This window comes from Ovis canadensis, chromosome X (genome assembly GCF_042477335.2).
Source record: "Ovis canadensis isolate MfBH-ARS-UI-01 breed Bighorn chromosome X, ARS-UI_OviCan_v2, whole genome shotgun sequence".
Lineage (NCBI taxonomy): Eukaryota > Metazoa > Chordata > Mammalia > Artiodactyla > Bovidae > Ovis > Ovis canadensis.
In genome coordinates this window covers 65,752,454-65,824,542 of record NC_091727.1, presented here as the reverse complement: position 1 = coordinate 65,824,542, position 72,089 = coordinate 65,752,454, and the positions used below count along the sequence as shown (strand labels likewise).

The window sequence follows — 72,089 nt, the reverse complement described above, 5'->3', positions numbered from 1 at the left end:
AAGTAACCAAAAGAGAGTGAAAGGACAACTCACAGAATGAAGGAAATATCTGCAACTTATATATCTGATTAGGGTCTAGTATCCAGAATATACAAAGAACAATTACAACTCAGCAATAAAAAGACAAGTCACCCAATTTTAAACGGGCAAATGATTTGAATACATAGTTCTCCAAATATATATATATATATATATATATATATATATATATATAAATGGCCAACAAACACATGAAAGATGCTTAACATCATAACTCATTGCTGCTAAGTCACTTCAGTCATGTCTGACTCTGTGCGACCCAACAGATAGCAGCCCACCGCCCCTGGGATTCTCCAGCCAAGAACACTGGAGTGGGTTGCCATTTCCTTCTCCAATGCATGAAAGCGAAAAGTGAAAGTGAAGTCGCTCAGTCGTGTCTGACTCTTTGCGACACCATGGACTGCAGCCTACCAGGCTCCTCCACCCATGGGATTTTCCAGGCAAGAATACTGGAGTGGGTTGCCATTGCCTTCTCCACATAACTCATTAGGGATATGCAAATCAAAAGTACAATGCCCACAGTTCAGTTCAATTCAGTCACTCAGTCGTGTCCAACTCTTTTCGACCCCATGGACTGCAGCATGCTAGGCTTCCCTGTCCATCACCAACTCCCAGAGTTTACTCAAACTCATGTCCCTTGAGTCAGTGATACCATCCAGCCATCTCATCCTCTGTCATCCCCTTCTCCTCCTGCCCCCAATCCCTCCCAGCATCAGGGTCTTTTCCAATGAGTCAGTTCTTCACATCACGTGGCCAAAAGTATTGAAGTTTCAGCTTCAATATCAGTCCTTCCAATGAACATTCAGGACTGATCTCCTTTAGAATGGACTGGTTGGATCTCCTTGCAGTCCAAGGGACTGTCAAGAGTCTTCTCCAACACCACAGTTCAAAAGCATCAATTCTTTGGACCTCAGCTTTCTTTATACTCCAACTCTCACGTGCATACATGACTACTGGAAAAACCATAACCTTGCCTGGAGGGACCTTTGTTGGCAAAGTAATGTCTCTGCCTTTTAATATTCTGTCTAGGTTGGTCATAGTTTTTCTTCCAAGGAGTAAGCATCTTTTAATTTCATGGCTGCAGTCACCATCTGCAGTGATTTAGGAGCCCAAGAAAATAGTCTGCCACTGTTTCCACTGTTTCCCCATCTATTCACCATGAAGCGATGGGACCAGATGCCATGATCTTAGTTTTCTGAATGTTGAACTTGAAGCCAACTTTTTCACTCTCCCCTTTCACTTTCATCAAGAGGCTCTTTAGTTCTTCGCTTTCTGCAATAAGGGTGGTGTCATCTGCATATCTGAGGTTATTGATATTTCTCTCGGAAATCTTGATTCCAGCCTGTGCTTCATCCAGTCCAGCGTTTCTCATGATGTATTCTGCATATAAGTTAAATAAGCAGAGAGACAATATACACCCTTGAAATACTCCTTTTCCTATTTGGAACCAGTCTGTTGTTCCATGTCCACTTCTAACTGTTGCTTCCTGACCTGCATAAAGATTTCTCAAGAGGCAGGTCAGGTGGTCTGGTATTCCCATCTTTTTCAGAATGTTCTACAGTTTGTGGTGATCCACACGTAGTCAATAAAGCAGACACAGATGTTTTTCTGGAACTTTCTTGCTTTTTTGATGATCCAGCAGATGTTGGTAATTTGATCTCTGGTTCCTCTGCTTTTACTAAAACCAGCTTGAACATCTGGAAGTTCACGGTTCACGTACTGTTGAAGCCCTGCTTGGAGAATTTTGAGCATTACTTTACTAGCGTGTGAGATGAGTGCAACTGTGTGGTAGTTTGAGCATTCTTTGGCATTGCCTTTCTTTGGGATTGGAATGAAAACTGACCTTTTCCAGTCCTGTGGCCACTGCTGAGTATTCCAAATTTGCTGGCATATTGAGTGCAGCATTTTCATAGCATCATCTTTTAGGATTTGAAATAGCTCAACTGGAATTCCATTACCTCCACTAGCTTTGTTCATAGTGATGGTTCCTAAGGCCCACTTGACTTCACATTGCAGGATGTCTGGCTCTAGGTGAGTGATCACACCATCGTGATTATCTGGATCATTAAGATCTTTTTTGTATGGTTCTTCTGTGTATTCTTGCCACCTCTTCTTAATATCTTCTGCTTCTGTTAGGTCCATAGCATTTCTGACCTTTATTGAGCTCATGTTTGCATGAAATGTTCCCTTAGTATCTCTAATTTTCTTGAAGAGATCTCTAGTCTTTCCCATTCTATTTTTTCCTCTATTTCTTTGCATTGATCACTGAGGAAGGCTTTCTTATCTTTCCTTGCTATTCTTTGGAACTCTGCATTTAAATGAGTATATCTTTCCTTTTCTCCTTTGCTTTTCGCTTCTCTTCTTTTCACAGCTATTTGTAAGGCCTCCTCAGACAGACATTTTGCTTTTTTGCATTTCTTTTTCTTGGGGATGGTCTTGATCCCTGTCTCCTGTACAATGTCACAAACCTCTGTCCATAGTTCATCAGGCACTCTCTCTATCAGATCTAGTCCCTTAAATCTATTTTTATTTTTCACTTCCACTGTAACAATGCCCACAGGGATGGTTATAATTAAAACAAAACTCAGTAGCATGTATTGAAAAGGAGACAGAGAAATGGCACAGCCACTTTGGAAAACAGTTTGGCAGTTCCCTGAAAGAGTTACCACATAACCCAGAAATTCCACTCCTAGGTTCAAAGAGAATTGACAACATATATCCATACAAAAACTTGCCAATTCAAAGGTCTTCAAATTATGGAGACAATTCAAAGGTCTTCAAATTATGAAGACCTTTGAATATATATCCATATAATTGAATATCTTTCAGCAAAAATAAAGGAATGAAATACTAATACATCCAACATCATGGATGAATCTCAAAAACCTTATGCTAAGTGAAAGAAGCCATTTACAAAAGAAGACATATTATATAATATTATTTATTTGAAATACCCTGAACGGGCAAATCCAGAGAGGTAGGAAGCAGAGTAAATCATTGCCTGGTACTGGCGAGGGGAGGGGTAGGGGAGGGTGAGGGGTTGGGAGTGATGGCTAAAGGGTACAGTATTTATTTTAAGGGTAATGAAAGTATTTTAAAAATGCCTGTGGTGATGGTTACACAACTCTTTAAATATAGTAAGAACCTTTGAACTGTACACTTTAAGTAGGAGAATTTTATGGTATATAAATTACACCTCAATAAAACTGCTAAAAATAATTAAGAGCAGGCTACATGTTTGGTATAAATATATTCCACAAATATACTAGCCCTGACTCTTGTACAGGCAATACATATTTGTGGATTAAAATTGCTTAGGGTAAATGGCTCCTCTCTGGGGGCTACCCTTGGCCAACTTCCCAGTCTTGAGGAGATGAACAGAGCTGTGGCTGTATAGCTGTAGAACTGTGGGCAGGTGAAAACCCAGAGGCTCCATTTCCACCTTCTTCGTTATCCTTTGGCACCTTCTAGACCTCTCCATTCTGGAATTGAAGCCTTCAGTTTTCTATTCCATCATTGATCAATTTATTCTCCATGGAGGCACACTGTGGCCTGGTACTTGCCTAACTCTTGCATTTACCCTTTTTTTCCCTTTGTACAGTCCCTGGATTTTTATATTTGTAATTAGTTTGATGACTCTTAGCCTTTAGCCTCTGCAGCTGAGAGAAGTTAGGAGACCTGAGCTCAAAGTTCACTTTCCTAGCTGTGTGCCCTTGGCAGGTCACTTAAACTCAGCTTCTGCAAAGTGAAAACAACTCCTACTTTATAAAGTTGTTTTGAAGACTCAATGAGATATTATATTCGAAAGCGTCTGCTGAATTGAATCCAACATCCTGTCCCATGTCAAGTGAAACTATTCAGTTTACCACTTAATAGCAGCTAACTTCCTTTAGACACAAATTAGGAAACAGGGGAAAAGGCAGGGAGCAGAGAAAGGGCTGGATTATCTTTCCAGGCACATGCCTATGGATAACACAACCAGGAATGTTGCTATCTAACTCCTCACTCTGTAGTTTGGAGACAGCCCAGTGAGCAACCTCATAAAACATGATGGTCTCTTCCCCTGTCCCCAGTCGGCCCCACTGCTGCCCAACAATGGCCTATCTCAGACATATAAATGATGGATGAATTGAGCCAGCAACTGTTATTCCCTGTGTGGCTTTCTCCCAACCCAGGACCTTTATTGTTTCTAGCAATGTGATGAGCTGGGAAGGAAAACTTTTATGAGAAAACTATTACCAGACCATCAGGATTGGCCACTACTTCCGGCTTGGGCTAGCCAAGGGTCCAGCTAAATCCATTTGGCTACTTGGGGGCTCAGATGAAGGTGTGATGGGAAAGGGGTGTTCAACTCCTCAGCTCTACTGAGACTCTGGGATTAGCAGTGATTTGCAGTTCTCTGAGCTCTCTGAGGATATCCTCAGGGAGCTTTCTGGCCCTAAGCCTGCTGCTGGGGCCTGGAATGCAGCTTACCCTGGCTCCCCACCCCCAGCACATAAACATTCATGATCCACTATAGAAATCCTAGTGCCTATTCAAGATCAGCTTGAATGTCACCTCAAGCAGGAAGTTTTCTCTGGAGCCCCTTCCCCCACCACTGCCAGATGTGAGCCTCTCTCTTCTCCATCTCTTCATTGTTCCTCTCCTAAGGCATTTATCACATTCTGTCATGTGTAATGGTTATTTATGTGTTTGTCTTATTCCTCCTTCTTTATTATAGTCAGGGATAGGGGCCAGTTCACCTCTGTACCCCTCACAGTGCCTGCCATGGAGTAAGAGTTCATTCATTTAGTCAACAAATATTTACCTACCACCAATTTTAGGTACTTGCTGAATACTCAGGAATTAGACACCCTGGGCCTGTTGGGACACTACTACCACTTCATGTTCGCCTTAGCTGAGAAGTGTCCCCAAGGTACTCTTTTCCCACTTAACCCTGGGTGTAGTATGCAGGGGGGTGGTCTCTAAAAGGAGGGGAAATAACTCGCCCTCCTCCCTTTTTCTAGGGAGCTATAAAAGATGCAGCTGTCAGGAGCATATGCTTGTTCCGAAGTGACTGTGCAGCTCAGCCCAGCACTACTCCACTTCAGCCCATACCAGGCCCCCTTGGAGGGTTGTACCCTTGGGGCAACAAATGAGACAGAGAGTCCCAGATAGAGCTCCTTCCTAATTCCAATATTTCCAGCCTTTCCCACCATGCACCCCTCTCCAAGGGTTACTGAACATTTGCCCCACACATGGTCGGAGGAGACTGCATACAATGAATTACATGCCCAGAGAGTTTCTGCTTTCTGGAAACCTCTAGTCTAAGAAAATATAAGTCTCCTATTCTATGGCTTGATCTGGTGATTTAGGAGGGCAGGGGAGCCCATTCTTTTGCTCCTTATCCCCACCAGAGGCCTGCAAGAGGTGAGCTATGGCCCCTCACTGAGCCAGGAGGAAAGCAGCACTATGTGCTGGGTTCAAGGACCCTAACTCGTCCAAGCAACATGGAAAGAATTAAGCATTTATTCTTGAGAATATTATCTTTGAATGGAGTATGGAGCAGTGCCCAGAGCACTGGATTAGGAGTCAGGGCTGGATTCACATCTCAGCTTAACTATTTATTAACTATGAACAGATTATCTCTCCTTTCTGAGCTTCAGTTTCCTCATCTGTAAAATAGGATTAATAACCCACTCAAAATCCTGCAGCACTCCAGTCATCAGCCAGGAACCTGCCAGAATGTAATTTAAGGCATGAGAAAACAAAGAAGAGCGATTCCACTTCTTTTATACAGTTCTTTGAAAAATTGCTATTTAGAAAAGATTGTCATAGAAATGTCCTGTAATGATAGGAACCTTAGATCTTGTCCAACCATCTCATTATAATGATAGAAAAACTGAGGCCCAGAGAGAGTAAAGCCTGCCTCAGGTCACCCAAACAAAACAGTACCTGACAAATGTCCCTCTAACAAGCACAACGAAAACTAGCTTTCGTGAAGAACCAACTTTTGAGGGGCTACTGGCCCCAGTACCCAAAAGCCAAAGCCACTGCTTCTAAGAGTTTTCTAACTTAAGAAGAGCTCATCACCGATAGACCTACGTTCTTTCCCTCAACTTAGGCTGTGAAGAAAGATTAAAGGTGACCAACAAGAAGAAATTTGGCGACAATGGAAATGTTCATTATCTTAATCATCATGATGAGTTTATGTGTGCATATATATATCAAAACTCATCAGCCTTTAAATATGTGTAATTTACTGGCAGTCAAATGTACCTCAGTAACATGAAGAACTTAGCAGGGCCTGAATAATGCTAATAAAGCTACAAAGCAGCTTTGTTGTTCATGATCAGCATTCCTTCCACTTTGTTTCATGGAGGCACCACAGGCAGCTTTCTTGGAAATTGTCGTATCTGGGCCCCCTGAAGGCCTGAGGCTCCTCTCTGCTCCTCAGTGGCTGCAGGGTATGGGGCCCACCCAGCACTGTCCTCAGGCTGTATCCTGTTCTTTGGCTCACCCCTGGGTGACATGGCAGCCAGTCAGGGATAGGCGCAGAACTAACTCTTCTGAATTCTTTCTCCCTAAAGATTCTCAGGAAACCTGTAGCTCGAATTGAATGAAAATTCAAAAAATTTAGGAGTCAGTGCATGCATACGTGCATGCACACTCAGTCATGTCTGACTCTTTGAGACCCCATGGACTGTAGAGTCCACCAGGCTCTTCTGTCTATGGGATTTTCCAGGCATGAATACTGGAACAGGTTGGCATTTTCTTCTCCAGGGGATATTCCCTATCCAGGGATCGAACCCACATCTCTTGTGTCTCCTTCACTGACAGATGAGTTCTTCACCAGATGAACGATGAAACTAGTTAAGTCATTCAAAAGAATGCTATCACCTATAGCTATCTCACTTCCACTCCATGTCATCTTCCCTCACCTCACAGCTCCCTGAGGGGACATATATGTGGTACCTAAGATTAGCTTCCAAGCTGCAGAATTGGCTTTTTCTTTCTTCTTTTCCCCAGTTCAACAAATACTTTTTGAGAATTTGCCTATGTGCAAGGTTGGGCCTTTTGGAAAATGAAGATGCTTAAGCCACTTCTCCGATCTCCACGTGCGCTCTCAGCCTGGGACACAGTGGGCAAAATGTGATGCACGCCATGAAGGCTCTAGAGCATTGCAGAAAGAGTGTGCTTGCTTTCACCCAGGGCCGCGTGGGAGCTTTCATAGGATGGTACCATAGAGCTGAGTCCTAAAAGATAAGTCATTGTCCCTTAACAACATGAAATGGCATGTGGATGGTGTTTTACAAATTCCCTGGTGGCTCAGATGGTGAAGAATCCACCTGCAATGAAGAAGACGTGGGTTCTATTCCTTCACTGTTAAACTTCTTAAGATCTCTTTTTTTCTTCACCACCTTGACCTTTTCATTTCTCAGACACTTCAATGCACTGCTGTCTGAATCCTTCCCTACACCTCCATTGAACAGTTTTCTAGAAGGGTGGCAAATAGATTTCAGCTTGTTGGCAACTCTGACTGACTGACAGTAACTGCTTGGGGTACTGTGTTGAGAAGGATTCTGAGGCTGTATCTAGGTTCAGCAGGAAAATGTGCCCAAACCAGTTTGTCATGTAATCCATGGGTAGGCAGGTGGGGGCTGGAGGGATGTAGTCATACATGTCGTATCTTTGCCAGTCCTGCCTTAGGACACTTAGGGGCTTCCCAGGGGCACTCCTGGACACTTAAGGGATTCCTAGGTGGCACTAGTGGTATAGAATCTGCCTGCCAATGGAGCGGACTGAGATGCAGGTTTGATCCCTGGGTTGGGGAGATCCCTTGGAGGAGAGCATGGGAACCCACTCTAGTATTCTTGCCTGGACAGAGGAGCCTGGTGGGTGACAGTCCATGGGGTCGCAAAGAGTTGGACATGTCTGACGGACTAACATTTTCTTTCACTTACATTTTCCAAAGAGGTTTTCATATAATTCTGTCTCATCATACAACCATTTTAAAAGGTAGGTGGTATACATGAACCCCCCTCCCTCCTGCCTCCCCGTACCATCCCTCTGGGTCATCCCAGTGCACCAGCCCCAAGCACCCAGTATCATGCATCGAACCTGGACTGGTGATTCGTTTCATATATGATATTACACGTTTCAATGCCATTCTCCCAAATCATCCCAACCTCTCCCTCTCCCACAGAGTCCAAAAGAATGAACTATACGTCTGTGTCTCTTTTGCTGTCTCGCATACAGGGTTATCGTTACCATCATTCTAAATTCCATATATATTCATGTTAATATATGGAAAAACCAATAAAATATTGTAAAGTAATTAACCTCCAATTAAAATAAATAAATTTATATTTAAAATAATAATAATAAAGTAAAATAAATAAATAAATAAAAGGTAGGTGGGCTGTAGCATAATCCTCATTTTAGAGACAAGGAACCTGAACCTCATGGGGGAATGAGCCTGGGAGGTACGACATTCAACCCAGGGCTACAGATCTAACACTTCTTACTACTCCATGAAGCTGCTTAATAGGCAGAGGCAGGAAGAGCAAAGAGGCCAGAAAGCCATGGGTCTTTGGGCCCTGATGGGTATTTTGGTCAGCAGGCAAATGAGGATTATGTAAGGAAGTAGTGGATGACAAGACTGGGAATGAAGCTTGGGACCCACTTGTTGATAGCTTTCAATGCCAGGCTAAGGGTCTATGTATTTATCACCTATGTTTTATAAGAATAATGGTAGATGTTAACTTAGCAGCAGCAGCAGCAGCAGCAGATGTTAACTAGACTTATTGTGGTGATCATTTTGCAATATATACAAATGCTGAATCATTAGGTTGTACCTCTAACACTGGTTGTACATATAACCAATACAATGTTATATGTCAATTATATCTCAATTACAAAAAGAAAAGGAAAATATAAAAACAATGTATATATAACTGAAATGGTAATCCACTCCAGTATTCTTGCTTGGAGAATCTCATGAACAGTATAAAAAGGCAAAAAGATATGACACTGGAATATGAGCCCTCCAGGTCAGAAGATGTCCAGTATGCTACTGGGGAGAGCAGAGGGGAATTACTAATAGCTCTAGAAAGAATGAAGTGGCTGGACCAAAGTTCAAACAATGCCCAGTTGTGGATGTGTCTAGTGGTGAAAGTCTGATGGTATAAAGAACAATATTGCATAGGAACATAGAATGTCAGGTTGATGAATCAAGGTAAATTGGACATGGTCAAGCAGGAGATGGCAAGAATGAACATTGACATTTTAGGAATTGGTGAACTAAAATGGATGGAAATGGGTGAATTTAATTCATGACCAGCATATAACCTGAGATATGCAGATGACGAAACTAGAGCCTCTTGATGAGGTTGAAAGAGGAGAGTGAAAAAGTTGGTTTAAAACTCAACATTCAACAAACTAAGACCATGGCATCTGGTCCCACACTTCATGGCAAATAGAAGAGGAAGAAGTGGAAGTCGTGACAGATTTTATTTTCTTGGGCTTAAAAAACACTGCAGACGGTGACTACCATGAAATTAAAGGACACTTGCTCCTTGGAAGGAAAGCTTTGACAAACCTAGACAGTGTATTAAAAAGCAGAGACATCACTTTGCCAACAAATGTCTGTATAGTCAAAGCTATGGTTTTTCCAGTAGTCATGTATGGATGTCAGAGTCGGACCATACAGAAAGCTGAGCTCCAAAGAATTGATGCTTCCAAACTGTGGTGCTGGAGAAGACTCTTGAGAGTCCTTTGGACACCAAGGAGATCAAACCAGTCAATCCTAAAGAAGATCAACTCTGAATATTCATTGGAAGGACTGATGTTGAACCTGAAGCTCCAATACTTTGGCCACATTATGCGAAGAGCCGACTCATTGGGAAAGACCCTGATATGGGGAAAGATTGAAAGTAAAAGGAGAAGGGGGCGGCAGAAGATGAGATGGTTATATAGCATCAGCAACTCAATGGACACAATTTGAACAAACTCCAGGAGATAGAAGAGGACAGACAAGTTTGGCATGCTACTGTCACGGGGTCACAAAGAGTCATACACAACTTAACACCAACAAGAATATAACTGAATTACTTTACTGTACAGTTATACTGTATAAGTTTGCTGTACAACAGTGTAAATCAACTATACTTCAATAAATAAATTTAATAAAAGAATTGGGTTAAAATTAGTTCTTGGAATGGAAGTGGGGACCAAGCCAATGATGTATGTAAGAAGCTTCCTTTGCTTTGCTTTTAGGCCCCCAACAAAATAAACAAACAACATTAGGGTGACCCCAGTCCCAGCCATGAGTAGATTTCCAGAGAAGGCACAAGGAGACGTTCATCCAGGTTAAATAACAAAAGCCATTTCCTTCGGAGTAGCTTGCTTTCCAGCTCCCATGGAGGGGGCAGTAAGGTCAGGGAGCAGAAGGCAGTGAGAGAGAGCAGGAAGATAAAGGGAGGGCCTGGAAGGGAAGACAGGCTCCAGGCTACATCCTGACAGCCTGCCGGGCCCAGCCTGTCAGGGGCTGAGCCTGAGGCTCTCCAGAGGTGCTCTTGCCAGTTTCCCACTAGAACAAATTCAACTTTAATCAACTGTTTTCCCCCTCCAGCTCATTGTTGTTGCAGGCAAAAGAGAAAGCCCTTGTGCTGAGACCTTTTGTTAGTCTTCCCAACAGCAGCGGCAGCAGCATGCATGGGGCAGAATAGGGCAGGCCCCTATGGAGGCAGTGCAAAGCTCATGTGAGTCAAGGAATCTGGGGCAAATTACTGAGCTTCTCTGAGCCTCAGTTTCCTCAAGTATCAAAGAATACTTGATGGACTGGCAGGAGAATTCAAAGAGCTCAATTAGATGGAAGCCCAGTGTGGTGCCTGGCTCCTGGGAGGGACTCAATAGATGCTAGCTTCCTCAGTTCCTTCCCCTTGTGCCTAGAATGGCTGCCAGGGGATGCCCATGACACAATGGCACAAAATGTCATCTCGTGAGCAAAAGCATCCAAGCCAAGTGTAGATTTCTTTAGGCCAAACAATGTTTAAGAATGTGTCCCATGTCATGTTTTAGGAGGATAAGCACTAGTGGGATCATGTATATTAAAAAAGGAAAAGATTAGAAAAATCTTCTTTCCGGAGAGTCTAGGCAGGGGTTGGGAGGTAAACTATTAAAAGGGAAGAGATTCAACCAAAGCAGAGTAATCTGAGTTTCAATCACCACCACTTCCTCCCTGAATTTCAGCAAGGAAAGCATTAGAGGAAGCTAATGAGAAAACAAAACATAGTCAATGGCCTAGTTATCCATGCACATTGAGGAGACTATTAGCAGATCTAATAGATGTAATTGATTAGTAAATCTGTTCTAGGTTTGCCAGTCACCGGAGATTCAGAAATGGGAAGGCTCCCAGAACCAAATGCTGGTGAATCCTGTCACACAATCCTGGCAACTGTCTGCTCATAAGGTTCTTTTTAGAAAGGCAGGTCACTCTAAGGCAGTGTGTCCCAATCTCCAGTCACCTGTGGGTTACCTTCTCAATTTTTATCGTTAGCCACATACAACCTGAACTATTATTTAACACATATTTTCCTTTAAATTTCTCACTCTTTCACTCAAAGAAATTGTGCATCAGTCATGTAAATTGGAAAGCCACTATAGAGTGTGCTAAATTAAAGGAAACCATGAAAACAAACACATTGCTATTAAAATAAAAATATTTACTCATGTCCCATCTTAAAGCATGAACTGTACTCCTACTCCCAGAGCAAGACAGGCTCACTTTGGGAAGTTAACTCTACAGAACAAGATGATTGCCTTGAGGATGAAGCCTCCTCCAAGATACTCCTGGCAGCTGAGCTTCTGCTCAAACAGAAAACCATGCTGGAGTGGGAAGGTTCTGATGAACAGCTGACTTGGAACATGGTGTCTTTGGGTCTTGCCCTGGAATCTCCTTTCAGATTATGGGAAGTTAGATGGTACCTACCCCTTGGGGATAGGCAGAGAGCTAGGCCAGAAGGCCAGCAGGTGAGGGAGCAGCTGCAGTGCCCTGGCTCTTGCTGGTTCAGATTGCATCCCTATCAGATCCAAAACCTGTACTCAGGAAACTTGTTTATTTAATAGGTTGCTAATTGTAGTTTTTGTCTTTTTATACAGTTCATAAGATTCTCACGGCAAGTATACTGGGGTGGTTTGCCATTCCCTACTCCAGTGGATCTTGTTTTGTCAGAATTCTCCACTATGATCCATCCATCATGCGTGGCCCTACACAGCATGGCTCATAGCTTCATTGAATTATGCAAGCCCTTTGCCACGACAAGGCAGTGATCCCTGAAGGGGATCACAAATGGCATCACTGATGCAATGGACATGAACTTGGGCAAACTTTGGGAGATGGTGAGGGACAGGGAAGCCTGGTGTGCTGCAGACCCTGGGGTTGCAAAGAGTTGGACACAACTGGGTGACTGAACAGCCACAACAACTGTATTTTTACAATGATTTCCTTCTTCCTCCTCTCTAATATTTTATAAATTTCCTGTTGAGAATGCCAGATGTAGGTCTGGTCCTCAGGTGGGCTAGGACCAGCTCCCCCACCCTGAGGCCACCTGGCATACTGTGAACAGCAGAGTCAGTGCCAGGATTCCAGGAGGAAGATAAAACTGAAAAAATGCATCCCTTCTCCACCTGGAAACACTCAAAAAGGGGTTTCCTTTTTGTTCTTCTGTTTTTATGAGGGTCACCAGGTCTTTACATTCATTCAGAGATCAAATAGCAAAGGAAGCTCATGGACAACATCTTTAGTGACAAATTTGGGCATTTTGATAGCTACCCTCTATAGATCTATTTTTTTTTCTATTCTTCATCTTATGCTAATAGGGATCAAGCGGGTTTCAAGAAAGGCACAGAACTACTTGATTGACAAACACAAATAGGCTTTTTGCATGGAAGGAAGAAGAGATTTGTCTACTCTTTTAACCAAATAATGTGTTCAAAGAAATCTGCCACTTCCTACCTTTTCTCTTCTTCTCCAATCCCTGAGTCTCTTCCTCTCCAGGATGGCTGGCTGGCTGTCACGGTAGGTGGGACTATATGGGCCAGAGATCATAGAAAACAGAGAATCAGAGACATCTAGAGTTGGGGAAGTCTAGGTCTACAACCATGGTCAGAGTTGAAGACTGCAGGACTCACTGGCTGCAGGCTTGCAGTCGTCAAAGTGTATGGAGAGTACAGTGGTAACTGACTGTACAACAAAGACTTCTTTAAGTCAAGGTAATTCTAACCTACAAAACAATGGGCATGTTCAACTTCCAAGTGTGCCTGAAAATCAAAGCTAAATGCACAGTCTCATAGAGAAGATACACTGGAGAAGGAAATGGCTACCCACTCCAGTATTCTTGCCTGGAGAATCCCATGAACAGAGGAGCCTGATAGGTTCCCAGTCCATGCGGTTGCAAGAGTCAGACATGACTTAGCAACTAAACCACCATAGGCAAGTCAAAAACTTACCTGTCCAACACATGAAAAGATGCTCAACATGCCTAGTCATTAGGGAAATGAAATTCCAAATCACAACGAGGTACCACTTTACACCCATTAGGGTAGCTATTTTTTTTTTTAAGGTAAAAAATGTTAAGTGTTGGTGAAGGTGTAGAGAAACTGGAACTCTTGCAGTGGATCACTGGTGGCAATGTGAAGTGATACAGCCACTGCTGAGAACTGTTTGGGGGTGGGGGGCGTCCTCAAAAATATCCCCAAAGAATTGAAAACAGGGACTCAAAAACAGATATTGGCACACCCATGTTCAAAGCAGCATTATTCACAATAGGCAAGAAGTGGAAGCAATTCAAGTACCCAGCAAAGGATAAACACAATGTGGTATACACACACTGTGGAATATTATTCAGTCTTTAAAAGGAAGGAAATTCTGACACATGCTACAATAATGCTATTATGGTGGTACAAAAGGAATCATGGTTTTGCATTGTTGAACTTTGCTGTTTGATACTGGAATATATTCTTCATAAATGTGGTTATGTTAGACATCATTTTAACGCACATTCTCACATTATGTTTTTTCACTAATGACATATTACTTGCTGTTTATATCTATCTAAGACTAGGGAAATGATGTTAGACAAAAAGCAAATTCAAGCAATTTTCTTTTTGAATTTATTTATTTGTAATTGGAGGATAACTGCTTTACAATATTGTGTTGGTTTCTGCCATACACCAACATGAATCAGCCATAGGTGTACATATGTCCCCTCCCTCTTGAACCTCCCTCCCACCTCCCACCACATTCCACTAGGTTGTCACAGAGCACTGGTTTGAGCTCCCTGAGCCATACAGCAAATTCCCACTGGCTATCCATTTTACATATGGTAGCGTACATGTTTCCACGCTACTCCCTCCATTTGTCCCACTCTCTCCTTCCTCCTCTGTGTCCATAAGTCTGTTTTCTGTGTCTGCATCTCCATTGCTGCCCTCCAAATAGCTTCATCAGTACTATCTTTCTAGATTCCACATATATGTGTTAATATACGATATTTGTTTTTCTCTCTCTGACTTACTTCACTCTGTATCATTAGATACACTCTGTATCATTATCCACCTCATTAGAACTGACCCAAATGCATTCCTTTTATGGTTGAGTAATATTCCATTGTATATACATACCACAGCTTCTTAACCCATTCGTCTCTGAATGGACCTCTAGGTTGCTTCCATGTTCCAGCTATTGTAAATAGTGCTGCAATGAACACTGGGGTACATGTCGTTTTCAGTTATGATTTTCTCAGGGAATATGCCCAGTAGTTGGGATTGTGGGGTCATATGGTAGCTTTATTCCTAGTTTTTTAAGGAATCTTCATACTGTCCTCCATAGTGGCTATGTCAATCTACTCGAGTGATTTTCTTATTGGAGTAACATGGAAACTTACATTACCATATGTAAAGTAGATAGCTAACAGGAATTTGCTGTATGGCTCAGGAAGCTCAAACAGGCACTCTGTATCAACCTAGAGGGGTGGGATGCGGAGGGAAATGGGAGGGAGGTTCAAAAGGGAGGGGATAAGTGTATATCTATGACTGACCTGTCCATCCTAAAGGAGATCAGTCCTGGATGTTCATTGGAAGGACTGATGTTGAAGCTGAAACTCCAATACTTTGGCCACCTGATGCGAAGAGCTGATTCATTGGAAAATACCCTGATGCTGGGAAGGATTGAGGGCAGGAGGAGAAGGGGACGACAGAGATGGTTGGATGGCATCACCAACTCGATGGACATGGGTTTGGGTGGACTCCAGGAGTTGGTGATGGACAGGGAGGCCTGGCGTGCTGCAGTTCATGGGGTCGCAAAAGAGTCGGACATGACTGAGCGACTGAACTGAAATGATGGCTGATTCATGTTGAGGTTTGACAGAAAACAACAAAATTCTGTAAAACAATTATCCTTCAATTAAAAAAGAAATAAATAAAGTTAAACAGGAAAATAAATGTCAGACACGAAAGGACATGTGTTGTATGGTTCCACTTATATGAGGTATATAGAAGAGCTAAATTCATCGAGTCAGAAAGTACAATAGTGGTTTATAAGAGGTTGAGGGGAGGAGGAAATGGAGTGTTACTGTTTAGTGGGTAGAGTTTCAGTTTTGGAAGATAAAATTTTTCTGGAAACAGATACACAAACACTGAATGTATTCAATGCCACTGAACTGCACACTTAAAAGCACTTAAAATGGTACATTTTATGTTATGTATGTTTTATCACACACACAAAAAGAATGTGCCTGCCTAGTAATAAAGACAGATGAAGAGAAGGGACATGGAATAATCCAGCCCCTTAAGGCTCTTTTTCTTATAGCAGAGCTTTGTGTCAGCTTTACATCTAAAATCTGAGCAAATTGGTTTACACAGGCTGTCAGTGCAAGAAAGACTTGGACATGTGACCACAAAAGACTGATTAGTATACCAAATATTGATCATCCAAATATATTTAGACCCATAGAGTTGGAAATTAGCAATTAGCAAATAGAATTTCACACCACATTGGTGTCTGTGAGATGTCAAACACACAAATACAACTGAAAACATTGTAAAGGATGAATTGTTGAAGTCTTTGAATACCAAGCTCAGGACTCTGGACTCAACTTGAATGCTACCATCAAAATGAGCATTAACCCCTCTCCCGACCATGCAACAGGCTGCTGCCCAATGACCGGATATGCCAGAAATCAAGAGGATGTGAAAGGCCAAATGGCTTAGTGCGGGAATGACAGAGCTATGCAAGTCAGGTCACATGGATGGGGAGAGCTTATAAGCCACAAGAAGGACCCCACCATGTTGCAGGTAGGAGCAGAACTGTGGCACACATGCTCACCCAGGCCCTTAGGAAGCTGTAAAGCACGTGCCACTGCTGGGCACTTAGAGTGGCAGGAATCCCTGGGGGCAGAAGGACACAAAGATGTCTCCCTGTAGCAGCCACCTAGTTTCTAATGCAAACTCCAGCTGGAACTGGAGCAAAAAGTCCAGTTCTCCTCCACTTTTTAAACCCCTCCCCCAATTCTCTACCCTCAGGGCTCACTAACTGCTCTGCTCTGTTTCCAGTCCCACTGCACCATCAGGCAAAATACCATGGCAACCTGCCCTGAATGGGGAGCTGGGAATGCTGTCTGCTGCTGGTCTGGCTGGGCATTGGGACTGGCCGCTGCTGCTGCAGCCCTTTAGCCTCTCCTCCTTGCCTGCCTCTTCCTCTGGAAGCTAGCCTTTGCCTCTTGCCTGAGCCAGCTGGGCAGACAGCAGGCATCTGGCATACATCCCTGGCTGGACAAACTAGTGGCTACACCTACTGGCCAAAGGATTCCAGGTGGAAAAAAATACTCTGATGGATGGAGGAGAGGTCTGCAGAAATTCAAGAAATGAATAATCCAGATCCACCACTTGGAATGCCAAAGCGCATGCTCAGGTGGGCATGCTGTCTGTTCTCTGCCCCTGTGGATGGCCTGATCCTCCTGGCCACCTGAGGCCTCCTGCTGCTGGACGGTAGGCAAGTGGTGTGGTCTGGAGAGGCCACAGGTCACACAGCAGGACATGGGGAAGTGTGCTGACCCCTCCCCAATCCCCAGGTCTGCAATGTGGCATCCTGGAAAAAAAGAAATAAACAGCCCCCCATCCCTGGTCTCTGCTCCCTGTGTGTGGCTTGGTGTATGGAAGTGGAGGAGGGATTTTGATTCTCCAATGAGCGTGTGCACTCAAGCTGTGGGATCTTGGCCTTCTTGCTTGCAGGCAGGGCTAAATGACTCTTGTTTTTCCCAAGTAGCAGTGAGGGTGGAGAGTACACCAAGTTTGAAGGCAAGTTGGAGATCTGATGCAAGTGTGGCAGTGATTATCCGAGTAAACCACAAGGAGCAGTCACCTTTGGGCTGGGGTGAGAAAACTCGTTATTGCCTGGTGCAGTGACCTGGAGTTTTATATCCCTAAATGTGAGCCAAGCAAGTCTGGGACAAAGCAACTCATTCTTCCATCCTAGTACCTCCCGCCAGGGAAGTTCAGAAGTGTTAAGCTACTGGGTGGTACCCAGACTGTGCAGGTTCCCATAGCCTTTTGGGTTCATCCTGGCCCAATCCCTGGTTTATAACTTTCTCTCCTTTCGTCACCTAACATACTCTGCTAAATCTTCTCAGATCTCCTCTACTCCCGGAAACCTATCCCAAAGCCTTTCTCAGCTAAGCCCAGCCAAGGGTCCTCTCTCTCAGCACCCTGAATGATCTCTGTCACAGGGGCTCTGACAGAGCAGTGCTAACATTTTATTTGAACAAGTGAAGGCATTTTTTAAACTTCTATTTAATATAATCAAGATTTCATACGGGACTTCCCTGGAGATTTAGTGGTTAAGACTTCGCCTTACGATGCAGGGGGTGTGGGTTCAATCCCTGGTCAGGGACCTGAGATCCCACAGGCCTTAGGGCCAAAAAAACAAGACATAAAACAACAGCAATATTGAAACAAACTCAATAGGCTTTAAAAATGGTCCACATCAACAAATCTTCAAAAAGAAATTTCATAAACAAGAGGATGTTTTAACATAAAAATGTTGGAATGACAATTTTGGAATTTAAAAAACTGAATGCATTTGACTTTATGAAAAATTACATCATCATTTTTCTCATTTTTGGCCCAGAAGAGTGAAAATTTTATGAAAGATGAGCACCAAGTTGCATTTGGGAACTGAACTACAGGCCTAGACACCAAGTAAATAAAAGCTTGTCTTGGAAGACAGGTGAACACTTCCCCCACATTTGGATGGCACTCTGAAGGTGGCGCTAGCGGTAAAGAATCCATCTACCAATGCAGGAGACATAAAGGACGTGAGTTCAATCCCTGGGCCAGGAAGATTCACTGGAGCAGGGCTTGGCAGCCCACTCTAATATTCTTGCCTGGAGAATCCCATGGATAGAGGAGCCTGGCAGGCTAAAGTCCATAGAGGTCTCAAAGAGTTGGACATCTCAAAGAGTTCATCTCAAGGTTGAAGCAACTTAGCACAGTATACAAGGCACACACTGAAGTTTGCAGAGCTACCTATACATTCTCACTATCCCCTGCCTTGGAGGTCTCATTATTCCCACTTTATCCAAGAGGAAACTGAGGCTCAGAAAAATGAAATCACTTACCCAAAGCCTCACAAGTAGGTAAAATCCTAAATCCATGATCTCCTAGGCCTCAACACAGTGCAACTTAACAAGCATTTATTGAGGACAGACTTCTACTGAGGACAATATTGTTCTGTCAGATGCAAAAATGAAGACAGCACGTCCCACATCCTCACAGAGCTCACGGGGAAGCAAGGAAACTACAGATAACTGGGATTACATCACCATCTCTCAAGGTTGTTGTGACAAGGAATGACGCAACTTATGAAGGCTCTTAGCATGAGGCCAGGAATCTAGTAGGCATTCAATAAATATTAGTTTCCTCAGTTCCTTTTCATCTTCAAAGCATCAAGGATGTGGAAAACAGCCCCACTGCCAACAAGCAAGCGCCCATGCCTCCCAGCCCCACTGCAGTCTTCTTCAGAGCACAAGAAAAGTGCTCGGGAATTGTGTCCCTTAACATTTAGTACAGTTCATCCCTGTCCTTTTGGCCTGTTTCTGAGAGCAAAGGATAAGTGTATCTGGAGGACGAGGTTAGGAAGGGAGGCTCACGGCCAAAGAAAGCTTCTTGGAGGACCAAGAGTCAAGGGCCAGCTTGAGTGAGAAGAGGAAGAGATCTGGTGAGTGGCAAGGGACAGGAATCCTTCACTCCTGGTATGTGAGAAGGCTGAGCAATGGGACAAAAGAGAGCAGATAAAGGGGCCATCATTTAATTTTGTCAGAATGAAAGGAAAGGAGGAGTTGGAGCAGAAAACAAGGGGAGTGAGGGAAGTTAGGTGCCTAGGCGAAGGGTCTGAAGCTGAGGATGGAGGTTTGCCAAGTCCTCAAGTCTCTAGTCAGAGAAGGCAATGGCACCGCCACTCCAGTACTCTTGCCTGGAAAATCCCATGGACAGAGGAGCCTGGTAGGCTGCAGTCCATGGGGTCACTAAGAGTCGGACACGACTGAGCGACTTCACTTTCACTTTTCACTTTCGTGCACTGGAGAAGGAAATGGCAACCCACTCTAGTGTTCTTGCCTGGAGAATCCCAGGGATGGGGGAGCCTGGTGGGCTGCCATCTATGGGGTCGCACAGAGTCGGACACGACTGAAGCAACTTAGCAGCAGCAGCACCATCAAGTCTCTAGTAAGTTTTCCTGTTGAGACCAGCTACCATATGGGAAAATTCTTGGCAACCTTTCCACTGACAATGCACATAGAAAAGAAAGGCCCTGTTCTGGATGCCTGATCACATGTGTAGTTTCCATGGAGTCTCACAACTCTGGAGCAAGAGGGGTAGTACTAGCCCCATTTTACCTATGAAGAAACTGAAGCTCAGAGAGATCAGAAATCTTGCTCAATTCACAGAGCTAGCAAGTGACAGAATGGGAGTGAATGCTTTAAAACCCACACTCTTCTACAAAATTCACACCCTGCTCCAATCAAATTATTTTACTTACCCCATTATCCAGTTAGCAGAAAAGCTATGAGACATTTGAGTAAGACTTGAGAAATGAAAATAATGGTGTGAAGATTATTTGAACAGCCCAGATGTGAAACAATATGGGCTCCAACCAAGGTGGCAGTAGTAGAGCTGGAAAAGATAAGACAGATGTGAATGTGAAACCAGATGACGACTCTGTTTCAGTCTCTTTTGTGAGCTCATCATTTTCTACCCAAATCTCGCCATTCACCAAGGCTTGGTCCTAGGCTTCACACTGTACTGCATCCCTCTATGATCCTTTCACAATCACAGCTGGGCATCTCTATATGTGGACTTCAACCACTGGTGTTCTGCTAAACTAGTTGGGACAGGGATAGGGGAGGGGATACTAATATGTAGCATTTGCCAACTTCCTTCCTTGCTATAAACACTTTCATTATAACCAATCTGAAGTAACCAATGGTTTGATAACCAGCATGCAAAATTGCTCAGTATTTAAACAACCGGCTTGCAAGAGCTAATGAGAGCCAGCTCCAGAGCACCTCTGAATCCACTCAGCCCTCTCCTCTAAACTCAAAGTCCACATAGCTGAATAGCCTGCTGCTTACTTGCTCCCTACTCTTGGATGGTTCAATGGCAACTCAAAACTAACATGCCCCAAACTGAAGGCATGATCATTCTTCATAAAACCCCATTTTCTGGGTTCTCCAGAATATAACCCTCTATCTACATGGATGTGCAAGACAGATCACTGGGAGCCTTTCTGGACGTCTCCTTCTCTATCTCTTTAATCCTCACACTCATTCTGTCACCAGATTCTATTGATTTTTCTTCCTCAGTAGCTCTTGAATCATTCTGTGGCCCCTAAGTTATTACCTAAGTCTAAACCACCGCTCTAGATCTCTCCACTGGACTGTGGCAATTACCCCTGGACTGGTCTCCTCCTAAGCAATCACAACACTGAAGCTACAGTGATCAGAGGGATCAGTTCATAATGTGAACATGTCATCCCCTGCTTGGAAACATTCAAAGGCAAGACTAAAAGAGGCCTGCAGGCCTCGCCTGTGTGAGGGCTTCAGGGCTCCCTCGCATGTGTGCCTCTCATTCCTCCAGCCACCTGAATACACTGTGTTCCCTTCCACCACAGAGTCATGCATACGCTCTTTCTTCTGTCTGTTCCTTCCCTTATTTGCCTAATTAACTCCTATTCATCCTTCATATTTCATCTCATCTCCCTCAGAGAAGCCTTCTCTGACTTCCCTGTCAAATCCCCTATTATATAGGCCCCCCTAGCATGTCTACATTTGTCTGTAATTATTTGGCTATTATCTGCCTCCTCCATGGGACTATGAGCTCCCTGAGGAGAGACTGGGTCTGGTTTCTAGCACATATTATACCCTCAATAATTCCTGAGGAAAATACCGAATGTGTGAACAAATAAATGAATGAATGACTCCACAGAAGAGGCAGCAGAGAACCCCAGAGTGAAGCTACTTGAGTTTGAATCCCAGCTCTGCCACTAACCTAAAGCTGTATGACCTTGGTCCAGTTACCTGTCTCTCTGTGCCCCAGTTTCCATATCTGGAAAACTGAGACAATAAAAAAACAGTTGTTATGAGAGTTATGCAGTCCATGGGGTCGCAAAGAGTCAAACACGACTTAGTGACTAAAACAACAACAACAATGAGAACTAAATAAGCAAATATTTCTAAAGCACTCAAGCAGTGCTGGGCAAATAAGGTATATAAGTATATAAAGTAAAGTAAAGTGAAGTCGCTCAGTCATGTCCAACTCTTTGCGACCCCATGGACTGTAGCCTACCAGGCTCTGAGGAGCCTCTCAGTCCATGGAATTTTCCAGGCAAGAGTACTGGAGTGGGTTGCCATTTCCTTCTCCAGGGGATTTTCCCAACTCAGGGATCGAACCCAGGTCTCCTGCACTGCAGGCAGGTGCTTTACCGTCTGAGCCACCACTTATAAGTATATAAGGTGTTCACACAAGAACACATTTGTTTCCCAGAGAGTTCCAAGATGCCAGACCTCCAGTTTGGCTGTAGGAAGCAGTCAACTTCAGCCTCTTTGGGGAGAGAAGAAAAGCTGAGGTCTGTGGAGCCTAACTGACCTGACTTGACGCCTCCCTCCTTCTCTCCTCCTACTTCAAACCCACCAGGAAGTGCTATCAGCTCTACCTGAGATATAAGCCCCAAATCTGTCTTCCTTGGTTCTCCCACCCCAAGCTAAGTCACCATTGTGATATGCCCACTTCTACTCTTGATCCCTTATAAACCATTCTCCACACCAGCGACCAGACTGAGCCAAAGGGAATGCCAATCAGATCTCATTACTGTCCAGCATAAAGCCCTCTGCAGACTCCTCATCACTCCTAGAGTGAAATCCAAACTCCTCTCCGTGGCTCCCGGGGCACTCTACCACATCGTCCCTGCCTAGCTCCTGGGTCTCATCTCTCAGCCTGCTCCAGCCATACTCAACCACGCTCAATGGCTTCTCAAAGCACTGCGTTCTCTCTTGATCAGGCCCTTTTCAAAACTATGCTTTCTATTGGATCACTTTTTTCCTACCATGGCTTTCACTAGGCTGACTCCTGCTCCTCCTCCAGATCCAGCGCAGTCATTACCTCCTCTGGAAAGCCTTTGTTGCCTCCCCACCTCCTGCCCATGGCTGTGAGGGGTGCCCCTCCTCTGTGCTCCCATAGCATCCATTTCTTCTCCATCACAGCATGTGCCACCCTGTTCTATCCCTGCCTGCATACTTGTCTGTAACACATACTCCCATGGCTGCTGAAGCTGCTGAAGGCAGTGACCTGCTCTTGTTCACAGCTGCATGTCTAGCATACAGCACAGGGATTGTCAGAAAATCCTGACTTCACCATTCCCTAGGTAAGTGACCTTGGGTAGGTTCTCTCTGAGCCTGTTTCCTCAGCTGTAAAATGGGAGGGTAATATTTTGCCAAGCTGTCATGAGGATTAAATGAGATAACATACATACAGCACACAACACAGAGCAAGCACTCAATAAATGGCAGCTATTATTGGATTACTGGTCAGAAGAAGAGAGAAAAACAAGTCTCTCCTCCCTGCTAGCCCATATCCACACCCATCCTGCTTCCCCCGCCTGTCTTCAGTCTCTTGAATAAAGCTGGAAAACCTGACCCAGCAAAAATAATCCCCTTCAGTAAACTCTTGGGAGAGAACTATCTTCTGTATCAACAACACACCCTTGGCTCAGCCTCCAGTGGACCAGCCCCAGGTTGGAGGTCTGGCTTTGCTTTTCACCCCATCCAGATATTTATAGTGTAAACTTTGGCTGATGGGGAGGGGCACACAGCCTGTGCCAAGAAACCTCACGAAGGAACTCACACTGGGTCCCCACACAGTAATGCACACACTTCTGGAATGGGAATGAGACGTGAAAATGCTTTGTCAGCTGTGAGATAAAAGAAAGGGATCTTCTCTGCAGTGAGGTGGATATGCAGAGGCTGTGGAGGACTCTCCCAACTCAGAGTGTAGTCTGCTCTGTCTAGCAGAGAAAAGTCTAGTTCAAGCTCCATCTCAAGCTTTCTGTCTTTATGGTGAAAGAAGGGAATAGTTTCAGATGCCCCATCTCCCACTTCTAAACTCCAGCTGAACTGGAACTTCCAATTGGCTCCCAACTGCCTCAGTGTTGACATTCAATAAATATGCCCAATGCCTCTTTGACTCAAAATCGGAAAGTTGTCCTCTGATACATGTCACATGTGCATTTTGTCCAATAAATAGGTACCTACTATTTTGCTTTCTGACTTAGAATTATTCTGTACAAATATTTTCTCATAACAGCAGAGTTCAGAAGTTGTCAGATTTCATGACCATATCATAGCCGAACGTACTAAAATAAAAAAAAAACTCACAGTCTGCTTAGCCAAATCTCTATAATTGGCTATTTGGGTCATTTCTATTTGTTGCTATAATAAATAGCAAGTAATTAATAGTGCTTTGTATAACTTACTTTGGGAAATTTCTTCTTCTGGATATTTTTTCTGTGGAGGTGAATTCAATTTCAAAACTACTTCAGAAAACATATAAGAAAATCAAAGATCCAAAGGCAGGAATGATTTCCGCCATGGAGAAACAGGCCTACCATTCACTGCCACCTCAAGCCTTGAAGTAGAGCCACAGGGAGAAACTACTTGCATGGCAATAACAGAATGAAACCTTACCACACTCCACCAGAGCCTTCCTTTACGCTGAGAAAAAGCCAAACTGAGAGGGCCCACATAATCCATCTGACCTTTCAAATGAGAGATGAGGACCCTTAGGTGCAATTGTGTGGGCACTGAGAAAATGGCTCTTTCTGGAAATCTCTTGGTCTCAGGTCTTCCACATCAAAATTGGAGCAGGCTACTTGTTTCTCTAAACTAGCATTTGTTGAGTTTATTGGTAGATACTGACAGTTGCCTAACAGCCACTCCCCTCTCCTTTGTACTTGCTAACAGAACATCAGTTTGTTCAGGTAGCTGGTAAAGATCCAGATATGAAAGGATCTTTGCCAGTTCCAGCCCCAGGTTTGAATTATACGTGGTCTAAACCAATTATCAGTCTAAGAGTGAGCACATGACACAGTTCTGGCTAATGGGATGTACTAGTATCCTGGGAAAGTCTCCTCATCCTGAATAACAGGACAAAATCAGCCAGGGAGGAGAGCTTTGCCCCTTCCTCCTTCTTCCTGCTAGAATGCAAATGTGATAGCCAGAGATGCAGCAGGCAATTTGTGACCATGAGGCAACAAGGGTGAAAGCCAATTCACTATGGATTGTGGAGCAGGCAAACACTTGCCTCTAAATTTTTTATTATGTGAAAAAAAATGAACTTCTATTTGTTTAGGCCACTCCAGGTTGGGTTTTCTGTTACCTGCATCCCAAAGCATATCCAACTGTACCTACCACGCACCCAGCACTTTTTGAAGCACCAGTGAGGTTACCAAAGAAATGGAGAACACGCTCCTTTACCTCAGAAAGCTGAGTCTACTTAGGGAGACATACACACACACACACACACACACACACACACACACACACACACACCTCACAAATAGCACCATGTGAAATATAAGTAAGTGACCAGATATAAAGGACTCAGGAAACTAGTTTAGTCAAGGTATATAGGAAAGGGCCGGAACTAGAAATAAGCACAGCATATCTGAAGAACAGCAAAGACCTGCGTGGATCCTAGAAAGGAAATGGGAGATCTGAGCGGATCTTAAGCTGAGGCTATATTCCGAGGACTGAGAACTGTTCATTTATGAGTCTGGCCATGTTCTAATACTCACTGCAGAACCAATCTGGCTGAAATTCACGGCAAAAGTTATGCTGGAAGAAGATAGATTGGATGGTGTGGTGTAGACTGAGGCTGGTACACTCAAATGGTTGGTAACATTTGAAAGGGACCCAGTGCATAAATAGGACTCGGTCAGTAATTGAACCTGTAAAAGGAAGAGAGTGGAGTCAGATATCTCCATCCACTATCCAGAGAGAGAGAGAGCAAACACAAGAACTCTCAACAGAGACCTGGAAGTTCAGGAAAGGAGATGAAATTTTACTTTGATCTGTTGAGATGATGGTTGATTAGGCAGATTAATATGTCTATTAGACAATTCCCAAGGCAGAAGCCCCAAATTGGGGTGCAGGGGCAGAAGAGGCAGCATAAAAAGCAACATGATTTGGTCAAGACCACTGTTCCCCAATCTTCAGTCTTCTATATACTACTTTCATGACTTCTGCCACAGGCTTAACACCTATACTACTGCCTTAATATTTTTCTTTAAATAAACTTCCTTTTTTTAAAACATCAGCATGGTTCTAAGCAATAATATGCTTGAAAGCACCAATTTTTATGTGCTAATTATATTTTTCTAAAACACCTTAAAAGAAATCCATGGCTATTGAAGTTATATACCACCTGAAAGTATACTATGTACCACCAGTGGCCTGCCCACCATCCTTGGGAAAACACTAGCTCAGACACAAGTCATCAGGGACCTGTTTCAGGAGGGTGGGGGCATTTCTAAGAGCCTAATCTCTGTGCAATGGGCCTCTTGAATCCATCCCTTTCTCTCACATCGGCAATTTGCATTCTTTTCTCGGAAAAAAATCTCTAGCCATCTGGGTCAAGCTGTAGGGGAGAGAGAGATGGAGAAGCAAGGTCCTGACTGTCAGGATGCCTGGGGAGGCTGCTTACTCAGCAGGCATCTCCGGCCACACAAACCAGGTGAAGGCTCTCCTCAACAGCAGTCTGATCACAGAGGGGCCTCAAATCCCCTCATCAGAAGGAAAGATTCCTATAACTTGAGCTAACCAACAAACCCAGAAAGAGGCTAAGTTGCTGCCTTCCTCCTCCCTTTCTTTCCCTCACTCCACCCCCACTCCCCTAGCCCCCTTCCAAATCTGAGCTGGGCTTAGCATAAGAGGAGCATGACTCATAGAAACCAAGGACTGAGCTGGAGAGGTCAGGCTGCCAGGATTCCTCCCAGGCTGATGATGAGCAGACCCAGCAGCTCAGTGCTCAGCTCACGGCAGACTCGGGAGTCTGAAAGCTTTGGGCCTTTAGAGATCACAGGGTGACAAACATTCCCTGAGGGAAGGTCAGGAGACCAGAAAATGGCAAAGAGCCGGAATGAAGGAAAAAATACTGTGCTCATTCAATTCTGGTGGCGTTCAAATCTCGCCTCCCCTAGTGTCTAAAATCTATCAGGCTCTGAGTCCCTGCCTTCATGGTAAAATAATAAAAACAATAAGACAAAGAAGAAATGTTTATAGGAAAATAACTATATGCCAGGTACTGTGCTGGGTGCTTTTCATGTATTATTTCATTTTCACAAAGAACTCATGAGGCAAGTACTCGGACTGAACTCATTTAAGGAATAAGGAAACTGGGAATCAGAGAGGTGAATTGCCCAAGGTGTCCCAGTAAGTGAGAAGGCCTGGATTTAAGCCTAGGCATCTGGTTCCAGTGAAAGTTGCTCGGTCGTGTCCAAGTCTTTGCGACCCCATGGACTATACAGTCCTTGGAATTCTGGTTCCAGAGCCCAGATCCTTAACCATTCTGCCTGTCTTACCCACAAAACCTTCGGAAGAATGTTGACATTAGATACCACTGGCTGGACCAAACACAGATCCTTGAATCAGAGCAGAAAAAGTTGGCCAGCAGCCTAGAAGGTAGCCTGAACTATCTGCCAAATATGGAAGATAGTGACTAACAGAATCACTCAGATTGTCTCTCCTGTGGAATCTGGACATGAGACAAGGACAGGGTCCTCAGTCAGTAATGGGAGCAGAAGCAGACACACGGACAGAGAGACAACGACCTGAGGCAGAAGCCACGAGGCAGTGTAAGAGCCTTGAGTGAAACAGAAGCTATGAAACAGAGTGAGGGTAGAGGGAAATTATTGCTGCAGCAAGAACAGGAGCTTCTAAATCAAAGAGCATGGGAATTGCAAGTCAGCCATTTAAAATTCTCTCGCCAATGTCCTTACCTTTCTGACACCATTGTCCATCCATCATATCCATCTTGCAAATTTCCAAGCCTCGAACCAAACCAATTGTCTACCCTTTCTCTTCCTATCCTAGGACCACTAAGTGCTGCTTGGAGAAAACAGCCCAACTTTGCACGTGGGAAGCATGATAAGCTCATGGTCTCGACTACCCCTGGGCACTCAGTATGACTGGGCAACCTTTCTTTGAGCCTCTGTTGGGTTCTCCCTTCCTTCCATTCTCTCCAGTGGCTCTCTGACCACCATGGCCTCCACTTTCATCCACAAACTTCTAGTCCTGTCATATCCTCCTCACTCAACTTCACAGAAAAAGAGAAGCCACAGGCAGTAATGTTCCATAAGGAAATCTACGAGCTCACTCACCACGTCCATGCTTTCCTCCTTTCCTCTCCAATTCCTCCGGCCTGAGACTGACCCCACTTGTGCTCTGCATTCCATCTCCTCCCACCAACCATCTCAGGAACCTCAATTGTCAATCCTTCCCTTTCCCACCTGTATCTCCCATCTCTACTACTGGCCTCCTCCCCCTCAGCACTGAAGTATACCCTCCCTTCCCCCATAGCCCTCAAGTTATCTGCTCATACTTCCTTTTCACAGATAAAACTTCTGGAAGGAGCTGTCTACACTTGCTATCTCCATTTCCTCACTCCCACTCTTCCGGTCAGTGTAATCTGACATCCAGTCCCACTGCTCCACTGAAACTTGTCACCAACCACCTCCCACTGCTACTTGGGAAAAACAAGAGTCATTTAGCCCTCCCATTGTAGTTTCTCAGATCTTCTCTTCTATCAGCCTCTCCAAAGCATCATCACCATTGGCCACAGCTACCATCTTGAAACATTCTCTTATTTTGGCTTCTGAGATGCTGTGCCCTGCCCTGGCTTTTCTCCGCCTTCTCTGGTTGCTGCTCAGCCTCTGCATTGGTCTCTTTAATCTCTATCCATCCCACAAATGTTGAGAGTGTTCAGGGCTCACTCCTAGGCCTCCTTTTCTTCCCTATGATTTCTCCCTGCATAATCTCCCAAGGTTTCAATGAGCTGATGGGTCTCAAATAAATAATTTCTAGAAATATATATTTATAGCTCCTGAGCCACAGATTCATATGTCCAATTTTCACTTGAGTGTCTCACAGGCAAGCTAGAGTTGGTATGCCCAAAACTGAACTCATCATTGCTTTGAAACCTATTCCTCCTCCACGTTGCCTGTAATAATATCTAATATTTACTGAATACGTCTCATGCTCCAGATAAAGTTCAAAGCACTTTATATACTGTTTCACTTAATTGTTATAAGAAGGATAATATTAATAATCTTATTTTACAGGTAAGGAGACTGAAGCACAGAGAGGTTAAGGAATTCGTGCAAGGTCACACAGCTAATCAGTGGCAGTCTGCTTCAGAATCACTGCTGTTAACTATCACCCTATACTCTTTTCACTGCTATCCAGTTGTCCTGACTTTTTTTTTTTTTACTGTCCATATACGTTTCTTCAGATAATCTATCTCCCATCTAAATGTGCCTCAGATCCATCCATCTCTCTCCAGTCCCACTACAACTATCTTAACTAGGTCACCATCACTTCTCACCTGGACTCTCAACCACCAGTATCACAGCCTCCCAATCCATCTTCCACGCTGCTTCCATAGTCATACTTCTGAAAGGCAATTCTGATCCAAATGGCAAACCATTCCATAGCTCCCCACTGCCCTTGGGATAATGGCCAAGATCCTTCACATGTTATCCATGGTCCTTCATGATCCAGCCTCTGCCTGCATCTCTAAGCTTGTATCTTCCTGCTCCTCTCTACCGCCTAACTTTCTTCCTTCTCACCTGCCTTCACCTGGATAACACCTACTTATCCTTCTGTTCTTTGTTTAGCTGAGGGACTACTCCTCTAGGAAGCTTACCGTGACTCCCCAGGTCTAGCTCAGGTCCCATTCCTTTATTACCTTGTACCCATCTGATCAGAGCATTTCTCGTGCCCTATATTATCTGTTTAATCATTTTCTTCCTCTACTAGACATAAGCTTTGTAAGACAAGGACTTTGTCTTGATCACCTCTGTACCCCACCAAAGCTTGGCACAGTTTGGTGAATGCCATGCACATATAAGCCATACCAAGCTTCTCTCTTCTTTTGCCTTTCTCCAGGCAACACACAGTGGTATGCAGAAGCACCCGTAGGAGGCTGAGACCTGGGGCCAGCTTCCTGACACAGGTCCTGTGCTCAGAAGCTAAGGATATGTGTCCTGGGCTATCAGGCCATATCTTCCTTCCCAGGAGCAGGGAAATGTTCTCCCTTCACTCCATTTCCTGGACTTGCTTTACATTATGAATTTCAGTTATCCCTTGGCTTTTAGAACTGGAATCTAGCTATGTGTTAGTTACTGACTCTTTTAATAGCTTTGTGAGATCAATGGGAATGCAACGGAAATAACAATGATGACTCATGCAGCCCATCTCTCCTCCCCGCCCCGCTCTGTACAACATCCCGTCCCACCACAGGCAACTCAAGTGTCACTCCAGGGGAGGTAGCTGCAGTGCCTTGATTATCTCAGGCATCATGCATGGGAGAAGAAGCCAAAGTGAGACCTCATGTGAGATGCCAGTCAGATTCTACAGTCAAATGCCCTGTTGGGCTTTGAGCCAATGGAACACTGACAGAAGGAAACAGAAAGGAATGGGAACTTCCAAGGAGAAAAGTGCTCTGGCTGGGAAATGGGTGCAGAATGGAGCAGCTTGCCTTACCAGTATCATTTAAAGGGAAGCAGAGATAGCTGAAACTCAGGTAGGCTTCCTCAACCCTGCCTCATGCAATCCCTTTCTTCCAGAACTTTCAGATTGAAGCAGGTCATGTCGTGCTATATCACAGTGGGCAAGTGGGCTGTGATGGTCTTTAAGTACTGTTCTCCAAATATTCTCAGCTCTTTGCCTTTGGGGTACAAGGTAAGATAGCCAATTACAGTTTGGTAGGTCCACATGAAGAGTTCTGTCCATGGCACAGAATTAAAATATATCACTTCCAGGCTGAAACATTTTGTCATAGACATGTAGTGAGAGCCCAGAATTGGCCTGTGTTGTTAGGAGCCACTAAGATTCTGAGTTGTCTGTTACTGTGGCACAACCTAGCTCGTCCTGACTGGTACATAAGCTAAATCTTCCCTTTAACGTTTGTCATTATCAAGGAAGGGAAACCATAACCACTGGACTGAAAAGAAAAGACAATTATTTAGCAAAATGACAACCACAAAAATACTTAGCACATTGGTAATATGTTATTAGCAATGTTCTAGAACATTATTTGAGAAGTGGGTTCTTGCATGTTTGTTATATTAGCAAATTGATAAATTTAGGGTAAAATACTTTACCACAAGTGTGATGACCTTGGAATGCAACAAGCAATTCCAAAATACATAGCATAGCCCAAGAGTCTAAACTAAACCTGACCCAGTTAAGGACACAGGTCCTAAGAGGTTCTAAATCCTTAGGTCCAGGACCAGATCCAGGCCCTTCTTAGCCTAGCTCTGACTCTCCAGCCCTGGAGAACTGCAGATTTCTCTTCTCCTGCTTCTCCATTCCTGGCTGCAGCCCCCTCTCTCAAGTCCCTTAAATCACTAAGAACATGAGTTCTGCTTCCTGGTTCTCCCTAGGCACTTTCAGGTCTCTGACTCCTACCAAGGGAAGGTGCTGGGTGTCCCTAGTACACAGATCTGTAACTCATCAACCTTCTTATAGGGAGGGAGCTCCTAACAGACAGAGTGTGTTTTGAGGTCAAACAGAGCTGGGTTTGAATTCCAGCAACACAACTTACTTGTTATATGATCTTGGATAAGTCATTTTGTCTCTCTGAGTCTCAATGTCTTCATCTTCAAAATAGGAACAATCACACTTAGAACAATCACACTTATAAGTATGCTATAGTGAGGCTGCAAGCAGAAAAACACTGGAAATTTTTTTAACTTCACAATATTGTATTGGTTTTGCCATACATCAACATGAATCTGCCACAGGTGTACACGTGTTCCCAATCCTGAACTAATTTACAATGATGTGTTAACCTCTACTGTACAGCAAAGTGACTCAGTTATACATATATACTCTCCATTTTTCAAAATGGCAACTGACTTGTACTAAAGCGCTAATCTTATTTTTTCTCATTTTAAATTCTTCTTTTTCTTCTCTCAGTCCAAACTACCCCCACCCCATCCACTACCACACACACACCACCATCACCATTCTCACTACTGGTGGCTACCTTCATTCAAACTTGTCTCTCATTCATTGTCTAGTTCAGGGACATTAAATGTTCTATTTTACTTATTTTTGCTTGTTCTTAGGAACATCATCCTTTTTCACAAACAAAATCACCTGTAGCTCTCCAATATAAAAGACAAGATGAGAATTGCTCATGGCAGCCCTGGAGTCTGAGGGACTCTCGAAGGCTCAATGGATCACACACTGAAAACTATTGGGATCTTTGCCCATTCCAAGTCTATAGAATGTCAGGGCTAGCAGGCCTCTTAGAGGTCATCTGCTAATCCACTGCCTACATTTCTAGATGGGACACAGGTCTGGGGATTTAGAGATTTGTTGAGTCCTAGGGCTGGAAAGGACCCTGAAGGCCACCTTAGGCCCCAAGCTGACTGACAAGTAGTCAGTGCAGAGCAGGGAGGGAGCCAGGCCTCCTACTCCTGTCTCTAGACTTTGGGAGCACAGTGGCCTCTCACCATGCCCAGGAATAAGCATCATCATGTTATCCAGAGCCCGGAAACCCAGATTCAAAGCTCAGGTCAGCCACTTGGTAGCTATGTGGAGTCTTTACCAGCTGAGCCACAAGAGAAGCCCTATGTAGCCCCAGGCAAATCAATTCCTCTCTCCGTATTTTTCTCTATCTGCATTTTTCCCTCTGTAAAATGGGGTAGTGATACCTATCTCATAGAAGTTGTATGTAACCAAAATGTCTTTACCTCTGTAAAACACTCATAGTGACACTTGGCTTTCAGAATTTCCACGTGGGACACAAACAATGGTGGTAGGAAGGAAGAGAGGCACATCACACATTTCTCCCTCTTCCAGGCAAGAGACAGATTCACTCGCCTCCACAGTACTCTGGTTTTTAATTATGTGAAGGCTCTGGCCTCTCACAAATGCCCTTGGCTTTTTGTAGCAAAGAAACTGCTTCCCAGTGGGGTTGTAAGGCTAAGGCTCACTCCTCCCTGTCTCAGGCCGTCCTTTTGGTCTACTGCCGCTCAAGCACATAGGCCGAACGACTGCCTTGTTGGTCTTTTCCAAGAAAAATTTGGGCAACCAGCATCCGCATTGAGTCCATTAGGACCCATTGGCCGCACTGATGCAAACTCCCACCCTCAGGCCCTGGAAACACTGAGCTGAGAGGTGATCCTCAGTCAGATTCAACCCTGCCTGGAACCAACCGGTCAGTGGCCAAGGCTCATTCTTTTTTTTCTTGTTTTGTTTTTTAATTTATTTTTTTTATTGAATGATATTTGCTTTACAGAATTTTGTTGTTTTCTGTCAAACCTCAACATGAATCAGCCACAGGTATACTTATATCTCCTCCCTTTTGAATCTCACTCCCATCTTCCTCCCCATCCCATCCCTCCAGGTTGATACAGAGCCCCTATTTGAGTTTCCTGAGCCATACAGCAAATTCTTGTTGGCTATCTATTTTACACATGGTAATGCAAGTTGCCATGTTACTCTCTCCATACATCTCACCCTCTCCTGCCCCATGTCCATAAGTCTATTCTCTATGTCTGCTTCTCTATCGTTGCCCTGTAAATAAAATCTTCAGTAACATTTTTCTAGATTCTGTATACGTATGTTAGAATATATTTATCTTTCTCTTTCTGACCCACTTCACTCTGTATAATAGGTTCTAGTTTCGTCTGCCTCATTTGAACTGACTCAAGTGTGCTCCTTTTTATGGCTGAGTAATATTCCATTATGTGTATGTACCACAACTTCTTTATCCATTCATCTGTTGATGGACATCTAGGTTGCTTCCATGTTCTAGCTATTGTAAATAGTGCTGCAATGAACAATGGACTACATGTGTTTTTTCCATTTTTGGTTTCCTCAGGGTATATGCCTAGGAGTGAGATTGCTGGGTCATATGGTGGTTTTATTCCCAGTTTTTTTAAGGAATCTCCATACTGTCTTCCATAGTGGCTGTATCAATTTACATTCCCACCAATAGTGCAAGAGTGTTCCCTTTTCTCCACACTCTCTCCAGCATTTATTCTTTGTAGAATTTTTGATGATGGCCATTCTGACTGGTGTGAGGTGATCTCATTGTGATTTTGATTTGCATTTCTCTAATGATGAGCGATGTTGAGCATCTTTTCATGTGTTTGTTAGCCATCTGTATGTATTTTTTGGAGAAATGTCTGTTTAAGTCTTTTTCCCACTCTTTGATTGGGTTCTGTTTTTCTGGTATAGAGTTGTATGAGCTGTTTGTTTATTCTGGGAATCAATCCTTTGTCAGTTGTTACATTTGCTATTATTTTCTCCCATTCTGAGGGTTGTCTTTTCACCTTCCTTAGAGTTTCCTTTGCTCTGCAAAAGCTTTTAAGTTTAATCATGTCCCATTTGTTTACTTTTGTTTTTATTTCCACTCCTCTAGGAGGTGGGTCACAGAGGATCTTGCGATTTATGTCATCAAGTGTTCTGCCTATGTTTTTCTCTAAGAGTTTTATAGTTTCTGGTCTTACATTTAGGTCTTTTATCCATTTTGAGTTTATCTTTGTGTATGGTGTTAGGAAGTGTTCTAATTTCATTCTTTTACATGTAGCTGTAAGTGTTCATTCCCAGCACCATTTATTGAAGAGGCTATCTTTGCTCCATTGTATATTTTTGCTTCCTTTGTCAAAAATAACGTACCCATAGGTGCATGGGTTTATTTCTGGGGTTTCTATCTTGTTCCATTGGTCTATATTTCTGTGTTTGTGCCAGTACCATACTGTCTTGATGACTGTATCTTTGTAGTATAATATGAAGTCAGGAAGCTTGATTCCTGTAGCTCCATTCTTCTCTCTCAAGACTGCTTTGTAAATAAACCCTCAAAAAAAAAAAAAAGACTGCTTTGGCTATTTGGGGTCTTTTTTGTTTCCATATGAATTGTGAAAATTTTTGTCCTAGTTCTGTGAAAAATGCCAGTGGTAATTTGATAGGGATTGCACTGAATCTGTAGACTGCATTTGGTAGTATTGTCATTTTCACAATATGGATTCTTCATACCTGGGAATATGGAATATCTTTCCATCTGTTTATGTCATCTTTTATTTCTTTTATCAGTGTCTTATACTTTTCTGTATACAGTTCTTTTGTTCCTTAGGTAAGTTTATTTCTAGATACTTGATTCTTTTTGCTGCAGTAGTGAATGGGATTGATTCCTTAGCTTCTCTTTTTGATTTTTCATTGTTAGTATATAGAAATGCAAGTAATTTCTGTGTATTGATTTCATATCCTGAAACTTTGCTAAATTCACTGATTAGCTCTAGTAATTTTCTGATACTATCTTTAGGGTTTCCTATGTACAGTATCATGCCATCTGCAAACAGTGAGAGCTTTACTTCTTCTTTTCCAATCTGGATTCCTTTTATTTCTTTTTCTTCTCTGATTGCTGTAGCTAGGACTTCCAATACTATGTTGAAAAACAGAGGTGAAAGCAGATACCCTTGTCTTGTTCCTGATCTTAGGGGGAATACCTTCAGTTTTTCACCACTGAGAATAATGTTTGCTGTAGGCTTAGCATATATGGCCTTTACTATGTTGAGGTAGGTTCCTTCTGTGTCCATTTTTTGAAGAGTTTTAATCATAAATGGGTGCTGAATTTTGTCAAAGGCTTTTTCTGCATCTATTGAGATTATCATATGATTTTTACCTTTCAAATTGTTAATATGGTGTATCACATTGACTGATTTGCGTATATTGAAGAATCCTTGCATTCTTGGAATAAGCCCAACTTCATCATGGTGTATGAGCTTTTTGATGTGTTGCTGAATTTTGTTTGATAAATTTTTGTTGAGGATTTTTGCATCTATGTTCATCAGTGATATTAGCCTGTAGTTTTCTTTTTTTGTGTTATTTTTGTCTAGTTTTGGTATCAGGGTGATGGTGGCCTCGTAGAATGAGTTTGGAAGTGCTCCTTCCTCTGCGAGTTTTGGAAAAAAATTTAGATGGATAGGCATTAGCCCTTCTCTAAATGTTTGATAGAATTCTGTGAAGCCATCTGGCCTTGGGCTTTTGTTTTTTGGGAGACTTTTGATCACAGCTTCAATTTCAGTGTTTGTAACTGGGTTGTTCACAATTTCTATTTCTTCCTGGATTAGTCTTGGAAGATTGAACTTTTCTGTGAATCTGTCCATTTCCTCCAGGTTAACCATTTTACTGCCATATAGTTGTTCATAATAGTCTCTTATAATCCTTTGTATTTCTGCATTGTCTGTTGTAACCTCTCCTTTTTCATTTCTAATTTTGTTGACTTGATTCTTCTCTCTTTTTTTTCTTGATGAGTCTGGCTAAAGGTTTTTCAATTTTGTTTTTCTTTTCAAAGAACCAGCTTTTAATTTTATCAGTCTTTACTATTGTTTATTTTTCTTTTTCATTTATTTCTGCTTACATCTTTATGATTTCTTTCCTTCTACTAATTTTGGGGGTTTTGTTCTTCTTTTTCCAGTTGTTTTAGGTGTAAAGATCATTTATTCGATGTTTTTCTTGTTTCTTGAGGTAGGATTGTGTTGCTATAAACTTCCCTCTTAGAACTGCTTTTACTGAATCCCATAGGTTTTGAGTTGTGTTTTCATTGTCATATGTTCCTAGAAATTTTTTAATTTCCCTTTTGATTTCTTCAGTAACCTGTTGGTTATTTAGAAGTGTGTTGTTTAATCTTCATGTGTCTGTGTTTCTTACAGTTTTTTTCTTATAATTGATGTCTAGTCTCATAGCATTGTGGTCGGAGAAGATGCTTGATATGATTTCAATTTTCTTAAATTTACTAAGGTTTGATTTGTGACCCAAGATGTGGTCTATCCTGGAGAATGTTACATGTGCACTTGAGAAGAAGGTGTATTCTTCTGCATTTGGATGGAATGTCCTGAAGATATCAATGAGATCCATCTCATCTAATGTATCATTTAAGAATTATATTTCCTTATTAATTTTCTGTTTTGATGATCTGTCCATTGGTGTGAGTGGGGTGTTAAAGTCTCCTTCTATTTTTGTGTTACTGTCTATTTGTCCTTTTATGTCTGTTAGTGTTTATCTTATGTACTGAGGTGCTCCTATGTTGAGTGCATAGATATTTACAATTGTTATGTCTTCCTCTTGGATTGATTCCTTGATCATTATGTACTGTCCTTCCTTATCTCTTGCAATCTTCTTTATTTTAAGGTATTTTGTTTGATATGAGGATTGTTACTCCAGCTTTCTTTTGCTTCCCATTTCATGGAATGTATTTTTCCATCCTCTCATTTTCAGTCTATATGTGTCTTGAGTTCTGAAGTGGGTTTCTTGTAGACAGCATGTATATGGGTCTTGTTTTTGTATCCATTCAGCCAGTCTGTGTCTTTTGGTTGGAGCATTTAATCCATTTACATTTAAAGTAATTATTGATATATATGTTCCTATTGTTATTTTCTTAATTGTTTGGGGTTGATTTTGTAGATCCTTTTTCTTCTCTTGTATTTCTTGACTGTTAGTCCCTTTAACATTTGTTGTAAAGCTGATTTGGTGGTACTGAATTCTCTTAACTTTTGCTTGTCTGAAAAGCTTTTTATTTCTCCATCAATTTTAAATGAGATCCTTGTCAGGTACAGTAATCTTGGTTGTAGATTTTTCCCTTTCAGTACTTTAAATATATCCTGCCGTTCCTTTCTGGAGTCTCTGCTGAAAGAACAGTTGTTAAACGTATGAGGTTTCCCTTGTATGTTACTTGTTGCTTTTCCCTTGCTGCTTTTAATATTCATTCTTTGTGTTTAGTCTTTGTTAGTTTGATTAGCATGTGTCTTGGCATGTTTCTCCTTGGGTTTATCCTGTATGGGACTCTTTGTGTTTCTTGGACTTGATTGACTATTTCCTTTTCCAGGGAAATTTTCAACTATAATCTCTTCAAAAATTTTCTCATACCCTTTCTTTTTCTCTTCTTCTTCTGGGACCCTTTAATTCAAATGTTGGTGCATTTGATATTTCTCCAGAGGTCTCTGAGACTATCCTCAGTTCTTTTCATTCCTTTTACTTTATTCTGCTCTTCAGAAGTTATTTCCACCATTTTATCTTCCAGCTCACTGATTCGTTCTTCTGCTTCAGATATCCTGCTATTGATTCCTTCTAGAGTATTTTTAATTTCAGTAATTGTGTTGTTTTTCTCTGTATGTTTATTCTTTAATTTTTCTATGTCTTTGTTAATTGATTCCTGCATTTTCTCCATTTTCTTTTCAAGGTTTTTGATCATCTTTACTATCATTATTCTGAATTCTTTTTCAGGGAATTTGCCTATTTCCTCATTTATTTGCACTTCTGTGTTTCAAGTTTGTTCCTTCATTGTGTAGTATTGCTCTGCCTTTTCATTATTTTTTTAACTTATTGTGTTTGAGGTCTCCTTTTCCCAGGCTTCAAGGTTGAATTCTTTCTTCCTTTTGGTTTCTGCCCTCCTAACATTGGTCCAGTGGTTTGTGTAAGCTTTGTATAGGATGAGATTTGTGCTGAGTTTTTGTTTGTTTGTTTGTTTTTTCTCTGATGGGCAAGGCTGAGTAAGGTGGTAATCCTGTCTGCTGATGATTGGGTTTGTATTTTTATTTTGTTTGTGGTTTAGATGAGGTGTCCTGCACAAGGTGCTACTGGTGGTTGAATGATGCTGGGTCTTGTATTCAACTGGTTTCCTTGTGTGAGTTCTCACTGTTTCATACTACCTAGGGTTAGTTCTCTGGTAGTCTAGGGTCTTGGAGTCAGTGCTCCCACTCCAAAGGCTCAGGACTTTATTTCTTTTTTTTTTCCCAGCTCTTCCAATTTACCATGGCTGCATATTTGTATAAGTCCAGTGGTCTCGAAAAAAGGCAGCCCAGGTTCTCAGCATGCAGCAGGGCTCCACATGAGCAGAGGAGACCTTCTCGTAAAACTGTGTCAGTTTTTCTAGAAGTTGCCTGAAGAACTGTTCTCTTTCAGAGAAATTGGAACTCTCTGTGAGAGGAAAAATTCTATATAGTTGGCGTCCTCGAAACATTGAAACACAAATGAAAAAACTCTCTGCCACCTGGGACAAAAGATTCCTGGCGAATAAAACAGAAAAGTTGAAGAACTCTGAGAGGAAAAAGCTGAGGATAGTATTTCTTTCGGTGAAGCAGGTTATGGGAAATCGCCTGCACACACGGGATTTTAATGCCACACCAAGACTCATTCTTTTTAGTTCAGTTTTCCACTCCTCTCTCCCCATCTAATGAGCTGCCCAGGTGACAGGATGTGCATTTAGTTAGCGATTATCCTTAGCCACAGGTTGTTACTTTGGACTTATGAACATGTGGTGTAATAAATGTACAACCACTATGGTTTTCACATTTCCCAAGGTTAGAAACCACTCTGACAGTGTAAAAGGTTCTTCTAACAACTTAGGTATCTCATTGCTGCTGGCCTCCTCCGAAAAGTAAAACAGGAGGAGGCCCTGAGAGGGTGCAGCTATTGTTTTTGTGTTTTAATTAAAAACCATTAGCAAAACATTGATTCCTATCAGAAACAAAAATATTGTCAAGGACACATTAGAGCCCCTGAGGGACCCCTGGACTACTGATTGTAGGTCTAGAAAAAGCTGCCACAGTGATGTGGGTGCCATGGGATGTGTATATGTTTGTGAACATGTGGGTGTGCATGTGTTTGTGGGCATGTGTATCTACTATCAAAGAGCTCTCCTGAAAAACAGAAAAGGTCCTGCCAGTTACAAAACAGCTGGAGGTGCACCCTAAAAGAACTCCAAGCTGAGACTCCTCTCAGTTATTACAAGGTATGCCTTAACAAACTCAAGGATTCTGAGATTCAACGTCAGTTAAGAATGGACACCATCTAACTACCCACACATTCAAGCCAAAACCTAGCAGTCATTCTTGACTCTCTCATACTCCTTACTTTCCACATCCAATCCATTAAAAAATCTTTTCTGCTTTACTCCAAAATATACTCAAATCCCTCCATTTCTCCCCACCTTTACTTCCATCAGTGTGGGTCAAGTCACCATCATCTTTGACTCAGACCAGGCCTCCTCACTGGTCTCCCTATTTCCACCCTTGCTGCCCTACAGTCCATTCTCTATACAGCACTCAGGGGGATCTTTTAAAATACATAAGTCAGATCATAGCCTCTTTTTCCTGTTGCAGCAATTATGGAGGCACATGTTCAAAATGAAACCTCCAGAGAATTCCCTGGTTGTCCAGTGGTTAGGATTCTGCACTTTCACTGCTGAGGGCATAGGTTCAACCACTGGTTGGGGAACTAAGATCCCACAAGCATCACGGCATGATCAAAAGGGAAAAAAAAAAAAGCCAAAATGGAACATCTACCACCCTGGATCACAGTGACTATGATGAACAGAGCCCACTCCCCTGGATAGTTGGCATAAGTTAGAATTTTGTAGTATGTTACTTCATCATAACTTAGCCTATCCTGACTGATTCATTGAAGTCATGCATATTTCTGGGGAAAGCATTATAGCTTCAGCTGATTCCTAAAGGAATCTGTGACTACGACGGAGTCTCTCAACAACTGGCCTAGAAGGAGAGGGGAGCTGGCTGACTGGACACAGTGCTCAGAGGGTACCATGAACAGACCTGGTTATGTATGCTTCAGGCAGGGGCATCACATAGAAGTGAGTCAAGAGGGTAGACTGCTCAGCAGTCGGGCAATCTGTACCTACACCAGGATAGAGGACAGGATCTTGGTCCAGTTGGATTGGGATGGTGGGCCAGGACTGGAGTACAAAGGAGGGTGATTATGTAGAATTTGGGAGTAGGAATCAACATGGTATGGGTGGCAAGGTTGGGGGAAGGAGAGGAAGGAAGAGGAAACAACTAAAAGGCAACATAGATCTCCAAGGGTCACTCTTAGAGGTGCCCAATCTTATATCAAATTGGCAGCAAGAAGACTCAGGGACCAATGCAGGACCCCAGCTGTTGTCATAGGTTCTCCAGCTCCTGGGTCTGCTAAAGCTGATGGAATATTCCTTGCCTCAGATAGGACTGGTTCAGGGGTTACTATGGTGAACCAAGTTGGCCACAGTGAACCTGCCTGGGAACAGCTAGGGGAAGCAGAGGCAGGAGAAATGAGGAAAGGCTTATACCAACAAAATAACAGCTGACAGTTATCCAGGGCTTTTCACATGCCAGGCACTATGGCAAGTATATCACAAGCATGCTCTCTCCATAATCCTCACACAAATTCCATAAAGTTAGGACTACTCTCCACTTAGAGTCAATAAGTAACTTGCCTACAATCATGCAGCTAGTAAATGTCAGAGCCCTGATTTGAAACTAGGATGTCTCCTCCCCAGCTTATGCCTTTAACCACTTTATTTTCTCCTTGAATTTATGTACATATTTATTTTCCTTCCTCCTGGTATCTCATTCTACCCCATTTCCTGCCACCTGTTCAATGCCTTCTTCTCACACTCCTCTACTGGACATGACAAAAAAACTGAGTACACCTTGACTTGTCATCATTGTTAATTTTCTGGTCATTTATCTTCTGGCTCAATGTTTCAGCATTTCAGCTTTCCATATATTGACAACTGACAGATGATCCTTATCTAGAACCACAGAGTCTATGGGACACCTCTCTGACCAGTATGCAATAGCAGAGAAGCAGGAAGTTCTTTTGAACAGGGTGACTGTCACTGGGAAAGGAGGTAGTGCAGCACTCTGTGCACGGACTGCAAATGAGTCACGGAACCAGGGACTTGGGAGCTCTAAACACTCCTGGAGGGGGGCTGGTAGCAATTCTGAGGAGATTAAAGTTTGTAGAAAGGAGACCAAGGATTCCTCAGGAGTGTAGGCTTTGAGGTTTGGGAAATGTTTGCTGTAATGGGGGAAAGGTTCAAGGAGGGGAGGAGAAGTTGCAACATTGATTTTCTCTGATTATTTGAAGCTATTTGGGATGGACCTTTCTACTGAGTCAGTTCTGCTATCAGAGAAAACAAAGAGCACTGATTGTTCTTAGAGTAATGGAATTCTGATCTGGCTTTACCACTTACTAGGTACCCCAGGTGGCACCAGTGGTAAAGAACCTGCCTGCGAATGCAGAAGACATAAGAGACACAGGTTCAATTCCTGGGTTGGGAAGATGCTCTGGAGGAGGGCATGACACCCCACTCCAATATTCTTGCCTGGAGAATCCCATGAACAGAGGAGCCTGGTGAGCTACAGTCCATAGGGTCGCAAAAAGTTGGACATGACTGAAGTGATTTAGTACATGCATGCACACAGGTGTCCAGAACAGGCAAGCCATAATAGCTTCCCTGGTACTCAGTTTCCTCATCTGCAAAATAAGGACAAGAATTTTATACCTTCTTCATAAGGATGATTTGGAATAAGGATCAAATAACAATGACATCTGCAAGTCACCTCAAACTCAATAACACTGATTCTGCCTTCCCTGAAGCTGCCCATGCTCCAGTGTTCTTTATCTTGATGAAGACCATTCCTCCCAACACTGTCACCTAGACCAAAAATCCTGTTGCCTCCCTAAGAGAAGGCTGTCTCTATAACCTCATTTACTTTTGCACCTGTGAATCTGTCCACTTTCTCCCCAGAGTCACCATTGCCACCCTTGGGAAAGTGAAAGCGAAAGTTGCTTAGTCGTGTCCAACTCTTTGCGACTTCATGGACTATACAGACCATGGAATTCTCCAGGCCAGAATACTGGAGTGGGTAGCCTTTCCGTTTTCCAGGGGATCTTCCCAACCCAGGGATCAAACACAGGTCTCCTGCATTGCAGGCAGATTCTTTACTAGCTGAGCCACCAGGGAAGCCCAAAAATACTAGAGTGGGTAGCCTATCCCTTCTCCAGCAGATCTTCCCGACCCAGGAATCAAACCAGGGTCTCCTGCATTGCAGGTGGATTCTTTAACTGAGCTATGAGGGAAGTCCCCATAGTTTCCCTCATAGCTTGAGAAACCCTTGGGAAAATCCCATCATTTCTCTCTTGAACTACAGTATTACCCTCCTTACTGGCTCTGCTCTTTCTCTGAACAACTGCCTTCAGTCTGTTCTCTGCATAGCAGCCAGAGTGAAAGTTTTGAAATCAAGTCAGATCATGTTGCTTCTTTGCTTCATTGGCTTCCTATTGCTTTTAGGATAAAATCTTAGGACTTCTTCCATAGCCCTCCAGACCCTGTGGGACTGGTCAACTTCAGGCAGCTTTTCTTCATCTAGTGCTGCTCTTTCTCTTATTCCCTTGTGCCTCAACACATTCACTTCTTTTTGTTTTTTGTTTGTTCAGTCACTAAGTTGTTTCCAACTATTTGTGACCCCATTGACTGCTGCACGCCAGGCTTCCCTGTCCTTCACCATCTCCCAGAGTTTGCTCAAACTCATGCTTATGATGCCATCCAACCATCTCATCCTCTGTTGTCCCCTTCTCTTCCTGCCTTCAATGTTTCCCAGCATCAGGGCCTTTTCCAACTAGTCAGCTCTTTGCATCAGGTGGCCAAAGTATTAGAGCTTCAGCTTCAGCATCCATTCTTCCAGTGAATATTCAGGGTTGATTTCCTTTAGGGCTGACTCTTATGATCTCCTTGTAGTCCAAGAGTCTTCTCTAGCACCACAATTCGAAAACATCAATTCTTCAGCTTTCTTTATGGTTCAACTCTAACATCTATACATGACTACTGGAGAAACCATAGCTTTGATGATACAGACCATTGTTGGCAAAGAGTGCTGTCCAGGTTTGTCATAGCTTTCCTTCCCAGAGGCAAATGTCTTTTAATTTCATGGCTGCGGTCACCATCCACGATGATTTTGGAGCCCAGGAAAATAAAATCTGTCACTGCTTCCACTTTTATGCCCATTTATTTGCCAAAAAGTGATGAAATGTGTTCTATGATCTTAGTTTTTTGAATGTTGAGTTTTAAGCAAGCTTTTTCACTCTCCTCTTTCATCCTCATCAAGAGGCTCTTTAGTTCTTCATTGCTGCCATTAGAGTGGTATTATCTGCATATCTGAGGTTGTTGATGTTTCTCCCAGCAATCTTGATTCCAGTTCGTGAGTCATCCAGCCTGGCATTTCACATGATGTACTCTGAGAAAGTTAAATAAACAGGGTGACAATATATAGCTTTGTCATACTCCTTTCCCAATTTTGAACCAGTCCATTGTTCAATGTCCACTTCTAACTGTCACTTCTTGACCTGCATACAGGTTTCTCAAGAGACAGGTAAGATGCTCTAGTACTCCCATCCCTTTAAGAATTTTCCAGTTTGTTGTGATCCAGACATGCAAAGGCTTCAGCATAGTCAATGAAGCAGAAGTAGATGTTTTTCTGGAATTTCCTTGCTTTTTCTATGATCCAACAGATGCGCTTCCTTAGAGTTCCTTGAATGTACCATGCTCCCTCCTGCTATGGAGCCTTTGGATATGGTATTCTTGCTGCCTGGAAAACTCTTATCAATCCCCCTCCAGCTTCAAGCATCTTCCTAATTGTTTATTCAATACACCAGGAAAGGTTTTCTTGATCTTCTGATACTACGTCAATTATTTCTGTTAGTCACTTTTGGTTTATTTTGGTGATTATTTGATTAATGTCTGCCTCTTCCATTAGACCCTTAGGGACCTGAAGGCAAGAACTATGCCTGTCTTTCCTCACCACGGTGTCCCCAAGCACCTGACACAGGGCCTTGCAAATAGTAGGTGCTTAGTCAATATTTGTTAAAGGAGTAGATGAATGTGGATATCCTTGACAAATAGTAAAGAGCAGTGCAAAATTAATCAGTCTTGCAGAAATGAACCAACTAATCTTAAAATTAATGTGGAAATCCAAGGGATCCATGAGTGAAAACAATCTTGAAAATGAAGAATGAAGCTGGAGGAAAAACACTTCCCAATTTCAAAATTTACTACAAAAGTATAATAATCAAAACGTGTGTTACCAGCATAAGGACAACAAATAGATCAACGGAATAGAATTTAGAATACAGAAATAACCCATACATTTATGATCAACTGGTTTTTGACAAGGGTGCCAATACCAATCAATGGGGAAAGACTAATCTTTTCAACAAAAGATGCTGGGACAACTGGATATCCACATGCAAAAGACTGAAATTGGACCATTGCCTCCTCACACCATATACAAAAACTAACTCAAAATGGATCAAAGACCTAAATGTAAGAGTTCAACTATAGAACTCTTAGAAGGAAATAGAAATGAATACCTGAGTACCTTTGGATTAGAGAACACATTCTTACATGTGACACCTAAAGGATGAACAACTAAAGAAAAAATAGGTAAATTGGATGTTACCAAAATTTAAAAAATTTTTGCATCAAAGGACACTATCAAGATAATAAAAAAGACAACCCACAGAATGAAGAAACTATTAATAAATCATGTCAGATGAGGGATTAATATCCAGAATACATAGAAAAACTACAACTCCAAAACAAAATAACAACCCAATTCAAAAATGGACAAAGCCTTGAATCAATATTTGTCCAAAAAGACATACAATGGCTACTAAGCACATGAAAAAATGTTCAACATTACTAATCATTAGGGGAAATGCAAATCAAAACCATGATCAGATATCAATCACATCCACTAGGATGACTTCAATTTTTTAAAACATGGACAATAACAAGGATGTAGAGAAATTGGATGTAGGGAAATAGCAAGGATATGCAGAAATTAGAATTCTCATACATTGCTAGTAGAAATGTAAAATGGTGCATCCTTTGTGAAAAACAGTAAGCAAGATCTTCAAAGGCTAAACATAGTTACCACAAGAGCCAGCAATTCCACTCTTAGATTCAGACCTCAAAGAAATAAAAATATGTGTATATAAAAAATTTTGAACATGAATATTCACAGGAGCATTATTCATGATAGCCAAAAGACAAAAACCACCCAAATGTCCTTCAACGTGAGTATGTAAACAAACTGTGGTAAAGCCATACAATAGGCTATTATTCCACCATAAAAAGAAATGAAGCACATATACATGCTATGACACGGATGAGCCTTGAAAACATCAAGCTAAGTGAAAGAAGCCAGACACAAAAGGTCACATATTGTACGATTCCATTGATATGAAATGCCCAAAATAGGTAAATCCATAGAAAGTAGATTAGTGTTTACCAGGGGCTGGGAATTGGAAGGTGACAGCTAAGGGAAGCATGGTTGCTTTGGGGAGTAATGAAAATGTTCTAAAATTGATTGTGGTGGTGGTTGTACAATTCTGTGAATATATTGAAAGTCACTGAATTGAACACTTTAAACGGAGGAATCCTATATAGTTATGTGAATTATAGCTCAATAAAGCTGTCCTTCAGGGAAAAAAAAGGTGTTAACAAGGAAGGTGAGTTCTAAAGATCAAAAATGAGCCTGTCACACTAAGACTTAGAGGATGAATATTCCAGCCTGAAGGAATAGCTAGTGCAAGGATCCTGAGGCATGAATGAGCTTGATGAAGAACAGAAATGAGGCCAGTGCAGTTGGCCAGGGAGGCCAGGGTGAAAGCGGTGGGAGCCAAGGTCAGAGATGATGGCAGGACAGATAGCTCTGCAGCTGATGGTAAGGAATGTGGAATCCTTTCTGAGTATGATGAAGAGCTGCAAGAGGTTTTGGAGCGGGAGAGTGACATATTTCACTGGCTGAAGCAAGTCACATGGCCACACTTAACTGGAAGGGGGAGTCCTGCTATGTACCCGGAAGAAGGAGAGACAGAACTATCTGGAGAGTAGCACTGATGACAACCACCCACTTATGTGTTCACATACACATACAATTTTTTAATATCATTCTTTTTTTAATGTATTTTTAATTTGGGGGAAAACATACAATCTTGAATGTAGTTTCCAGGTGGTCAAGTTTCTTTTCCAAGTCAATTCTTAGAGCAGGATAAAGAACCCACACTGGGTTGGTTCTCCAGCTTTGCTTTGCCTCAGGGCACGGATTCTTACCCTGGGGTCCACAGATCCCCAAAAGTTACATGAAGAGAGTTTAGGAGGTCTGTGAAAAAATTACCTCTTTACTTCCACTACCCTCTTGTTGAAATGATGACTATAGGCAATATATCACAGAAGTATGAGCAGTGTCTGTGACTATATCTGTGATAGAAATCACAGAGATTTGTATATCAATCTACAGTTGTTGGAGGAATCTCAAATTTTCACTTACAAAATTACAGTAATTATTAAACCTGCTGTTAGATCTTGTCATTTAAAATGTGTTAGCAAAGAAGCACGCATATTACCATATCACAATTTTTAAAAATATTTTTATAATTGTATTTCAGTATAATTGTTTTCCTTGATAAGTCTATTTTACCTAATGCATTTAAAAATAATATTCTGAAAAAGATCAGCAACTCCAATGGGTCATAGAGGGTGACTCTCCTTCTCCCTACCCTGTCTTCCTCTCAACTTACCCTGCGTTGCCTCCTTGGTAGGTCTGCCAAGGTTCATGCTCAAGTCTTAATCTATGACACTAAAGGAAATGAAATGAAGCAGAAAACTTGAAAGCAAGTTCTTTTTTTCAGTAATAACATGGATTTCTTTTTTGAAAAAAATTTTTTGAAGTATAATTGATTTACAATGCTTCTGGTATACAACAAAGTGATTCATTTATATATATATATATATATATATATATATATATATAAAATTTTCAGATTCTTTTCCATTATAGGTTATTATAAGATATAGAATATAGTTCCCTGTGCTATACAATAGGTCCTTCTTGTTTATCTATTTTATATACAGTAGTGTATGTCTGTTAAACCCAAATTCCCAGTGGAAGCAAGTTCTGAAGATGACTTCTGGGTACTAGAGGAGTAGACTTGGACACTACTGAGTGATGTCTCCAGTAACCAGCCCAGGCACTGTCATGCATCACCACATGGCAGAAATATCAGCCTGACAAAGCCAAGCACAGTTTCCTCTAGCTTGCTGCGGCTGATCCTTTCACCTTTCTGGGCCTCAGTTTCCCCATCTGGCTATGAACGTTTGGACTGGATAGTCTTCTTATGGCCTGACCAGCTATGACAGCCTGAGTTTACATTTCTCTGCACTGTCTGCTTCCATGACATTTCCAGAAAGAAGCTCATTAGCACTAAGTGCCCTCTGACCTTGGCACTAAGTTTGAGGGGCTTCCCAAGGATTCCCTACAATGTGTAGAGGAGAAAAGGTGCTTTCCCCAACCCTCCAAATGCCATCCATAGCCTTACCTCCTTGCCTTTGGTCATGTCACTCCCTCTGTCCTTCCTTGTGCCTGTCAAGGATGGAATCCAATGCCAGATTTTATGACAAAGCTGTCACTTACTACTCTCTGAAGTTCCTGGGCACCAGGCATGATCTACCAAGTGACTACTTCATGTAAAGACTAAGGAACAAATACAAGCAGAGTGCTGGATACTTATCAAAATAATTCTTTATAATATTTGTATAAATAATTTCCTATGTGCCAAGCTTATAATATTCATGGTATGCCTATGAAGTAGGCATTATAAAAATGATTCCCAATTTATAGCTTGGGAAACATGCAAAGAGATGTCAGGCAAATTACCTAGGATCATAAAGAAGGCAAATGGCAGAATGAGGGCTCAAACCCAGGGAGGGTGGTCTCAGGGCCCCTGAACTTAGCCACTATGCTACCTAGACTTGCATTATCATCTTTCTTCTGCCAGTGCAGACAAATTATAGGTGCAGAGATTAGGCCAAGTGGTAGCCTGCCTTCCTCTAGCATGCTTTCTGCTGCTCCTGGGTACTTTTGAACTTCAAGGCAGACATTTTTGTTTCTTCTTCCTTCTGGTTGAATTTTGCAGTCTGAACCCATTGAGTCCTCCCCTCTGATCCTGCCCTTTCATGTGTTTTATGCCCATCTGTGTTGCCCAGTTTTATATATATATATATATATCTTAATAACGTTGCTGTACACCTGAAACTAACATGCTATTGCAAATCAACTATACTTCAATAACAAAATAAAATTTTATTAATAAAATAATAATTTTATTAATAATAATTTTATTAACCACTGAGATTCTAATTTAATTCACCCCAGAGGTGAAGTGGGCTTCCCAGGTGGCACAGTGGTAAAGAATCTGCCTGTCAACACAAGAGATGTGAGTTTGATCCCTGGGTCGGGAAGATCCCTTGGAGTAGAAAATGGCAACCCACTCCAGTATGCTTGCCTAGAAAATTCCATGGACAGAGGAGCCTGGCGGGCTAAAGTCCATGGGGTCACAAAGAGTTGGACATGACTGAGCACACACACACACACACACACACACACACACACACACACACACACACAGGTGAGGTCCAGACATTGGTTTACATATTTTTAAGTTTTCAAGGTGATTCTAATAAGAAGGCAAGTTAAGACTGCTCTAAACCAGTGCTTCTCATGCTTAACACAAAACCCCTCTGGAGCAGATTTAAAACACACACACAGAACACGGAAGCAACCTAGATGTCCATCGACAGATGAATGAATAAAGAAGTTGTGGTACATATACACAATGGAATATTACTCAGTCATTAAAAGGAACGCATTTGAGTCAGATCTAATAAGGTGGATGAACCTAGAGCCTATTATACAGAGTGAAGTAAGTCAGAAAGAGAAAGATAAGTATTGTATACTAACACATATATACAGTATCTAGAAAAATGGTACTGAAGAATTTATTTGCAGGGCAGCAATGGAGAAACAGACATAGAGAATGGACTTATGGACATGGAGAGAGGGGAGGAGAGGGTGAGATGTATGGAGAGAGTGACATGTAAACTTACATTACCATATATAAAATAGATAGCCAACAGGAACTTGCTGTATGGCTCAGGAAACCCAAACAGGGGCTCTACATCAACCTAGAGGGGTGGGATGGGAAGGGAGAGGGGTGGGATGGGGAGGAAGATGGGAGGGAGGTTCAAAAGGGAGGGGATATAAGTATACCTGTGGCTGATTTATTTTCAGGTTTGACAGAAAACAACAAAATTCTGTAAAGCAATTATCCTTCAATTAAAAAATAAATTCACACACACACACACACACACACACACACACACACACACACATCCAATGCCTAGGCTTCACTCCCAGAGATTCTGAATTAATTGGTCTGGAGTGGGGCTCAGGCATCAGTGATTTTTTTCAAAATGTGCTAGATGATTCTAAAGCACAGCCAAGGTTGAAAACCCAAACCAATATCCATTACTTGACAGAGGATAACTGAAAAGAGATAAATCATAGTTTATCTACCTTGTAAGCTCCATGATGACAAAGAATTTTGTCTGTCTGTTCACTGCTGTATCTCTAGCACAAAAACAGTGCCTGGAACACAACAGATACTCAATTAATGTTTTTTATTAAATTAATGAATGGTTTATTGGTCTTCATAGGAAAATCAGTGGTAATGTCTCTGGATCTATTTTCATATCTTTGCGTGTGTGCTCAGTGATGTTTGACTTTTGTGATCCCATGGACTGTAGCCCGCCAGGCTCCTCTGTCAATGGGATTTTTCCAGGCAAGAATACTGGAGTAGGTTGCCATTTCCTACTCCAGGGGATCTTCCCAAACCAAAGATCGAACCTGTGTCTCTTGTGTCTCCTGCATTGACAGGTAGATTTTTTACCACTGTGCCACCTGGGAAGCCCCTTTCATTTCTTAAATAAAAGTAATAACTCACAAGACTGTCATGAGGACTGTATGAGACAACATATGTAAAAGTGCTTCATAATTTAGGAAGAAATCAAAAACTGCTAGTTAATCTCACAGGAAAAAAAATCAATTTCCTGTTTTCTCTTCCTGTCTCACGCCTCAAAGTTTAATTCTCCTTTTAGTCCCAACAAATACAGTACTGCTGAATCTCCTGAGTTTCCCTAGAAAGCCCCCCATTTGATCCTACCCTAACTTGGGCTCTACAACTCTTAAAATTATTTCTTCTTCTCTGAGCCTGTTCATTTGACCAGAAAATGGAGATAATAGTGGCAACTATATTATGAAATCACTGTGAGGATAAATGAATTGATGATTCACATATTGCCAGGCACATAGTAAGCCCTTAACAGTAACAATAAAAGCCATGGCTTTTTTTGTCCAAAAGTTCTTCAATTTAGAAAAAACAGGGGGTCACCTCAGTGTAAAAGTAAAGTGGGGTAATCTAGCTGTGATATCTGTCACTTTCTGGTATCAAGAGGTAATTTGATTGGCCAAATAGAAGTGCAAAAAAACATTCTACTAGCTCTCCCTGTTTGGCAGTCAGCAAAGATGTATACAGCACTTACTGGATACCAAGGCACTGCTGCTGCTGCTAAGTCACCTCAGTCATGTCCGACTCTGTGCGACCCCATAGACGGCAGCCCACCAAGCTCCCCCGTCCCTGGGATTCTCCAGCCAAGAACACTGGAGTGGGTTGCCATTTCCTTCTCCAATGCATGAAAGTGGAAAGTGAAAGTGAAGTCGCTCTGTCGTGTCCAGCTCTTTGCGACTCCATGGACTGCAGCCCACCAGGCTCCTCCATCCATGGGATTTTCCAGGCAAGAGTACTGGAGTGGGGTGTCATTGCCTTCTCCGACCAAGGAACTGGGGGACACAACTCTTGAGTGGTCTAGTGGGAGACCTAAGCCCTTAAGGAAAAGGCCATATCGCAGGTACCGATCTGGCAGTGGTACATCCTGATTGCAGGCTTCAGAGTATTGGTAATGGCAGAAATTATGAAACAGCTGAAGATAAGCATTAATATAGCAGATTTATTATACAATATAGAAATGTTTAAAGAAAAGGAAACAGGTTTTAGTTTCTTTGATGAGTTATGGGGAGTACTTTATGTATTCTGAATAACTCCTTAGCAGATATATGATTTATATTATATAAACATTTTTAAATGATACATTAATTTGAAAGGGGCTATAAAAGGGTGGATGTATTACCATAACTTTTTCTTACAAAGCAAAAATGAAACATTCATAAGGAAAAATATTAGAAGAATATACATCAGAATGTAGTCAATCTGGTTGATACCAAGGATGATTTTTGTTTTATTATTTTTTTCTTTGTGCTTTCTATACTTCCAACTTTTCTGCATCAAATAAGTATATTTTTATAATTAGGGAAATTATCATTAAAGTTATTACTGGTATTAAAAGTAGACTCCTAGGAAAAAAAGAGAGAAATACAAACACCTATCTCCCACTACGGCACTTAGTCATTCAGCAAACATTTGCAGTGTGCCTACTTCCAGACTAGATGCTGGGGAAAGAGGGATGAGTTGGCCAGTGTCCTTGTTCTCAGGGATGACAATACATAATATTTTGGGGTGATTTTTTTGCTTGTGAAGCCTTTTCCACATAGGATTTTATTTGATCCTCCCGACAAAAAGTAAACAGGCTCGACACTGAAATTACTTGCATTAGAAAATACCGAAATTGGGCATTATCCCTTGGCAAAATGAGCAAAATTAGCCAAGTTCATAACCAGGGCCTCTTTCTACCTCTAAAGGCATGTCACTAGCCCACAACCATATAATATAACTCTGAGTTCCCTTAGGGTTGAGGAAACCCTTCAAACTCATCTGAACTTATTAGGATTTGAAGGCCTCAGTAGTTTTATCTTATTTCCAAAGCCCCACAACCTTTAAAACAGGCTTTTACTCTTCCCAGGAGAGGATGCTAACTTCTAGCTTCCAGTTCATCTTGGAGCCAGGAATGGCCAGGCTGTTCTAAGTTTCAAAGAAGAGGGTTATGTTACTTTCAAAAGGTGGTAAAGGAAAGGAAATAAAAATGAATTCAAGAGGTTTCAGTACATAGTGGGCAGTCTCTGCCTCAACCATCTTCTCCCAACCTGGGCCACATGGAGGAACAAAGGTTATAAAAGTAAACAAAGCACAGCAGAAACACAGCAGAATCAGAGAAGGCTGTAACAAGGAGGGACTGCCTGGATGTATGAATAGAAGTTTTCAGGAAGACAAGAGAGAAAAGGGCTATGGAAGGTTTCCTTGCCTCTGCTCTATGTTTTCACCTAATACCCAGTAGCCTGCAGTGAGGTTATCTCCCTCCCCACTGTCCTCCCGACTAAATATCAAGACTCAAGGGCAAAAGGTAGGTCTTATCAATTCATTGTCACCAGTACTTGGCAGAGGGCCTGGCACAATCTTAGTACAATGAGCTAGGTAGGAATTAGCCCTTGAAGCCGGCTCTAAATCACCATATTAGTGATAAATTGCTTTCGTTTGTTAAAGAATATTAAAACTAAAGGTGAAAAATAGCTCAGCTCTACCCAAACTCACCATTTCAAAACACATTTTAAACAGAACACAGCCAAGTTTTAAAACAGATATTGAAGAAATGCTGTCTATATTTTCCCATCTAGAACCCAGAAGCAACAAGCCCTCACAACAAACAATTACCCTGAGTTGTTCATCATAGAAAGTAGACATTTAGTCTGGAGCCTCAGGCAGGAGCAGCACAGCCCCCACTAACAGCAGACAGCAGCCTGTGCATCTGGAGGGGAGACGTTTTGTCACCATAAAGAGAAGCTCTGCCAAGCAGGATGCAGCATGGGTGGAGCTGGCAGCAGATGGAGTGAGTTAAAGAGGATGGGGGTTAGGAGGGGGAGTTCTATAAATTTCTCAAGAACAGGATTTAGCTCTCACATGTATCTGTATGCCTGGTGTCTGGCCTGGTCCCAGGCACCACAGAACCACCTGTACTCTTGTCCAAGTTGTATTCCTACAAGGGCACCGCCAAGGGATCTCAAGTTGGGGACAAAATTCAAGTCAAACCCAATGCCCTGTCGGACTGCACATGGACTTCAATTATTAATTTCAAAATTGGTCCACCCAGAAGATGCTCTGTTTTTAAATAGCTATGACCAGAACAAGTGATCTTTTCTAATTGCTATGCTCAAAGAATGTGCTTTTGTCTTTTTGTTCCACCAAAAGGGGTGGGTTTTCCTCATTGATCCATCCAGAGGTGGCACCCTTTTTGTCACCCCTCTACCTGCAGGGGACACTTATGTGCCATATATATGCTACCAGCTCCCACTGGCATCTAACAGCAGCTCAATACATGCTAACTGGAATGGAAGGACTCCTCATCTTCACTGGCTTTTCCACCCACCATCTCCTCCTCACGTGCATCAGTTTTGAAACGACAGGCACAAAGTGTAAAGCCTCTGTGTCAGTCAATAACATTTGTTTCCTAAATCTACCACTTTCGGTAATTTGGAATTATGGGGGGAAAGATTTCATCGTGCTGCTTCACAATGGGGAGTAACCTTATGTAACTCATTATTTCAAAAGGTGAAACAGGTTAGAAATTGGAATACAGTGAAACTTTGCTATCCAGAAGCCCCAAGTCTCTCTCAAGAGCAAAGTTTCCCAGGCGTTTTACTCTTCCCCTCCCCGCCCCTCCACTTTTTCATACCGAATCATTCCTTTAATTTGCATCATTTTGAGTGGAACTTTTCCTGAAAACTTTTCCTCAGTCTTCTTAAACAGATTCCTCTGAAGATGCTGCAGCCTCTTCTCAATGCCTTGTCATAATCAGCATCAGCTATTGTTGGGGACACAAATCAGAGGGGATGCCTTTAGTATCTCTCCCCTCTGATCACAGCAGAGAGAGAGGACACTAAAAGTGTCCCTCCCCCATAGTTTTCTCCTCTCACTTGTCACCCTTGTCCCAGCATTTCTCAGGGGCTGATGATAGGGTCACCTAAATGGATGTCTCAGGATCTCAGAACAGCCACAGGAGAGGTTCTCTACTTGAAGCCAGTGCAACCACCAACACTGGGACCTCTTTGGACCAGTCCTCTTCCTTTCTCTGGGCAACTGCTGGCCTAGATCCACATTCTAAAACTATTTCTACTGGGATAATGGAAGGGATAAAAAGAGAAATACTTTTTCTTCTAAATTGCATTTGCTGGAGTAGATATGGGTTTAAAAATACTAAACACATGGGACTTCCCTGGTGGTACAGTGGTTAAGATTCTGTGCTGCCAGTTCAGGGGACTCAAGTTCAATCCTAGGTCAGGGAACTAAGATACCACATGCCCTGCAGTGAGGTGAAATGCAAAAAAGAAATGAAAAATACTAAACACAACAATCTATACAGTTGTTCTCACTATTATGCTCTAATAATCTACCTGCATGAAATGGTGCATCATATAAGAGACTTCTAGAAAGCATGAAGTCCAATCTAGACATTGATTCAGAGGTAACCATTTCAATTTCTATTTATGATTTCTAGCATAGCCTAATTTGGAACACTAAATATTACAAAGTAGAAGTTTCCTTCCTTTTCCCTGTACTCCAACAACCCTCTGCAGAGTGGAATTTTAATATTCTTTTGCAAAGACAGGCAAGTTGAGGTTGACTTGATGCAGGGATCCAACCCAGTAACATCAAGAGTGATATTAAATAGCTATGATGTAAGAAAACAAAAATACTATTCCCTGGTAGTCCAGTGCTTGAGAGTCTGCCTGCCAATGCAGGGGACACAAGTTCAATCCCTGGTCCTGGAAGATTCCACATGCCTCAGGATAACTAAGCCCATGCACCACAATTACTGAGCCCATGCTCTGCAACTGCTGAAGCCCCGGCTCCTAGAGCCCGTGCTCCACAAGAGAAACCACTGCAATGAGAAGCCTGCGCACCACAATTAAAGAGTAGTCTTTGCTTCCCACAACTGGAGAAGGCCCTCACCCAGCAACAAAGACCCAGTGCAGCCATAAATTAATTAAATAAATAAACAAATCTTTAAAATATACTGTTCTCATCTTGAACAGTGTGGAGATTCCTTAAAAAATTGCAAATAGAACTGCCTTATGACCCAGCAATCCCACTGCTGGGCATACACACCAAGGAAACCAGAATTGAAAGAGACACATGTACCCCAATGTTCATCGCAGCACTGTTTATAATAGCCAGGACATGGAAACAACCTAGATGTCCATCAGCAGATGAATGGATAAGAAAGCTGTGGTACATATACACAATGGAGTATTACTCAGCCATTAAAAATAATTCATTTGAATCAGTTCTAATGAGATGGATGAAACTGGAGCCGATTATACAGAGTGAAGTAAGCCAGAAAGGAAAACACCAATACAGTATACTAACACATATATATGGAATTTAGAAAGATGGTAATGATGACCCTGTATGCAAGACAGCAAAAGAGACACAGATGTGTAGAGCAGACTTTTGGACTCTGAGGGAGAGGGAGAGGGTGGGATGATTTGGGAGAATGGCATTGAAACATGTATACTATCATGTAAGAAATGAATCGCCAGTCTATGTTCAATGCAGGATACAGGATGCTTGGGGCTGGTGCACGGGGATGATCCAGAGAGATGATATGGGGTGGGAGGTGGGAGGGGGGTTCATGTCTGGGAACTCATGTACACCCGTGGTGGATTCATGCCAATGTATGGCAAAACCAATACAGTATTGTAAAGTAAAATAGAGTAAAAATAAAATTTTTTTAAAAATAAAGGTAACAGAGTAAAAATAAAATAAAATAAAATAAAATACACTGTTCTCATCTAGAAGGTCAATAGTTGTTAATGACATGTTATAACCAAAAAATGTAAAACTAAAGATGCTTAACTTTGCCTTAACATATACTTATTCTTTTTATTAATAAAACTAACTGGCTTCATTTTTCTAATTTCTTCTGTTGTCTTATGAAGTTAAAAAAGTGTATTATCCAATTTTTAGGAGTTAAATACTTTATTCATACAGAAGACCAGTTGGTCTGCAAGTCCATGCCCTAGAGTGGTGCTATCCACATAGCACTATGGAGCATTTGAAAGGTAGCTAGACTGAACTGAGATGTTGTGTAAATACAAAATTCACATTAAGTTTTGAAGACCTAATACAAAAGAATAATGTAAGATACCGCTAATCACTTTAATAATGATTGCATGGCAAAATGATACTGTTTTGGATATACTGGGTTAAATAAAATGCATTATTAAAAATTTTTTGAAGTGTACTAACTTGGTATTATTATTGCTTACAATGAGTTCATCCATTAGGTCATTTTTGTCATTTACTTTAATATAATCCTGTATTATAGTTCATGCTCATTATCCACAAATACATTATAATTTTTCAAACGCTGGACGGTCCCTTCCATTTTTAACCATCTTTACCACAACAGTGGTTCTCACCATGTCTGCACATTAGAATCACCTGGGGGTCTTTTAAAAATCCTGGTTCCTGGGCCTCATCTCCCAGAAATTCTGGTTTTATTGGTATGAGGTATGGCCATGCATGGCATTAGTAACTTTTTAAAGCTCTCCAAGTAATTCAGTTAGGGTCTATATTTTTGGCTGTAGTTCTAAAAGTGAAAAATGCAACCAGACAAGTAGTGTGAAGGATTCTACTCAGGGAGATGACTGAATTGCCTGGTGGTCTGGGCATGCTGCAGACAGCCCTAAGGTATGCCCATGACCTTGAAGCTGTATGGCTTCAAGATCAGGGCTTACTGGTTCTAATTCCATGCTGGTGAGAAACAGATCCTCAGGCAAGTTGCCAAATATGTCACTGAAATATCCTGAGGCCCCAGAAGTTTTTGTGAGAAGAAGGTGACTCTTCACCCATAAATCAAGCTGGTTCTGTAAAACTGGTGAGCCAAGCCAGAAGCCACGAAGCCGTCCTGAGGGAAGAGGTGACCAGGGAGCAAGCTGGACATTTAGACAAGGGCTCTGCCCCAAGGCAGGGGATGCTGTCTAGTTGTGCGACCTGCGTCCGTCCTCTGCTGCTTGATTAAAGCTTCTCCTTGGCATCCCAGCCTGGCAGGTCCTTGTGGTCAGCCAGCACCACATATTCCATGATAATAAACATCTCAGATCTGCCAAGACCCTCAGTGGTGCCTCGGCTTCAGTTCCAAAGACTGTTTTCCCCCTTGGTTGGCGAGGCAGTGAACAGATGTCAGTGGGGGAGAATGAAGGGAGGAGTCAAAGGAAAGGAAAATCCTTGGGTTGGGAGAGATGAGCTGACAGCTTCAAAAGCTAGATGCTGCTCCTCCATGAGCACACAGGCAGGCATTCTTTACATATTCTGCAAAAGGGAGGAATGGCTGCAAATCGGAGCTATCTAGGAAATATTTTTATTATAACTTCATCTTGACAGTATCCTCATCCAGGGATTTCAAAAGGTTTTGTGGAATTTCATCTTCTTAGTATTTAGTGATTGTGTGCAGGATTGTGGCATATGGGCCCAACATTTTCCATACATTATTCTGGATCTTCACGACAGCCTTCTAACCTGGGGAGCATTAACCTCCTTTTACAGATGAGGAACTGTGGTTCTGAGACACTCAAATCAGCTTAATAATATAGGTGCTGGGCAAGTCAGTCTTAAAACTACAGGTGCTACTTTCAAATCCCAAGATTCTTTTCCTTAACATGTCATTCATTGTCATTAAAAGTAATCCATGTTCACTTAGGAAATTTCAAAAAATACAGAAAGGTATGAGAAAAAAAATCTACCCACTCCCATAATCTCAACCATTGCTGTCTTTGCTATCATTTACTATCATTGTTATCATCCTGAGATAACAACCACTGTTAACATTTTGGCAATACCCCTCCAGTTTCTTTTTTATATATGCGCTTTATTTTAGATATTATCATCCCTGGAGAGGGGATAATATCATACATGCAATTTAATACCCTGGTTTTTCACTTAGCATCATTTTGCACATTTCCACATATCCTCATATTTTTGTTTTGAGCACTATTTTTCTTAGTTGTCTAGTTTTCTACCACATCGACCTGTCACCATTTATAGAACCATATCCATATCATTAAGTTGTTTCCATTTGGGGGTTAATATAAATAACCAAAAGATGCAGTGAGGATCTACAAACATTTTCCCACAATATCTGATCATTTCTTTAAGCATAGTGAAGTGAAGTCACTCAGTCGTGTCCGACTCTTTGCGACCCCGTGGACTGTAGCCTACCAGGCTCCTCTGTCCATGGGATTTTCCAGGCAATAGTCCTGGAGTGGATTACCATTGAAATGGAATTACTGGATCTGGGGCGATAAGAGCACATAATGACACTACTGGGATTGCTGAAAACTGTGATGCACAGCCTCCTGTGAGAGCAGAGAATGCCCAAGATCTGCTGGTGGAGGAGACCTCACTCCCCTTAGGGCCTGCTGGTTTGGGAAAACAACATGAGTTTGACTATTTCGCAGATACAGGGAATCAAACTATAAATTGCCAAGCAGTTAATTACACTGTTCTCAGAAGCAAATTTTTTTTTAAAAAAAAGCACTTAAAATAAAAACAGCTGAATCATTTTAAAAACTCATCTCCTCTTTGAATCCATTTTCCAAAGGAAAAAAAATATTTTTCTGATTTTCCCCTAGATGAATCACAGACCATTCTTAAGAATCTAGAAAGAATTTAGAAAGAAAATAAAATAAAACATATAGTGAAACATCAAATGTCCCCACTCGCAAAAAAGCAGGGGCATGAATAATATATTTTGCTCTGGAATGCAACTGGATCCACATAGCTGGTGATATAACAAGCAGGTAGATTCTTGCTTTCTCTCCCTCTTTCTATCTCACTGTGGCATGGGGTGCCTCCTGGCTTGGATGTCTTAGGGGGAACCAGGACTTGGCTCCGCAAAGCAGGGAAGGGCCAAGGTCACTTAGGTCTCATCTGCCCAAGGATAATGAAAACTTGAATGTAGATCAAGAAAATCTGCAGTTCCTACTACAACTGTGTTTCAATCTTCCTAAGGACGCTCCAGTATCCAGCTTCTTGGTCAGCAAACAGGGTGTTAGCACCTCCCCAGCCAACCTCCACCTGAGGGCTCACTCTGAGTCAGGAGGTGCCTTGTACCCGCTCCTCCTAAATCACTTGAGTTAGTTCCTCCCCCACACTAGCCCTCTCACATATCCAGGGCCTCACACAGGCTACCTCCTGAGCCAGGAATTCCCTCCACCTCCTTCTTCAATTGGCCAGCTCCAGATCATCCTTCAGAACTCACTCTGAGCTGAATTAGGTGAGCTTCCTTCGCCGTCCGATGACCCCCGGGCTTGCCTATGATTGGACAGTATGATGACTCCAGGCTCTCTCTGCTGGACCATGGGGCTGCACTCTAACTTGGCTCTATATCCTCAGAGACCAGCACAGGGCCAGACCCAGAGTCAGGTCCTCAATACATGCGTGATGGTTAGAAACAAGGGAGGAATTAAACTTAATAGCTATTTATTAAGTGCCAAGCACTATTTTAGGGACTGGAGATAGGGCAGTAAAAACAGAGAAAAATCTCCACCCTGAAGATGCTTACTTTCTATTGAGGAGCTTACAGTTTAGAAAGAAAGAGAGGGAGGGACAGCAGGAATAGAGGAGGGATAGACAGAGGTTGCTCAAACCTTCCAAGTTAAAGGACTGAGCCTAGTGGTCTTATACACAATCAGACTCAGTGCCTCACATACAAAGCACCTTGTTGCAAGCCTCCTTGTGCAAACACAGTCAGCACATCTCCTGTTTGTGGCATTATTGACATAGTCTTGTCTATTAAGATACTGCCATCCAATGGAGGTTCCTCAAAACATTAAAAATAGAACTACCATATGATCCAGCAATTCCACTTCTGGGTATTTCTCCAAAGAGAATATTATGCTTAATGAAATAAGTCATACAGAAGAAGACAAATATCAGACGATTTTACTTATATGTGGAATCTAAAAAACAAAACAAATGAACAAACGTAATGAAACAGAAACAGAGTCATAGATACAGAGAATAAACAGGTGGTTGCCAGCAGGCAGCAGGTGGGGGGATGAGTGAAATAGATGAGGGCGATTAAGGGGTACCAACTTCCAGGTACAAAATAAAGGAATCACAGGGATAAAATGTACAGGATGGGAAATAGAGTCAATAATAATGTAATATCTTTTTTGTGTGGTGACAGATAGTAACTAGACTTACCATGGGATCAATTTGTAAGGTATAGAAAAATGGAATCATATTGTGCATCAGGAACTAATACAGTGCTGTAGTCAATCATACTTCAAAAAACATACAAATAAACACAGAAAAAAAAGAGATCAGGTTTGTGGTTACCAGAGGAGATGGGGTGAGAGGAGGGAGAACTGGATGAAGGTGGTCTATAGGTACCAACTTCCAATTATAAGCACTACAGTTGTTACATATAACTAGCACTGCTGTCTGTTATATCTGAAGTTAAGAGAGTAAATCCTAACAGTTCTTATCACAAGGAAGAAATACTTTTTTCTTTAACTGTGTATCTACATGATATGATGAATGTTCACTAAACATTATACTACTCATTATATGATGTATGTAAGTCAAATAATCATCCTGTACACCTAAACTTATGCAGTGCTGTATGTCAATTATACTCCAATAAAACTGAAAGGAAAGTAAATAAATAAAGTGGAAGAAAAGATACTGCCATCCAGTGTACTATAACTTGAAAACTTCAGTGAGGGCTTATCTGAGTGAAATCATGGAATTCTCCAGAGCAGGAAAGAGCTGACAGCTTGAACCAGGAAGGTTAGGTCAGTGCTTCCCAAAGGAGGGAAGAAGACTCTAGAAGGCCATCCAGATAACTCTAGAGGAGTTATCACAAGACGTCTATGAGTCTGCAGATCCACCAAGTATTATTTATCTACTGAATAAGCACTATTCTGTCTATGTATGACAGAGAAGGCAATGGCACCCCACTCCAGTACTCTTGCCTGGAAAATCCCATGGATAGAGGAGCCTGGTAGGCTGCAGTCCATGGGGTTGCTAAGAGTCGGACACGACTGAGCAAATTCATTTTCACTTTTCACTTTCATGCATTGGAGAAGGAAATGGCAACCCACTCCAGTGTTCTTGTCTGGAGATCCCAGGGATAGGGGAGCCTAGTGGGCTGCCGTCTATGGGGTCGCACAGAGTCGGACACAACTGAAGCGACTTAGCAGCAGCAGCAGCAGCCTATGTATGAAGAGAAGATCATCAATTATAAATCTACAAATTCATGTAAAAGCATTGCTGAATTCACAGTAGCACTCTTATCATTTTTTTTTTTTTACCATGTGCTTAGTCACTCAGTTGGGTCCGACTCTTTTGCGACTCCATGGATGGCAGCCGACCAGGCTCCTCTGTCCACGGGGATTCTCCAGGCAAGAATACTGGAGTGGGTTGTCATGCCCCTACCATAGGGAATTCTAAAACCCCAATTCCATCCTTGGATCCCAAACCAGATTGAATGGAAAATCCTATGGCGTGTTAACTGGGGTCTGGATTCTGGTTATCAGCTCTCCTCAACCTAGAGGAGAACACTGGGTACCCAGGCATCCTGTGCTGATATGCTGGCAAACAAGATGATATCTATCCCTGAAACTGAGAGCTCTTTGAAGGGACAGGCTGTGTCTCATTTATCTGTGGGTCTCTAAAACCCAGCACAAGGGTGAGTGCTGGGTGAAGGAAACAGTACCCAAAGTGGTGCCCTTTCTTCAAAGCTAGAAAGCAATGATCTGAGGAAAAGGTGATTTGAGTCCCTCAGAAAAAACATATAGAGCAGCAAAGCTAGTAAGTCTGTTAAGCTACTCAAGCTTTGAAGAAGAATAAATTCATACTTTAGAAACATGTATGTTAAACACATTTTTGGTAATAATTTTATTTTCTCATTCCCCTAGGCTTTTAATAAAAGTACCTTTGGAAATGCCAACTAGACTCTGCTGTAATAACAGAAAATAGGATGTGGGTATGCAATGAGAAGGGTCCACAGTTGGATTAAAAGCTATTAGGGAAAATAGAAGATATAGAGACGATAGAAGGATTGTGAAGGAAAGATTCAGTGGAAAGGTGACCTTCAGAGGACAGTGTCAGGTCACTGGCCCAGCCATCCCTTCCCAACTAAAGATCCTTTTTCCAAGGCTATTTCCTACTGAACACTTCACGAAGACTGTTTCAGCAAGGGATCCTGTTGCCTCACATCTATTCTTTACATGATGCAAGGTTGATCTTCCTTTCTCCCCTCTGCCTCCATCTCACCCCCCAAGTCCCAACTGTAGAAACCCCAGGAGGCCTGTTCTCCAGATCCCTCAGTTCCCAAAGGTAGCAAGAGCTATTCCTCATCCTAAACTAGTCCCAGCTAGAAAAAAATGCCGCAGCAGTGACTCTCAATGAACAGCTGACTTTGAACTTAGCATCCTTAAAGAAGGCAGAGTACTGGTTTGGATGGCAGAAGCCCTGGCTTCTAGATCAAGGTCTCCTGCCACTGACCTGCACTGTGACCTAAGCAGTGCCACATTCCCCAAGAAGCAGATTATGTCCATGCTTAGGGCACCAAAAACAGGAGTGAGTACAAGAGAGAATGAAAGAATCTAATAAGAAGCTATTTTATTTTCAACATACAAGTGGAGCTCTGAGTAATCCTTCAAAATAAGATTTTATTTGCAGGTTTAGTATTGTTTTCATTTAGAATTAGGTATGAAGAGGCACTATGATCTTTCCAGCACTTAAAGCTACAAAACATCCTGATCCATCTGGGTGCCTTTAGATAAGTCCCTACCCTTTCCTGAGAAGAAAATAAAGAAGTATTATGGTGCCCATAACGGTTAATGACCAAATTGTTCGTGCCACATAGCATAAACTCCACTCCACCCAAGCCAGAGAAATACAGGGACAAATGATGCAAATTCACCACCCTTCTCCTGTCACCTAATCAACTCCATAAAGACAAACATTAAGCCCAAGAGCCATAACTTGAATCCTCTCCTATTACTCTACTCTTCCATCATTCTGATGTTTTTTTATCACTTTAGCTGTTCATGTGTCTAAAAAAAGGGAAAATATTAAATTTCTCATTTCTAAAGTGGAGGAAATTCTAGTGGACATTTTGGTGTCCAAATTTCCAGAGAAGATGTTTTCAACATATGGAAATACCATGAAGCAGGAATTTCACGGTATTTACTTAAAAGAAAATAGGCTTGCTCCCCCTCCCCACCCTGTCAAACCAACTGTCCCAACAGTCTCTGGGGCTGACAGATAGGAGAGAGACAAAAGTGAGCCCTGGTAGAGTGCCTTTTCCAAGTCCCCCAAGTTCTCTCTGCTCCATCCAACTCTCAAGCAGGCCATATCCCCTCCTCAGTAGCCATGATGGTCAGATTCAAGGTCTACCATACCTCATCTAATGGTAAACTGGCTGCAGTCTAGAGGTTCAGTTTTCATTTTTTATCTCCATATAGATTTACAACAGTCTCTGCTCATGCTGGAATTATGGTTTAAACATAAATAAACCTGCTGTCCTTTCTGATTTGCAGCCAGAGTTGCCACAAAGTTGGAAAATCATGAGACAGGAATTTTACATAAAGATGAAGTGGGAGTTTCCACCATCGACCCAAGTGGCTGTATTCAAGCCAAAATCATTGCAAGAAGGAATAGAGCATCTTTCCCACAAGTTCATCAGCTAGTGTAACAAGATACCTCCCCAGTGTTATTAAACATACCTAGTGTTGTCCTGTGCTTCAGTGACTTCCTTGCTTGCACAGGAGATATTATATCCCCAGGCCAACGGCCTGATTGCTTTTGTAATTAGCATCTAAGCACCTACATACATTAAATAGATCTCTGAGGGAGAAACTGGAAAGCGTGGATTGACTCAGCACATGGCGGAAGACATGGAGCTATATGCCTGGCTCTGACCCAGTGACTTCCCACTGGCTTTGACCATGCCATTCTTGAGATGAAGAGCACAAAGTCCAGGACACGAATGCAATAAAGAGGGTCACATTCAAAGCCAGATGTGAGGAAAAATGCAAGTTATACGCAGGGTGATGCCAAGGGTGCAGCAACAGCGACAGATCTACAACCAGAGGAACCTGGTGCAGTCCTATAGCGCATCCTCTCCTCCTTCCAAACCCCATCCCCCAGTTACAAGAGCTTCTGGGGCAGTCCCAAAGGGGTTCAAGTTACCAAAGAAAAGCCTTCAGTGGAGGAGAGGCTGTTGCCAGGCAACCAGTCCAGTCCAGTCCCACCCTTGTAACCTTGAAGATGGTGGGGGCATGATCCTTGATTGTGGAGAGGAAGGAAAACCTTGGACTCCTTTAGCATCAACTTTCTCCTCCTCTATCTTTCTCCGTCTCCTCTCCCTGTTCTCCCCCATCTGGCCTCCCTGCCCAGCTCAGCCTGCAGTCTGATCTCCACAAGCCGGAAGGCTATGGGCCAGTCTGACTTGTCATTACTCAGTCTGGAGGTGGCAGCCAAACTGTCCCTGCAGGGAGGCTACAAGCTGCTGGCCTGTCAGGTGTCATTCACTCTGGCCATGTTGCTTCCAAACTTTCCTTCCCCATTCTTTCCTGACCTCATGGCCAAAAAAAATAGCTAGAGCAAGAATTTGGGGAAAATCCAGGCTGATGGAGGACATATAGGGTAAAATGTTGACTGGGAGTGCCCACCACCAGCAAAATGGTCAGTAACAGAGTAGGAGTGCTAGGAGGAAAAGAAACAGGGAAGAATTCATGGAGTCGCAAAGAGTCGGACACAACTGAGCGACTGAACTGACAACAATGGGGGGAAAAGCATTTTTAGTTGGGGTCAAAATATATAATATACATCTGCTGAACACTATTGAAGCTTATGTCCGAGCAACATGGGGGGTGGCCAGATGGTGCACTGATTATGCTCCCCAACTCCCTCTGCATTTGGCACTTGTGCTCAGATCATTGCTGAGAAGGCCTAATTTAAGTGTCGCACAATCAAAGCTCCTGAAAAGTGTGCAGTGGGAACCTCAAGGGGAGTCTAGAGTAGGGCATTAGACCAGAAAATGGAAAACCAGACCTTCTTGCCAAATTAAGGTAGCTGTGTTCCATTTATACAGCAGGCCCCTTCAATGTCTCTGAGCCTGGAGACAGGTACACTCTCAAAGGCAAGCAGCTGCCCCAAAGATGAGAGAGAGCCACCCTCTCAGCTCTTACAAATTTCAAGGAAGCCAACCCAATGCAATTTTTCCGAAGAAATTGCTCCCTTCCTTTAAAATAGTCATTGCATAAAGCCATCTCTTTCTAACCCAGCAGGTCACTGGCCCAAAGGCAACTTGGTGAAGCCATTCCTTCCCTCACACAGAAAGAGCTCTCAGACAGAAAGGTGCAAGTTGGAAAAACAGAGCTTCCTCACTGTCTTTAACTCACCCTGATGTGCTCATTAGGTGGCTCTCTGCAGGCCAGGTGGGCATTTTGAAAATGACTCCCCAAACTGACTTTTCAAATTCCTCCTAGGCTAATCTTGGTAGTCAGTGGGATCCCAGAAAAAAATCAACAGTGACCTTCTTACCCTCTCTCTTAAGTGAGAATTAACCAGACCTAAGGCCCCAGCTTTCCTGCTCCCCTGCCAGGAAGAGGTTTCTGGCCCCCTGTCTACATTCCATCTGGCAGTCAATTGTGTCTTCCACCTTCCTTGCCCTACAGGACCCAGTGACCTCCACCATCTACCTCAGAGACCAGAGAGTTTTTGGAAGAGGGGTGCCAGGGCCTGTGACTCATTCTATGGAAGGGGTGGGATCGAGGTGAGGTCTGCAATGGAGAGGGTCTGACTCAGACACTTCTTTCCCAAAGCAGCTGCAATCACAAGTCAGTCAGTAGCCATTCTGCTCCCATCTGAAACTTCTTTCCACACTGCTCCTTCTCTCTCCTAACTTTCTGGTGCTGTCAATTGGCCCTGGTACCTGGCATGCCCCAGCTGAGGTCAACATTTCCAACACATTCAATCCCCTTGCTTTCACCAAAAGTCCCATACTCTAAAGGATCACGGCATTTCCATGGACAGAGGATTCCCCGTTTAAAGTGTTGGGGTTCAAAACAGTAAAGCACAAGGGCTCGCGTTGCCCTCCTGCCCTCTGACGGGCCCTGTGTGCTCAGTAAGGGCACCACCGAGTTTCTCAGGCATGGTGATTTCTAAAGTGAAGTCGCTCAGTCGTGTCCAACACAAAACTGATGACAGTTGCTTTAAACGGTTCTCCCAAGCAAGTCTGTGCAACAGGACCCTAGGGGTAAAGGGTCAGAGAAGCCGGCTGCGAGGGGGAGTCTCCCCTCCTCGCCACCCTCTCCAGCCTCTCCTGGAGCACCAGCCCTATTTCGCGGAGAGAAGCGGGTGGGCTCTCAGACTTTTCTCGGAGCGAGAGCGGCGATCACGCTCCAGCGCGAAGTTGTACAGGTTTAAAGTCGGTAGGCACCGCTGGCAGGGCTCCTACCGCCGCGTAGGTGGCAGGCTGCTCCGGCGCGCTTTCTGAAGTGGCCAAGTTCCTAGACTGGAGCAAAGACGCCAGCGGCGCGGCCATTTAGTTCCCGACGCCGCGAAGACGAGTACGCCTCGGGCCTGGGGGCGGCGCCGAAGCGGTCGGGACTCAGCGGCTCCCGGGGACCCTCGCAGGTCCCCCGCCTTCCTTCCCCAAGTCCCCAGAAGGCGGCCGCCAGTCCCAAGGCGGGGAACCCCTAGGACACTTGGCCACTCGGGACGGCGCGACCGGGTCCAGGGGCAGGAAGTTCCAGCCAGAGTGCGGCGAGCGTGGAGTCAGGGAAATGGGATCTCCTCGCTCCCGGAGGGGAAGGGAGGGCAGGGCCGAGGAGGGGTGGGGACGGTGGGGGAGGGGTGGACGCAGAGCGGGCGCGTGCTGGCGCCCCCAGAGGCGGGGTGCGAGCGGGGCCGCCAGCCCTGGCGCGGCTTACCTAACTCTTCCTCGTGGTCCTCCCGGCCGAGCAGGCGGTAGGGAAGGCGGCGGCGGAGGCGCACGGTGCGCCGGAACAGACTGTCGGTGCGGCGCCCCAGGGCCAGCAGGTGCCCCTCGAGGTCCTCGAGCAGAGCCAACGAGTGGCCGCAGAGGTCGGCGAGCTGCCGGAGCACGCTGAGCGCGGCCAGGTGGCTCACGTCGCGGAGCTCGGTCAGCGGCTGTGGCGGGTTTCGCGGACACAGGCGCTGGGGCACCACCGTGCGCCTGTAGAACGGCATCCCGGGCGTGGGCGCGGGGGACCAGTCTGGCGGCGCGGCCGGCTCGCCCCGAACGGCGACCCTGACCCGAGCGCCCCTGCGCGGCGGCCTCAGCTCCGGGTGAAGCAGGCCCCTGGGCGCGGGCTGGCGAGCGGGCGGGTTCCCAGCCTGGAGCGCCGACTCCCCCCAGGGCTGCACACTCGCTGGAGCCACCAGTCTCTCTGACTCTGGCTCGCTGGGCTCCTCCTCCTCCTCCCCGCCTTTCTCCACCTCCTCTTCCCTCACTCTGCTACTTCGGGATCCCCCCACCCACTTTTTTTTTTTTTTTTTTGCGGTCAGAGATTCACAGATTAACGCTTGATCCAGGAGAGGAGGGAAAGGGAAGTGGGAGTAAAGAAGATCGAGCTGGAGGGCGAAAGAAGGAATGTCCGCGAGAGTGGGGTGTGTGTATGATGTTCGTTCGGTGTTGTGTGCCCACGTCCTCCTGTTGTAGCTCCAGTCCCAGTACTTACGGTCACATTTCTTTTCTGCTTCAGTGTGTGTGTACTTTAAACTTCTTCTTCGTAAATAATAGAAATTCAAGCGCACCCGTGCCTACAGCAGCTAGTAACCAGCGGAGACCCGCCGAATAGTTCTGACCTCATTCCTCTAGATTCCCTTTCCCAAACATGTACTCAGTGCCACACACAGACTAGACGACTAGACTGTGAGCACAGCCTTCTACCGCCCAGGAGCTTGGAAAGGAGTGGGGAAAGAACCAAATATCTTACTCGACTGTTCAGGAGGTCAGAGTTTCTGGGGAGTAGTCCTGGACTACTATTAAGGCTCTGGAATGAGTGAGTGAGTGAATGAAAGAATGAATGAATGAAAACAAACCCATTCTCTGGAACAGCAGATTCCGTCCAGATAGAGGGACACAGATCCATATTTTAAGCAAAAAAAAAAAAAAAAGGCGGGGGCCAGGGCCCCTTCTTCCTGGTAAGGCCTCTGGGCTGAGACCACCTCTATCTCTGGCCTCACCTGCACTCCTAGGATGCCCACTGAGGAGGTGGTATAGGACCTGGGGTGTGCTTTCAGTACTGGCAACCCTGTGGTCATGTCCTGATTTCTCTCCGTTCTAGAAGGTAGAAGAGTGGGGTATAGTGGCATCCTCAGAAAATCAGAATCCCCAAGTGTGCATATGTCCTTGTGCACTGGGGCAGTTTCCACTCAGAACATTTATTTTCAACATACCCAGTCTCCCATCTGATTCTCCTCTCACTTCTTTGACTTTGGTGTGGTTCCACTTCTTCCTTCTGGTAATTCTCTCCTCGTCTTTCCTCCTAAAAAATGTTCCCATTCTTATAATCCTTTAACAAAACACCTTGAACAGAATACGTGTGTCTGCACTAATGATCCTGAATGTGACCTGTTTTTATTCATTCCTTTCAGAGAATTGCCCCTTAAGCAGTTCAAGATTCTACTACTAGTTAAGAGTAATCTGGGGCTTTCCTGGTGGTCCAGGGGTTAAGACTCCAAGCTTCCACTGCAGGGGGCATAGATTTGATCCCTGCTCAGGAAACTAAGTTCCCGCATGCCAGGTGGCCAAAATAATAAATAAAGAGTAATCTGATTACCCTTTTCAGTAAATAGGTATCCCTGGTTCAGTAAATTGGAACATGGATACTAGAAAAGTTGGGTTCTGATTCAAAGAAGAATAAACAAATGGGGAAAAGATAGTCCTTTTTCTGAACCATAAAATCAAGTTGTAGAATGAGGACCTGAAATTCTCTGTTCAGCAAACTTAAATCTGAGCCAACACAGTGACTGGCAGGAAGTAGGGACTTGGCTGGGCTCTCCAGGGATAATTTTCCTTAACCTATGGGCTGTTTAAACTGATCTCCATTCCGGAGAAAAAGAAATGAGGTACCAGCAGATTGAATGAGACTGTGTGGGCAAAGCTTCACTGCCAGAGAGCAGCAGGCCTGGGCCAGGCCTGGTGTCAGCTGCACTCACTACACTGGTTCCTAAAGCTGCCCGAATCTTTCAGAGCTCTCTAATAACAAGCTCAACTGCAAGCAAATCAGCGTTAACCCCATGCCCTTCCCCCCAGCCGAATCTACTCACTCCAGCCTCTTCAGAGCGCTGGCCCTGGTTTTCATCAAGGAAACATCAAGAACTTGCAATGGGGCCACCTCAGAACAGAGCCCTTCCTCCCTTCCCAGGGCCAGAGGCACACTGCACATCCCATGGAAGAAGTAAAGGGAATACACATACGTTTCCATGTTCCTTCATATCTCCAGTCTCTTCCCAACAGGAAAGGTGAGACCTCAAGTGAGAAGCAGGCCTACATGTAGAAAGCCTCTGAGGAAGGAGCACAGGGGCCTGGATCCAGTCTGTGGAGGGAGGGTTGGGGTTCTAGAAGTACCACACTCCAGCCAAGCTGTCTGGGACAGGCAAGCAGCTAAGGTGAAGGATTCTGCCCCATGCTCCCATATCACCCCTCCACTCCTGCACAGTATCCTCACAATCATTCTTTTTTAATAGTAATGATATTGTTTTTGTAATGATATTGTCTTTCCCTCTGTACTGTTAGTTGCATGAGGAGAGGAACCATGTCTGTCTTACTCACTGCTATGTTCCCAGTACCAAGCCTAGCAATTGGCACCCAGGAGGTACTCAGAAAATATATGTTAATGAATGAGTAAATGAAGCTGGTCTAGAGGCAGAGCCTGATATGAAGAGCCTTGCTGCTGCTGCTAAGTCACTTCAGTCATGTCTAACTCTGTGCGACCCCATAGACGGCAGCCCACCAGGCTCCCCCGTCCCTGGGATTCTCCAGGCAAGAACACTGGAGTGGGTGGCTATTTCCTTCTCCAATGCATGAAAGTGAAAAGTGAAAAGGAAGTCGAGCAGTCGTGTCCGACTCTTCACGACCCCATGGACTGCAGCCGACCAGGCTCCTGTGTCCATGGGATTTTCCAGGCAAGAGTACTGGAGTGGGGTGCCATCGCCTTCTCTGATGAAGAGCCTTACTAAAGTTTTTAACTTGGCCCAAGAGGCAACAGGAACATTGTGGATTCTGGAGCAGAACACTGTGACTCAGGAAAGGGGCAAGGATGCTATACCTCATCTGTGCCCACGTCTCCAGGGCCAAGTAGCCAGAAAGTGCTCCTTGAATGAAACACTTGCTTTGAGTTGTTTACAATCTTGGCACTTCATGTCTAAGAGGCCCCTACCAACCAAGCTGAGAATTCTGGGTGCTTTCTACTCACCCACCAGCTCCCACACTCCAGGCCTATAGTAGTTCATCTGTTACTGTGCTCCGAGTTGCAATCTGAACCCAAGCAGGGCACACCTGTGGAGTTTGGTTTAGGTCTGGCCTAAAAGCAGAGACTAAGAAGTGACCAGACAAGTAGGAGGGAAATGGGAGAGCTGACCACTCATGACCAGCAAGGCCTCTACTTTCCTTCCTACTTCCTGTCGTGGCTAACTACCTGCTGCTAAGAACCTAGAATTTCAATCAAAAACCGAATCTGAAAGAATAAATAGCATAGGATATGCCATTTCTCTTCCTCCAAACTGACAGTTTTCATAGCCTCAAAATGAAGATCTATGAACAAACTTCATACAACCTACCCAGCTTGCTAGTGCAGCCCTCCATCTAATTTCACCATGAAGAACAAGAATGTTGTGCCCCCTGTTGCTACCTCTCAAATACACCTAAATAGTAGCATCTTATTGGCTAAGCAAAGATGCCAGTTTTCTCCTTTACATTCGTCTATAGTCAATCAATTGTTATATCTACATTGTAAGAATATGTATTCCACCTCACACCCTCTTGCCAGGAGACTCCATAAAGATGCTTCCCTTACAAGGGAAAAATATATATATATAGCCAGCAGGGGGGCGGGAAAGGCTGCTCCTCAGTTCCAACTCTGACATTCTGTTGTTCCCGGGTTCTAAATGTCTGTATCAAGAGAAATTAACAAGAATTGGCAAATACTAGATTGACTCTTGTTTAAAATGTCTATTACCCATTTTGGTATTAAGGCTTGGCTCTACAGTTAAAAACACAAGTAAAAACTCTCTCTCCTTGCAAAGAAAGTAGCCCAAAGAAAGCAAACTGGCAGCTTTTGGTTTTTCAATCAGAATAAAGCCCACACTCAAATAACAAGGCAGACAAAACCCATGCTAATTAACGCCACATTTTGAAGAGGGGATGTGGGGCGTGGAGCGGTGCTACAAGATTTGAGAGGAGAGAGCAAGCTTGTGCCCTTAAGGCAGCTGAGGCCGTGG

The 72,089-nt window shown here is 43.2% G+C and overlaps 1 protein-coding gene across 1 annotated transcript; it reads right to left on the bottom strand.

Annotated features, from left to right (window-relative positions):
- Positions 1-12,968: 12,968 nt before the first annotated feature.
- LOC138930737 (uncharacterized) lies at positions 12,969-69,150 on the bottom strand. The gene is made up of 3 exons (XM_070291190.1): positions 69,073-69,150; positions 67,553-68,123; positions 12,969-13,109 (listed from the first exon to the last, which is right to left on the bottom strand). The coding sequence occupies exons 1-3, from the start codon at positions 69,148-69,150 to the stop codon at positions 13,033-13,035; spliced, it is 726 nt and encodes a 241-aa protein (XP_070147291.1). The 3' UTR covers positions 12,969-13,032.
- Between the last annotated feature and the right edge of the window lie 2,939 nt (positions 69,151-72,089).

Bases quoted from the DNA above. Each gene is read 5' to 3' on its own strand.
- LOC138930737 (XM_070291190.1), bottom strand. From the start codon at position 69,150: ATGGGAACATTTTTTAGGAGGAAAGACGAGGAGAGAATTACCAGAAGG. The intron at 68,124-69,072 runs GTGAGAGGAGAA...AAAAAAAAAAAG, and splicing joins ACCACACCAAAGTCAAAGAA to TGGGTGGGGGGATCCCGAAG. The intron at 13,110-67,552 runs GTAAGCCGCGCC...TGGCCCATATAG, and splicing joins GGACCACGAGGAAGAGTTAG to TCCCACCTACCGTGACAGCC.